This window comes from Chanos chanos, chromosome 9 (genome assembly GCF_902362185.1).
Source record: "Chanos chanos chromosome 9, fChaCha1.1, whole genome shotgun sequence".
Taxonomy (NCBI): domain Eukaryota; kingdom Metazoa; phylum Chordata; class Actinopteri; order Gonorynchiformes; family Chanidae; genus Chanos; species Chanos chanos.
In genome coordinates, this window is record NC_044503.1 from 20,868,262 (window position 1) to 20,929,209 (window position 60,948).

At 42.2% G+C, this 60,948-nt stretch overlaps 3 protein-coding genes across 3 annotated transcripts; 1 reads left to right on the plus strand and 2 right to left on the minus strand.

The window, feature by feature from the left end:
* Window positions 1-26,058: 26,058 nt before the first annotated feature.
* Window positions 26,059-46,382, plus strand: ythdc2 (YTH domain containing 2). The gene is made up of 26 exons (XM_030784399.1): window positions 26,059-26,118; window positions 26,387-26,543; window positions 27,223-27,330; window positions 29,150-29,304; window positions 29,502-29,637; window positions 30,087-30,213; window positions 30,539-30,604; window positions 30,860-31,038; window positions 31,446-31,542; window positions 31,689-31,776; window positions 31,887-31,967; window positions 32,226-32,308; window positions 32,685-32,790; window positions 33,433-33,552; window positions 34,210-34,482; window positions 35,446-35,572; window positions 40,164-40,369; window positions 40,664-40,859; window positions 41,192-41,298; window positions 41,445-41,746; window positions 42,091-42,105; window positions 42,258-42,411; window positions 42,940-43,143; window positions 43,773-43,955; window positions 45,389-45,460; window positions 46,312-46,382. Exons 1-26 carry the CDS (start codon window positions 26,074-26,076, stop codon window positions 46,315-46,317), a joined length of 3,393 nt encoding a protein of 1,130 aa, XP_030640259.1. The 5' UTR covers window positions 26,059-26,073; the 3' UTR covers window positions 46,318-46,382.
* Window positions 46,383-47,656: 1,274 nt separating this feature from the next.
* LOC115820328 (vasotocin-neurophysin VT 1-like) lies at window positions 47,657-53,827 on the minus strand. Its single transcript, XM_030783861.1, has 4 exons — window positions 53,766-53,827; window positions 49,314-49,518; window positions 48,705-48,909; window positions 47,657-48,183 (listed from the first exon to the last, which is right to left on the minus strand). Exons 2-4 carry the CDS (start codon window positions 49,434-49,436, stop codon window positions 48,038-48,040), a joined length of 474 nt encoding a protein of 157 aa, XP_030639721.1. The 5' UTR covers window positions 49,437-49,518; window positions 53,766-53,827; the 3' UTR covers window positions 47,657-48,037.
* A 905-nt stretch (window positions 53,828-54,732) lies between these two features.
* Window positions 54,733-58,929, minus strand: fastkd5 (FAST kinase domains 5). The gene is made up of 3 exons (XM_030785041.1): window positions 58,832-58,929; window positions 57,887-57,966; window positions 54,733-57,428 (listed from the first exon to the last, which is right to left on the minus strand). The coding sequence occupies exon 3, from the start codon at window positions 57,414-57,416 to the stop codon at window positions 54,981-54,983; it is 2,436 nt and encodes an 811-aa protein (XP_030640901.1). The 5' UTR covers window positions 57,417-57,428; window positions 57,887-57,966; window positions 58,832-58,929; the 3' UTR covers window positions 54,733-54,980.
* Window positions 58,930-60,948: the final 2,019 nt, after the last annotated feature.

Below are 60,948 nucleotides of genomic sequence, written 5' to 3' on the forward strand. Positions count from 1 at the left end.
ATGCATTTAGGCCTGTGTGTGTACAAAGGAAATGGTTAAGGTTAATCTAAAAAAGCTCACCTGTTTGTGGTACTACTTTTGGCAGATTGCTTGGTTCATGTAAAAAGGTTTCTGCTGAGATTGAGAATAATAGACTGTAAAATTTTGTGGAGCCTTTGAGTTGGCCTTGTGTGGACATAATGAGAGTGAGAGCTTGAAAAGAATTCAAACTTTTCTCAGAAACACCATGACCCAGGAGAGGCTGAATGCATCGGCCATGCTGTCAATGGAAAAGAGACTGGTGACTGAGATGACTGACTTTAACCAGAGCCATTGAGAAATTTGCAGGCCAGAGGGAGAGCAAAACTTATGTCCAAGCAGGACTACTGGCCAGTGTTGAGGCAACATTTTCTAATCTGCTGCTCCAAGTACGCCATTTCTACGTCAGTTTTAGCCATTTTCTTCAGGACATGCATTTTCTACAGTTCCTTTACTGGTAACTGGGAGAGCAAATTCTACATGCACAGTTGTCCAGGCATTTACTGAACATCTCACTGTGTTAATCTGTGCTGTGGAGGTTGATGGATCCTCCTCCTGGTAATGCTCAGTCATGCTTTGTTAAACAGGATAAGAATGTGCAAGTTGTTTTTCCCTTCAGTATTTATTCTCATCACTTCAGTGTACATTTCAAACTCAAATTCCATGCAATACTGTAAAAAAAAATTAAATATCAGTAGCTACCATACATAGTATTAAGATGTATACCTCTGTAGGCCTTTCTGAATCCCTCTCTGTGGCAGCAGACAGCGTGTGTTCATCATCGTCATCATCATCCTGTGATAAGAGCATTCTGTTCTGTATGCTTTAAACTACTATATTTGGCAAAATCTCTGGAGTATTGAGTACTTAAAACTGCAGGGAGTTCTATTGTGGCAGGAGGCTCAACAAGGCATCTACCAACGTGTCCTGGGTCTGCCCCGGGGTCTCCTCCCAGTTGTTCGGACATGTTGGGAGAATTGGATATCTCGACTGACCTGGGAACGCCTTGGGATCCCCCAGGAGGAGCTGGTGGATGTAGCCGGGGAAAGGGATGTCAGGGCTACCCTCCTCAGACATGACATGACATGACAAAAATAGACACAGATTTGATAGATATTTTACCTATGGCAGAAAAACATCCATTTCATGATCACATTTTTTTGCCTCAGTATCTCCATGAATCAGTGAATAATGGAACACAGGGATTCCACTTATCAAGGAAACACCAAGCATGTACCCAATTCAGTCCAGTTGTTCAAATGATATGTTATTACATGTTATTACATCACATGTAATTTCTAGTACATAATTCGCTACATTGTACATCATTTTCAGTAAAAAAAATTTATTGGTATCTTATTCTTTTTTTAGATATGGGATGCAAAATTTAACCACTCCATTGAATATAGCATCTATCAGAGTTAATGCTTTGGTCAATAATGTGGCCCTGATAGTCAAGAATATAGCTTGCATTAATGACCTATAATAAAATAAGCCATTTTGGTCCTATGAGAATTAGCAAAAAATGCTACCACGCCTTGTTTTATTCTTAATAACTTCTTGTCCATTAGTGGTAGAGACCTCAAATATTCACACAAATTAATAAAAGATTGCATTTGAAGAAAAAATAATGACTGATACCATTTGGGTGCAAAAAGGTGGGTTTATAATACCCTCAATGTCACCCTCATTTAGGGATTTTTCACTTTTTTCCAAATCTAAGGCATTATAGAAAATCAATAGGCATGCAGTACAGGAGTGAAGTAAAACGACTTTTGTTTTCGCTGGTTGCCATGATGAATCGTAGTATCAGAGCTCCATTGATGATGGCTTTTTATAATCATCATGCACGCGCTTGACTCTGAGTTGACATACTCAGAGTTGATTGAACTGACTCAGATCAGCTTTTCTGGAACCGAAAACTCAGTTTCCCATCCCAAGGTTCATCAACTCAGAGTTCAGGATTAGACTCAGAGTTTGTTAAACCTGCTTTCTGGAATACACCCTCCCCCCTTCACTTATTACCCAAATAAACACTAAAAACACACCCACTCTTCACTTATTAACCAAAATAAACACTAAAAAAATACCCTGTCTTCACTTGTTAACCAAAATAAAGCCTAAAAACATACCCTGTCCAAAAACAAATAATAACTAAAAAGAAACTGAACATTATTGCAAAGCAATAACAGAGTGACTAGAAGAAATCACACCCTATCACTCCCATCATGCAGTCAGTGAGAGAGAGAGAGAGAGAGAGAGAGATAAGCAAGGGCTCACACACACACATGGATGCACACACAGTCAGATCCAGAGGTGGTAGAATTACTAATATATGACACACTGAGTGAAAGACACAACTGTAAAAATAACTCTGATAAAAATGTAAGTCACCCATTTAAAGAGAACACAACTTTAAGTAGCAGCATTTTAATGTACTCAGCTACTGAAAGTACAAATAAAGAAAACTCTCTGTGGCAAAACAATTAAATACAGATCATTTAGGAATAGTCTGATACAGCTGTTTCCTAAGCCTTTTCTTCATAGCAATGTTTAAACTAAATCAGAAAAGCAATGACACTGGCAATGAAAAAAAAATGAGTTGGCTAAATTGAACATTAACATGATGTAGCTATTTGCTAGTTTATCTTCTCAGTTGTTGTCTTAGGTTAGGTAGCTGCGCAAGTTACCTAACTTGGCCGCTTAACATACATACTAGATTGTTTTAAAAACAAGACACATCGGACACAATGTCAGACACATATGGGACCGATATGAATCAATGACGACACCAACACTGGATGTCCAGACAGTTCAGTTGTTCAGAAGCAACACCGTTACACTGAGACAGAATACAGATGTGTGATCAGTTACCATAGACTAAAAAAAAACACACTACATTATTCCACAGCTCTGGTGTGTATGACCCAAATACTCATCAAATCAGCAACATGTCGGAAAAATAATAATACCTGTCAAAATATTCACAAAGTGAGGAACAAACACAGGAGAGCACAGGTAAGAGGTTTTCCATCTAATGGTGATAAAACACACACACCCACACACACACATTTTTTTGTTCTCTGTGTACAAACACACAGGCAAACACACATTCTCGACTCCCTCTCTCACAGTCTTACAGACACAAATACACACTCTCTGTCTGTCTCCCTCTCTCTCTTTCTCTCTTGTGCACACACACAGGTACACACACACTCTCTCTGTCTTGCACACAAACACACACATTTCCCAGCTGCCTAGCCAGTTGCTCTGTCTGTGTGCGATGTTTTTTTCTACTTCTTAAATTCTTTCTTTTACTTTTTCTGCTTATCTGCTGCACGTTCAGTTTGTATTCTGTGTATCCTATGGATATGGAGTTTTCTCTTATACAGTCGAGTGGCAGAGACTTTGTTCAGAGTTCGAGTAGCTCTTCCCTTGAGTAAACAAAGTGTCATGTCAGCACACAAGGCACAATTCCAGTGGAACTGAGGCGAAAGCACAGAGGATGCAGAGCTGGTGCTAAGCTAAGGGCTAAGCGATTGAATAAATACTAGAAATATAAGCCATCTATTCCCTTGGTGGTCTTGGGGAATGTGAACTCGCTGGTCAACAAGAACGATGAGTTTGTGGCTCTGGTTAGGAATCAGAGGACCTACCGGGAGTGCAGTCTACTGTGTCTCACAGAAACTTGGCTAACCAGCAATACTCCGAATGCTAGCGTGGACATCCCCGGATTCACCACTGTGAGAGCTGATATGGACGCTAAACTTTGAGGCAAAGCATAGGTGGGGGACTCACACTATTTACAAACATCAGATGGTGTAACCCAGGGCATGTGACTGTTAAGGAGACCAGCTGTTGTCGGGATAGTGGCCTGCTGGCGGTGAGTCTCCGAGTTCTCACGTGCCATTGCTATTTGTGTTTACGTTGCTCCACAGGCAACCCTAGAGCGGCTGCTCCTCCATTTCCTCAGACCCCAGGTTTTACACGCACTAGACCCCCTGCAGTTTGCTCACCAGGAGAAGGTGGGTGTAGAAAATGCCATCCTCTACCGCCTCGGCTGGGCCGACTCTCACCTAGATAAGGCAAGTGGTGAGAGGCTGTGAGAATCATGTTTTTCGATTTCTCCAGTGCTTTCATACAGCCCCTCTTACTGAGAGATAAGCTGGCCAGGATGCAAGTGGACCAGTACCTTGTGACCTGGATCACAAATTACCTGACTGGCAGACCGCAGTATGTCAGGCTGAGGGACTGCACATCAGAGACTGTTGTCAGCAGCACAGGAACACCACAAGGGACTGCACTTTCCCCTGTAGAGCTTGCACTGTCCACATGCAGAAGTTCTCGGACGACACTGCCATTGTGGGGTGCGTCAGAGGTGGACGAGAGGGGGAATACAGGGGCCTGGTGGAAGACTATGTTGCACAGTGTTGGTCAAACCAGCGGCAGATTAATACATCAAAGACCAATGAGATGGTCTCCACCAATTAGTACTTAATAATCCTCTAATTCCAATGTCATTCAAAGAATTTACTAAAGGCGTTTAAAAATTGTTGAACACTGAATTGCAATAGTAAAATACCTGAACTTTAATGAGCTTTAATGAGCTGGCTGTTTCATGTTTTTTCACTACAGTTCACAACTTGCATACGTCAAATTAGATGCACAGGACTCTCATTTGACAATCAGCAAGCGCACATTTCTCTGGTCATTAAGAAAGCACATTCAAAATTTTCATGTATACAACACTCATTCAGCATGTACACCTGTCATTTATGAAACACTGACAAAATTTCTATTCAAGTCTCCTGCCTCCATTGCCACCCCCTGTCATTCCAATCACTCATCTTCACCAGTCTACCAAACCTCTGATCACTGGATTCTTCAGCTAACTATCATATGTACCTGTGTCTTGTTTCTTTGTTACTCTGCTAGCTGTGTATATACACCTCTGGTTTTCAGTTTATACTTTGCAAAGTTTCACTTACTCTAGTGTAATGGAGCCCTTTTGAATTCCCAAATTACCACCATTTTCCCATTACCTGTGTGCTGATCTCTTGTCTGTTTAACCTTGTTTTAACCTTGTTTAACCCTGATTTCAGGGATCTGTCCACTTTAAATACAGTAATTAGAACATTACACTCTGTTAACTCCTTTTCTTTTCTGATTCTGTCTGTTCACTATGAAGACGATAGAAAGTCTAAAGAGGGAATGTCAGTCAGTTCTACTTGTTATTCATAAGTAAACATGTAGTTCTGTATTAATAATATGAAGACAGAAAGACAGACTTGTGCAAAAATAAATCTTGTTTATTAAAACATTTTTCTATAAATAGGTAAATGCAGTAATAAATAATTACTAATTGAAAAAATGCAGTATATGTAGTAAATAGTTAAAAACTGAAATAAAATTTAAAAAATTAATATCATGAAAATATAAATAATAACATTTAGAATGTTTTTAAATACATATAATAAAATATCTGTTTAAAAAATGACAGAGAAAAACGAGACAGGCATGGAACCTACGTTCAAAACATCAATACATTGAGTGAATGATGAAAAAACAAGAACTACCGAGGGGAAACCCTTATTGATGGTGCGAGGTACAGGTATGGGCAACTCAAAAAGAAATGTTGAAATGGGGGGCGGGGGGGGGCATTTGGGAGAGACAGTGAGGGCAAATAGGCCGTTGAACGAGAGGTGCTGAGATAAAGACTGTAAAAATCCTTCATCGGAGGCAGATCAAAGGTCGTCCATTCTGTCCATCAGCAGCTGGACGTGGTGAACCAGGAGGGTGAACAGGCCCAAGAAGAGAGAGGCCGGATTCCCATAAGCCCCAAGATCCAGTGAAAACACCTCGTTCAACACGGCCAGCATCTCCGCCTGACAACACAGGAGAAAACAGAGAGATACAGAGGTCAGTCCCAGAACACACGGGTGCAGATACACTGGACATGTCTCCACACTACAAGTTAACCCACTGACAGATCCATAAACCCTATACAGCTGTGTGAATGGGAAAGTTCAGGAGGTGACCACGGTGAAAGTTCTTACCTGAATCATCAGCAGACACCTCTGTGCTTCTGGCTGCCACCCTCTGGGTGATGTGAGGCTGCCGATCATTTTCAGTCAGTGATAGAGGAATCCACCTCGTCTCTGAGAGAAAGAAGAGAGAAAACACACTTATTTATGCAGATTTGGGCTTTATTTGCATTAGTTTGACCACAGCAGCTTACAAAGGACCAAAACCAGACCCTTTTACACATACACGCCCTCAAAAACACATTTTAACATCCAAAAGCCCATCATATTACTCACAGGGGTCAGAGGAGGCCTCGCTCTGGCAGACACACCGAAAAATACTAATTCATAAACGATGTCTATGAAGTTGAAATGGTAAATCTGAAATGAAGATAAAAACAACACATGAGAATGAAAAACAAAGCCCTGGATATGACATAAATAATGAATGAGCAAACATAATATATGTGAACACGTAAAGCTGTGTGTAAAATTATACAATACTACGCAGAACGTTAATTTACTCCAACTTCAGCCAGCTCAACGATTATGCCTGATCTATTGGGTGGATGCTGAGTGAAGGCAACAAGTTGGTCATAGGTTTGTTGGAAAGCAGTCAGATCCTGAAAGAGAGAGAGAGAGAGAGAGAGAGAGTGAGAGACAGAGAGAGAGATGGGCCCATAACTACAATGTATTCTATGCTAATTCATCATAAGGACAATAAAGTTCACTATATTACCATACCATTCAGGGCGGCCAGTCGAGTCAACAGAATCCTTCCTGCCGCGATCACATGACTGTGGCATTCGGCGTTGGTCAGGAGAAGCTGACGGGGAGAAATGAATGGAGAATGGATGGATTGATAGAGCAAAGCAATGAAAGCAGACTCAACTGCTGCTCTGTGAATTGGAATGACGGAAAACTCACAGTGAAAGCTGTACGGAGTCCAGTCAGTCTCCTTGGGAAGTCTGTGATCCTTTTCAGGGTGATGTAGTGACTGTAAAAATGGGAGACAGAGCTGTGAAATTCAGAAAACACAGACCAGTAAGACTGTAATAATACTGTTCTCTTAGGGATCCCAATAAAGACCAGAACACTCACCTCACAGACAGCACCTCTCTGGCCTCACGCGACACCATCTCCACATTTTCTTCCTACGCACAGGACAGTTTTTATACTTTATGTTAACAAACGTCACAATAAGATATGTGTTTAAACAAAGTTACACATTTACAAGAACAACATAACTACACAAAACATAGCAGCGACAACTTCACAATGTAGTGTGAGATGCACTGAGCTGATGTGTAACTGCTGTTTGTAGTGTGTTAGTGTTAAACTGTTGTGTGTAGTACAGTGTTTTAGTGTGTAAGTGTTGTGTTGGTAATGTTGTAGTGTAGTGTGTCTGTGAAGAGTAGTGATTGTCGAGTGTGTTACCTCATCCGTCCTCTGATTTGATTGAGGAGAAGTCGTAGGCCGGTGTGGTTCAGGAGGAGTCAATGGCCGGTTTGGTTCAGGAGGAGTCACTGATGGATTTGGTTGAGGAGTCACTGACCAATTTGGTGGAGGAGGACTGCTGGACTGTGGTGACTGTGTTGCCATGGCAGTGTAGACAGTGCTCGTCTCACTGGACTCAGTCCTGGAGAATTCCCCATTCGGCCCAATGGTGATTCCTTGGTAACTCACAGAGCTCTTCTTTTCCTAATTGAAACAAATAACGGTAGGATTTGATGATATATTTTGGATTTGAACAAACGAAATGGATCCACATCAGTGTCAGTGTCCTGGGTCAGCACTTACCAGGAAACCATCAAATGCAGCGGTGACCGTCCACTCTGTCTGAAGATAGGATGTTACTTTCACAACCTGACTTCCGGTGTGCTGAACAGAGAGAGAGAGAGAGAGAGAGACAACAAAGTAAAGACACAGAGAAAAACAAAATGTAAGAGAGAAAGGGATTGAAGAGAGAGACTTTGTCAGTATCAGTGCAGAGTTTTCTGAGTCAGTACAGCCAAATGTGGGCTGAGACTGTACCTTGATGAAGGCTTCCGCATGCACAGCGGCGTAGCGCTGAGGAGGAGCCTACAACGTAAATAAACATCATCAGAAGGGAGACATCAGAGAGATCTCCTCAAGAAAAGGAACTTGAAGGTAAACAAATTTAAGTGTTAAATTTAAATAAGGCCAAGTTCTGATTCCTGATAACTGGTGAGCACCAACCACATCCTTGTCTTCAAGCCACTGACTTTAGTCACAGACTCCAGAGTCACCTCCACTTCCTGTATAAAACACGTACAACACAATGTTCTTCAGCCAGAGCTACATTTACAGGGGAGTACACACATAAAGCCTTGTATAAAACCCAAACCAAACTCACACACCCTTGAGTCTTCACGAAATCTCCTCGTGAACACAAAACACACCAGGCTGGAGGTTCTCATCACACTCTGAGAGTTATGCTGTGGGGAGTAAAACCAACACTGAGGCTTTTGAACATCACCTTAAATCTTGTCTCGCCGACGGACGCACCATCTCTTCAATTCATCAAATATGAGGAATAACAGAGAGAAACTCACCCGAATCAAGCTCAGTGCAACACAGCATAACGGGCTGTGTGTATCAGGCAGCTGCTCACTCTGTCCACTGAGCTCCTTCTGCAAACACAGGAAGATCCCGTTTTACACCAGATATACCACAAAAATAAAATGAGTGTAATTTTCTGTTTCAGAGAACCTGGTTTGAAATTAAACATGTTACCAATGCTACCGGGATGCTGCTTGCGTTGACAAAATCGACCGAGTCTAGTGCAGTCCCTGGTTCCAGTGTTGGTTCCTCCAGCCAAATCTCTATAAAATGAAAGGTAATAAATTAGCAAAGAAAGTCACATCTTGTCCTGCGAAAGCAAAGCTGAGAAAGAAACGGGGCACCACTCCCCCAACGTAAAGACATTAAAAACAGTTCAAAGTAAACAGAGTGAATGAGAAATTCATGAAATCGGCCCATCTCGTCTGTTTTCGTGGTTCCGAATTTCCGTATCATCTCGCGCACGTGCAAGAACGTGGCAACAGTTACCACAAGAATCTAAACACATAACTGAGGGAAATTTGCTGAGTTACTATGGTAACGCCTCACTTAAACTAGCACGGCTAAACTGAAAAAAAGCAAACTGCTTAGCTTGCTAGCCAAATAAATACGATGGAATGACTAAAGAAATCAATAAGTACATCTATAGAAAACACAGCTGACGTATCTGTGTTATCGGTAATATCCTTTTCAGCGTCAAGTAACATTTTAATCTGGTCTCTTACCTTCACGGTCTGTCTGGCATGAAGTCTCCAACGTGTTGGTCCTCTTCATCCGATCTCTATGGTCCCGCCACGTACAAAACAAATAAAAAGTCCCAATAGCCGCCGCAGCCGCACTAACAGTATACATCGCTGGCCGTACCTTCATCCGGGCGAAGCTCCTGGTCAAACCTGAAAACTCAAACTGCATGTTCATATATAAACTGACTTCAGTAAAACAGGAAAGGATATCGCAATTCAAAATATTAAAGCACGGAACTACAACTTATTTTTGCTAAATCGAAAATCCAACGCTTATAAGCCAATCAGTACTAACTAACTACTTAATAAACTAAACTAATTTATTAGCCTTCGGCGAAATTATAGGTATTCAGTGAATCTCTCAATTAAATATACACGTTTCTAAAAGAGAAAAACTCAGTAATCAGTCAGAATATTTCAGTCACGAGGCAAGGCCACACCTGCAGGGGGTCCTATAATTTTCCTAATTCTGTCAGTTGAATGCATCGTTTTCCCCCAGTTTTAGAAACGAAAAGCCTACCAGCATATCATAGTGTATGCCACTTTGCAATTTCACGACTTCTAATTTGATGCAATCAAAACTGTCAAAACGCAGACACCGGAGCTGAAGAGCTGGAACCTTACGAAAGCTCTCGCAAACCAAATGATCATTCTGGAGAAGTAGAGAATCAAACGCGACTCCAGATCCTCCGAGTCACGTTTGATGCTTAACTTCTCCGGATTGATAATTTGTTTCTGTTTTTTTCGGTGGGTTCAGACATTCTGCTGTATGCTAATTTAGAGATCGGTAGGTTTGGGGGTTTTTTTCAGACCAAGGAGCCTGCATCATATGTAGTCGAAGTAGCCTGTGTGTGAACACAAAGGTAATGCTAATTTATTGAGTTTAGCAAACTGCGTGATGGGATGTTTATGTAGGTTGGTGTAGGTAAAGAAATGTGACAGAATAGATGGAGACATAGGCTATGACAACTCTTGACTGTTTGCCATGCCAGGTATCCAAGTGCGTTTGCCGACATGCGATTTCCCAAATTAACAAAATACATAGCGCAGCCAATGCAATGTATTCTGCACTTAACGTTATCACGTTAAATTTCTTGCGATCTAGGCATAAAATAGATTGGTGGTACGGAGTGACATCATAACGGGGAATCAAACATTAATCCCAAAACAATGTGGACTGGGCTGGCTATGCGCTCCCTCGCTTACGAGAAAGAACTATAGAAAGAAACATATCTAAATATATCGCAATATACCTGCACAAATCAGCGAGACTGTACATTAGACACGAGCACGGTTACTGCTGCAGTGGTTAACTTCTCTCTCCGTTTTTTGGCATAACGTGGGCGGTATTGATTAACGCTGATATTCTGAAAGTTCAAAGTGCCCCCCCCGCGGTGCCCTTGATCAGACCTGTTCAACACGCCCCACATGTGGGCAGAGCCGGCCCGTCACGTAGGCGGTATAGGCGAATGCTATGGTCGCCCCATATGAGGGAGGAAAAATAAAATTGAAAATGTTTAACTTTTACTATTTTTACTTATATTATTTTCTCTATGTCATGACAAGTTGACAACTTAGATCACAGGGTGCCACAAAGCCTCGTGCTCTAGTATCTTGTATGACAACATTTTAACTCTCATCCTACAGTCCTTCGACCACAGCGTAACGAATAAGGAAACTGTCTTGTCTGTGTGATCGGTTTAGACTTGGCTGTAACTTCAAAAATATGTCTATAATACCGCATGTACCTATTTTAAATGACAAAACAAAGACAACTGAGGACAAAGACACATTTTCGTATCTTGTATACCGGTATGTATATTTTTCACCATTGTTTTGTCCCCTCTTTCTTTCTTTCTTTCTCTCCCTGTCCAACGGGACCACATTCCTCATGTTAGAGTGATGGTAATGAAAGAACAGATCTATGCTGACCTTTGTAAACGTGAAGCCAAATGGTCTGAGACGAGGAACAAAGATGTGGAGAAATTTATGGTGAGAGACAGATAAATGTACAGTGAGAGAGGAAAAGAGAGTGTTCCTGTAAATGTCCTGTATTTTCATAATTTGAATATTTTTGAGTTTGTGTGTGTGTGTGTGTTGTGTCAGAGAGCGGTTACTCAGATAAAACAGGAACGTTGTGACTGCGGTAAATCTGACGTTTGAATATTTAAGCATTGCTGCCCCCCTCCCTCGCTCTCTCTCTCTCTCTCTCTCTCTCTCTCTCTCTCACACACACACACACACACACACACATTAATACATACATCATTTAAAAAGAGCAAATATTAAAGGAAAACGGAAAAATATATGTATTCAAGAAATGCGTGTGTAGCCTGTGTGTGTATGTTTGCATATATGGATGTATTTGTTCATTTATAAGAGTTTTATTTATTTATGTATGCCACTATGCTTGCTAGGTCGTGGTTGAATAAATAAACTCCATCTCCAATTCCACACCTTTCTGACGTCATAAATAATGACCATGACACTCGCGGGAGACTCTATAAATACAGCGGTTGGGGGCAAAAACCTACCTTTCTGGTAAAGCATCAGCGAAGGAAGACATCGGCGAATCGGAGCTCTTGAACAATATCAGAGACAATCCTTAAAAAGGACTTTTCTGAAGGTAAGTTTGATTTTTTTAAATAACTGTACAGCACCGTATTGGGATAAGACAGTAATTTGGGGCTTTATCTTACTTAGATGTATTATTGTACTTTTAACTGCACTTTGCGGAGATCGTTCGATGGCATGGATCCTAAGACTCATGGTAGTTATTCATTAGGACGTGTTTCAAAGGGGTCAAGCTCAACCGAGCTGCTACCCTCGTGTGGGTCCAATCATCGGCAAATCCTGATCACAGGGCAACATCATGCATGCGGTGTGCTTAACGTAACCTAACATAGCATAATATTTACAACACATTAATACATTTGAAACCAGCTTGCAATGTAGTCAGCACCCTTTTTACCGGAGGATTTGCAAACATGACTGCAAATGTTCGGAAAGGATCGCACCGACCAAATACCTGTGTGAATATTTGCGACAATGTAAATGAATAAGCGAGTCACTGATCAGTCGCCGTGCATAGTTTTTCGTAACGTGTAAACTGACGTTAAACTGATTTGAAATGCAGAGAGAAAGGGAGTAATAGTGATAAGCGTTGACTAAGTTCATAGGTTCGATGTCTGATAAGCCCCCGTTCAGAGAGAAGTGAAAATTGACCCGTAAAAACGGACGTTTCACAAACGTTTAAAACGTTTGATCCGCAGTTCAGTGTATGTAAGCTACTGTGGAGTACTGAGTAAGTTAAACGTCTCAGTATTTTCAGTTCTTTTCACTCAAGCAGAGATGGATATGGATAAGAAGGACATAAAAGGCAGTCAGGTTGCCAGAGAGGAGTACGACAGAATGGCAGCTGCACTGCAGAACGAGAGAGAGGACAAACAAAAGTTTGAGACAGTGGAAGCAGTTCAGCTAGAGCAACAAGAACAAATGATTGTGGCACTAAAAAAAGCTCTTGAGGTTGAGGACACAGAGAGAAAGGAAACAGAAAAAGGCTACAAGCTGACGATTGAAATGCTGCGTTCCAAGATCGAGGAGCAGCAGCTTTCTCTTTTGGAATTTCAGCGCTGGAGCGCTGAGCTGGACAAGGACATGGAAGAGTTGAGGACCGGTCAGATAACCCCAGATGAAGACCCAAGTGAGTTATCTGAGGATGACGATGAGGCAGAGTGGAGAGATCAGGATGAGACACTGAAGATGCTGTTAGAGTACAAACAGAACATGGAAGAAGAGCGAAAGAGAGAGAGGGAAGAAATGGAAAAAGAAATGCTGGACAGAAAGAAGGAGATGGAACAGTTACAAAAAGCTCGACTGAAGGACCGTGAAGACCAGAGCATGGTGGAGGCGAACCTGATCAACACGTTTGCAGAAGAATTTGATGTTCTGGAGAAAAAGGGAGAGGAGGTCAAGAGAGAGAAGGAGCAGGCTTTGGCAGAGTTGGCAAAAGAGAAGGAGGAGAACGTCAGAGTCCAGGATCTCCTGAAACAGACTGTCCAGGAGCTGCAGAAAGAAAAGATGCAGAGAGCCACACAGGAAGAGAAGCGTGTTGAACTGATTAGAGAAATGAGGGAAAGAGAAGGCAGCATTTTGGCAGCTATGCCAATGATGGCTGTCATCAAAATTAAGCTGATGGAGGAACTCAAAGAAAAGCACCCCTCTCAAACGGAAGAGAATTTGAACAAGAAAGAGATGAAAAAAAGACAGAAGTTAGAGAAAAAGAAGGAGAAAGAACTGAAAAAGCTCCAGAAGGAGGAGGAAAAAGCCAACAAGAAAAGTGCTAAAAAGGCAGAAAAGGAGAAAATGAAAAAGGAGAAAGAGAGAGAGCAAGCGCAAAAAGCAGAAAAGGAAAAGAAAAGAAAGGGAAAAGAGAAAAAGACAACTCTGCTCCAACACATCATTAATACACTGAGGAGGATTTTTTAAAAAAAAAACTGACCAAGAGAAACAGGAAAAACCTCCCAAATGACCAACAGACAGAGAGAGGACAAAAAATGAAGAATACCTACTGGGCAACAACCTGGTAGGTATTCAGAGAATCATGTTTATTACATGAATTAATTTAACAAATGAACTGACATATAATCAGAACCAACCTCAATTACATGCTCGTGCCATCTGAAACTCTCTCAGTAAAACTTCTGCTCACAGCTTGCTTTCCTTATTATGGAGCCATAGAAGAAGGAAAGCGTGTTCAGCTGGTGAGAGAAGTTAAGGAAAGAGAAGGCTGTGCATTGACAGCTATGCCACTAATGGCTGTCATCAAACCTAAGCTGATGCAGGAACTGAAGGAAAAACACCCCTCTCAAACAGAAGATGTTTTTTTGTTTTTTTTTCCATGAAGTCCAACCTCCAGATATACCAAATGCAGCATACGCTTCCGCTATTTCAATAAAACTTTGGCTCATAACTTGCATTTGTTATTTATTGTGTCTCTTACTGAGAAAACAGTTTATGAGTTCACCCTAAAGAGAGGGAAAATTATGGCTGTGATGTGTTTTATTAACCAAACCTATGGTAAACAGTATCTAAGAGTTGGAAGAAGAAAAAGCAAGAGGGGAAAACACACACACACACACACACACACACACATATATATACATATATATATACATAAAATCTCATTTCTACCTTCAAAGGGGTATATTTGTTATATTTGTTTTTAATTTGAAAAGGTAGCAAACTCACAAGAGTGGTCTGGTGTTAATTTACACTTTAATATTCAAAGTGATACAGTACTAAGTAGGGCTGTATTGAATGCTATTTTTTGCCATTTGAATTTTAGCCAGCGTTTTTTCAACGAAGCTTTGAATGTCTGTGACATGATGTCATCGTCTTGGCCTGTTGCTTCAGGATACTCTACATTCTACTCAAAAATATGAGTATAGAGATGATGAATATGAGAAACTGCAAGTCACACTAGGCAAAACTAAACTTAAGCATAACTAACCAGACCTTAATTTACTAAGACAGACATTTCACGAATTCAGAAGTAAACCTATACTTTTCAGATAGTCTCCTGAATTTGTTGTTGAGTTATGGTACATGAGTTTTATGTTATATATGTGGCACTCCGCTTATTTGTCATCATCAATAAACTTAAAATGCTTCCACGTCGTGGATTTTTTATTTTTTCGCTCCATGGCTGAGTATCATGAATGAACTTTATTCTAAGCTTATGCACAAATTTATGATGCATTGATGAAGAGCGACACCAGACTTCCGCTACTGACATTCAAAAAGTTCAAATGTGTTTATTGGCAAAATTGTCTATGTTAAATGATGCTAAAAAATAGGCCGCTGCAATATCTAATTTTCTTGTATTACAGTAACAATAACCTTAAAACTACAACTGAACACCCATGATAATCGAATGCTTGATTTCACAATTGAACGCCAATTCAGTGAACAAAGCTTTGAATTTTTCAGTGCTGCCCTAGTACTAAGTGGAATACTGAACGTGGTGTACTGAAACAATATTCCTCATGCATTGGTCACTGTGTCCAACTCTACACACATGCACACACACACAGTTATTGCTGCTGTTACTTGCAGTAATGCACAGCGCACTTTCTGACCACTGCTCTCTTCCCTTTGCACAACACTGCACAAATAACCTTAATGACTAAGTTTACTTATTATAGGCCTTACCTCAAATTCCTTTAGTAAAAGATTTTTTAGATTTATATTTATAATTTTTGTAAACAGAAGAATAGCAAAGTAAGAATTTCATTGCACAGTGTAACTGCCTGTTTTCTTGTACACATGACAATAGAACTCTTTAAATCTTGAAATGTTATGATTATTTTATTTGTGTTGTTCCTAAAGTCTACTTAAAGACTACAGCAGAATGGTTCTTCTTTGGGGCAGTGTTCGCACAGGGCGGCATACGGGCTACAGTTAATATAAATTGTATTGGAAGTTATACTGTATATAAATCCACACAGGCATGTAAATGATATCTAATCTCTGATTTGGATTCTACCTGTTCACGTTCTGGAGAAGGTCAGAGTAGTGGGTTTCATTTTAGAGTTGTCATCTATTTTTTTTTTTTTTTCTGATGAAATGGATCGAGTGACAGTCCTAAAATTCAGCCTCATTTAAATCACCTGTGTAGCAGTATTTGGGTTTCAATGTCATTTAAATCACCTGTGTGGCAGTATTTGGGTTTTGATGTCATTTAAATCACCTGTGTGGCAGTATTTGGGTTTTGATGTCATTTAAATCACCTGTGTAGCAGTACTTTGGTTTTGATGTCATCTAAATCACCTGTGTGGCAGTATTTGGGTTTTGATGTCATCTAAATCACCTGTGTGGCAGTATTTGGGTTTTGATGTCATTTAAATCACCTGTGTATCAGTATTTGGGTTTGGATTTCATCTAAATCACCTGTGTGGAAGTATTTGGGTTTCGATTTCACTTAAATCACCTGTGTATCAGTATTTGGGTTTTGATGTCATCTAAATCACCTGTGTGGAAGTATTTGGGTTTCGATTTCACTTAAATCACCTGTGTATCAGTATTTGTGTTCTGATGTCATTTAAATCACCTGTGTGGCAGTATTTGGGTTTTTTCATTTATCACAAGAGAAATCTTACCATTGGCAACAAAACAACGAATTTTGAATTAAAGTTTTTTTTCTTTATGTGCTAAATTTCTGTGTGCTAAAATTAAGAAGAAACAAAAACTTCAGCTGTGAGTTTGCTCAAATTTTGAAAAACTTTTTGAAACCTTTTTTTAACTACATGCAACTTGATTCAGACACTTCTTTCACAGGGAGTGCAGCCATATTTGTTTACATTAAAAACTAAATTCAGCACAATCTGAGAGCACTACCCACTCATGTTTTATTGTGAGAGCGTTCCAATTCCAAATCACACTATTGTGATTTTATGAGTCAAAGGGTCACAAATCTTCGAACATCTTAATTTTCTCAAGGGTCAGAAGGTCAGGATTCTATGACCTCTGTGACCTCCAGTTTTCTAGAGAGAGAGGACTCTCCAATTTTTCATAGTGTTCTTGTCTTCCTGCCCCTGCTCTGGTCTGTCCCAAGAAAAATCACAGAGCAAACTCTGTATGGAACACCTTCAGCAGCTCAGTGTTTGGCTCACAGCCTACAGCAGAGAGAAGATGACTGTTTAACCAACCAATCATGCTTCTTCAGTGTTAGAACTGAACAGACGTCATCTGGCAGTGGGAAATATGAGCAAAAAGCAGTGAAATAGAGTTGTGTGTGTGTGGGTGTGTGTGTGTGTGTATGTGTGTGTGTGTGTGTGTGAGTATGTAAGTCAGTGGCTTAATAGTGTGTATTAGGTTTATAATTCATAGTTTGATGATTTGAATTATGTACTGAATCAAACATTTGGGTCTCTCTCACTCTCTCTTTCTGTCATATTCACGGTTCACAAAACACAAAAATGTGTCACTGTGTGAATACAGTCAAATGCCTTGGTTTGTGTCTCTATACCATTTCTACCTGACCAGTGGAACATAATGAGAATAAAGTGGTCTGAGGTTTTATTGTCGTCCTGATAATGTGAAGTTTGACCTTTGTACTTCATAAACACGAAACTAACTTGTCTGACCCCTGCTCTTTGAACTCAGGGTGTGTAGCTGTGTCTCTCTGTGGAGGCTGAGATGTGTTTGGAGAGAGACATTTTTAACAGAAACATTGGAGTAACCTGCACAAGAGTCATTAAGGTTTTAAACTTGTGTTCTATGTTCTGAGCTAGGGAACCAGACCTTTTACAAACAGTCTGGACTGATGATGAGCTGGACCTGTCTGACTGAAGAGTTACAGGGTCACCTGACAGATGGTAATGCAATATTCTTCTCTACATCATGCTTTTCACATTTATATGAAACACATTTCATATTTGTTTACTAAGGAGCATGTGTTGATAGTGTTGTTTACTATGGAGCTTGTGTTGATTGTGTTGTTTACTAAGGAGCATGTGTTGATGGTGTTGTTTACTAAGGAGCATGTGCTGATGGTGTTGTTTACTAAGGAGCATGTGTTAATGGTGTTGTTTACTAAGGAGCATGAGTTGATGGTGTTGTTTGCTAAGGAGCATGTGTTAATGGTGTTGTTTACTAAGGAGCATGAGTTGATGGTGTTGTTTGCTAAGGACCATGTGTTGACGGTGTTGTTTGCTGAGGAACATGTGTTGATGGTGTTGTTTGCTGAGGAGCATGTGCTGATGGTGTTGTTTGCTAAGGAGCATGTGCTGATGGTGTTGTTTGCTAAGGAGCATGTGCTGATGGTGTTGTTTGCTAAGGAGCATGTGCTGATGGTGTTGTTTACTAAGGAGCATGTGTTGATGGTGTTGTTTACTAAGGAGCTTGTGTTGATAGTGTTGTTTACTAAGGAGCATGTGTTGATAGTGTTGTTTGCTACACATAAAAAGTGGCAATCCTAAATTAACTTAGTGTAGGTGTTTGTGAAGCTGTAGAGTGAACTTAGTCTATGATGTGTAAATCTGACAACAGATGCTAACGTTTCAGTGACATTTAAAGGTGTCTAAATTATAATAATGATCATTTTGACAGGCATGAATGTATGACGGCATATAATGTTAGACAATGTAAATGAACTATAAACGTTATGAATATTCAATTTGGTACAATTCATCATTCAAACATTAGATAAATAAATGCATGCTTACCTTATATGGATTCACAAATGAGATGTGTGACGTGCCTTTGGTCTTCCACACAATGGTCTCGATGACTTTTCGATCATATTGGTCAACCATAAATCGATGGCTTTTCAATGTCACGTCATCATTTCCTGGTCAACTATAAATCGATGGCTTTTCAATGTCACGTCATCATTTCCTGGTCAACTATAAACCGATGACTTTTCAACATCATTGTCGTTACCTGGTCAACTACAAATCAATGCTCAATCATTTATAATCAGGAAAACTATAAATCAGTGTTATTCCAATGTCACTGTCATCAGCATTACTGTACTGTAGGGTTTCATCGGTATTGCAATAGCGATCCAAAATTTAATTAGCATTGAGATTTCAATCTCAACCATAATGATGATTCAGACATCGTGTTGCTATCAGCTTTATGTTGTGAAATAAACTCAAAAAAGGTTGTTAGCCACAGCCCACCCCTTGGTAATACAGCATAGGAGCTCAGAATTCTTAGCTACAACCCTGCACACATACATACCTTTTTAAAGTAAATGTAAGGTTGCAGAGAAAATCACTAAAAGACAAGGTGTTGTCAACTTTAGTTGAGTTTGTAATAAATGTCTGCTGCACTGCTGATATTTCAGTTGTGCATCTTTAAATTTTTATTTTGGGCATAGCTGATAATTTGATACACTGGAATGTAATACATTATAGATGTATAAATCATCATATGAAGTTACTCACGGCTTGAGTCGTCATTTTATGAGATTCTATTTTACTCATACTGAGGTTATTATGATGAGTACTTCTACTTCAGTCATTATTGTTATGAAGTAACAATACTTTTACTTGAGTACAGTTTTTGCTTACTCTAACCACCTCTGGTGACAGAGGGGCCCCAGCAAGTTTCTACTTTTCCAAAGAATGGCTTTATCATACAGACCAAAGCAAGTGTTTTCACAGAAATTCCAAAAAATGGCTTTTGAAGAGCTCCAGTCAAGGTATTGATATAAGAAAATTTCTGTAGAAGAAAAATGCTTTTCATGCAGCATAGAGCAGTTTTAAGGAGAAATGGGGAAACTGTAAATTTGTTTGGGACAGGCTGTCTTCCAAAGCTGAGCATCCATTTATCCTTTATTTCATATCTTCCATATCTAACGTGAACTACTAGAGCTCCTCCCAGGACGCGGGGTAAAACACAGGAATCCCGTCCCAACCTGGTGCTTTATCCCTCCTTAGCCACAAGGTGGCACCCTTCAGCTATGTTAGAGGAATATCAACCTTCAAACCATCAGACTCCTCCAGTGACAAATTTGAGAGCTGTGATTTTCCCAGAGTTCTGATATCCAGTTGCACATAATGTGACCAAAGATTTGAGTGGAAGTTACAGATTTTTGCATTGGTGTCCCTGTGTTCTGATAAGAGGACACAAGCTGGTCTAGTGACTGTGATGTCAGAAAAAGTGTCACAGTGTGAGATCTTCATAATCTATTGTAGCTTGGTGGAGGACCACTATGGTAACAGTTTCTTGTTTATGGAATAAAAATTTCCACGCTGGTTAAGAGATTTTTTACTATTTCTCTAGCTCTTTGGGACGTCTGTTCACCAATTCCTTGTGAAATATGGCTCCCCTACTTGAGAGGTTCTGTAGCATGTTCAAATTCACCATGGTGTACACACACACACACACACACACACACATATATATGTGTGTGTGTGTGTGTGTATCCAAGAAGGGTGAAGTCAAGGGCAACTGGACTTGGTTGTAGATTCTTGAGGACGTTTCACCTCTCATCCGAGAGGCTTCTTCAGTTCGGACTGACTGGTGGGGAGTCCCAGGTATTTAACCTCTGTGGGGTCGTTGTCAAGGCCATCATGTGACTTGGTAGTTAGTTCTCCTGGTAGGTTCAGCGACAGTTGTTAGAGTTGTTGGAGTCACATGTGGCCAGGTGTGAATGGTGGGAGGGGATGAAAGAACAGTATTGTATGTGGGTGATAAGTGGTGTTGTAGACTTCCTCCTGTGTTGAGGGATGGTTGCTCTACTTTGACGTAGATGACCTCTTTCACACCTCTTTCAAACCATCTGTCTTCCCTATCCAAAATGTGCACATTGTTGTCCTTGAAGGAGTGTCCATTGTCCTTCAGGTGTAGGTACACCGCTGAATCTTGACCTGAACAGTTAGCCTTCCTGTGTTGAGCCATGCATTTATTTAAAGGTGGTTTCGTCTCACCGATGTATAAGTCTGAGCATTCTTCAGTGCACTGGACTGCATATACTAGATTGCTTTTCTTGTGTTGGGGTGTGCAGTCTTTTGGGTGGACCAGGTTCTGCCTTAGTGTGTTGCTGGGTTTGAAAACCACAGGGATGCGGTGCTTGTTGAAGATCCTCCTGAGTTTCTCAGATACTCCAGACATGTATGGGATGACGATGTTGTTTCGTTTATTCTTCTTTTCTTCACTACCTGCAGTGTTGTTGTTCTTCCTGGCTCTTCTGGCTGTTTTCACAAAGGACCAGTTGGGGTATCCACAGGCTTTAAGTGCATCCCTCAGGTGTTGGTGCTCCTTCTCTCAGGCACTTGTTGGCACATTATCAGCTAGTGTTGCAGGGCTCTGATAACTCCAAGCTTATGTTCAAGTAGTGGTGAGAGTCGACGAGTAAGTATATATATATGTATGTATATGTATATGTATACATATGTAGGTGTATATATATATGTGTATACATAGGATATGCTACAACCATTCCATTGAAAAAACCTGGTGGTCCTTTAGGTCTGGTTTAAAATCCACAGAGTAAAGTGGAGAAGACAAAGAAGACTCCCGTTCAGTCTACGAGACAACGATGAATGGAAAAATCTTCACAACAGTGACTGAAACTTCTCTTTAAAAAAAAAAAAATGGTGTGTGTGCTTGTGTGTGTTTAAGTATTTGTGTGTGCATGGGAGAGAAAGGAAGAAAGAGAGAGAGATGGTGAGACTCTCTGAATCCACTAAGCTTTGAACTGTACATTTCATAGCAAAATAATGCACCTTTATTTCTTTTCAACCACTGAGAATGAAATGTTTATGAGTGTTTTCCTTTTTAAATGAACTGTTAATCAGTTTTGTTGCTTTTGTCACACTACATAAGTAATACAAAATTTCACTGTGAACACACAGAGTGGAAAGTGACAGATAAAATGTCTTAGTATTTGTGCCTGTTAAACTTTTTTCAGTTTTATTTATTTATTTATTTATTTAGACAATTTCAAAAAGGTGCTTGAAATTCCATTTGTTTGTTTTTTTACACGGAGTGTAACTTTGGTGTATTTGTCTGTTGCACTTGTGCACACACTGAAGAACATATTCATATTATGCACAATACAACATTTTCTCTCTTTTGAATGTTTTGTTTGTTTGATTGGAGGAGGGGTCTTGATTATCAGGTGTCTTTATGAATATAGAAATACTGTATGTAGTGAATGACTGTGATTAATGTTTGTTACTAGTGCTTATAAAAAAATCAAAAATACACTTTTATAACTATTACACTGTTATACTACAATATTTGTTTGACTGCTTTTTTTTAATCATTTTTATTATCGTTGGTTGATGTCTGTAGATCTGATCCTCTCAAAACTCTGTACAGTTTTATTAGGCCATATTACAATGGATAGATAAATAAACGACTTTTGTATTTTTGTTAGTTTTTAATAAAATAACGGATGTGTAAACGCAGGCTTTTCATTCTAAGCTCTCAAATGTGAAAACGGCCGACGGGAGAAGTCAGTTTCTCACTTAATTTAGGATTACTAGTTTGACTAGTCCTCTTTCATCCTAACAAGCGATATTACAGGACTGCGAGCGGAAACTAAAACATTACAAATTTGTCATGGACATGGACTGTTATGGACATTCATCTCAGACAAAGTTAGAGGAAGATAATTTCGTAGTATAGTCAGTGTGACATTCGGCTCTTAAAGCGCGTAGACGCATTGACTAAATCAGTCAAGTCACGGTAGTTCACTATTGCTGGCGACAAACAGCTGTTCAAAGATGACTCTGCAAGGCAACAGTCCAAATTAAAGCCGGGAGTTAGAGGAGATATCACAAGGCGGAGTATGCTTTCCATGAACTGTGCCTCAGGATAAACACAGTAAGTAAAGGGTCTTTTTACATGGCGTTGTTGGTAAACAAATACATCAACTAACCAACCTCTGCGTTTAAATGACAAAATAGCGTTTTTGCCGCTAATAGATTGAACCCAAGCTTGTAGCTAATTGCTAATGTGAGAGACGAGCACAAGTGCAAGCCAAACAAAGCCAGAAAACCAGGTAGAAATTGCTTTTGTCAGTTATGATACTACCTTTTATTGGATATGTTCGCTTAATTTTCAAACATGTCACCATAATGGTACACAATTAATGTTGAAGTTTCCTCGTACGTGTGAAGTTTACGCCATGTATGCTAGCTGGAACAACATAGACTTTACTTTGCTAGCTAGCTAGCTGTAAGACTGTACCCCTTCCACTCGCTACAGTGAGACGACAAAGATTACATTATTTACTGACTGTTCACTTTCTCTGTGACTGTACATACGATATTTCACCTTTGCTGACTCAAAATAAGAATTGACTGCTATGTACGACCACGTTAATCAGCCCCTAGGAGGTGGTCATGTTTTGGTTACACGAAAGCACTCTAGCTCTTCAGATGCAACGAAATGAAATTTCACGCTTTGCTTTACCTGTTAATATGTGATGCAGATTTATGATACGGCCTTTGCTTAATTTTATTTTGGTAGCTTTACCCGACATTTGTTTTCATTATTGATCTTGGCCGGTCAGCTCGAGTAACATCTTTACGGACTAGATATTAATAGTCAGATCTGAAATATAAACACATAGCTAGCTTCGAATTCACGGGTATTTATTTTAATTTGTTTGTATTTTATTGCTCTTTACGCAGGAAGTCATGTCACGACCCAGTACTGCCTCACCTAAAACTTCCATGAATCAAACCAAAAAGCCCGGCCCTGCAAGGGCTAAAGGGCTGAAAGACATTCGCATCGACGAAGAAGTAAAAATCGCCGTGAACATCGCCCTGGAGCGCTTCCAGTACAGTGACCAGAAAGGTGAAAATGGTTTTCTGTAATATTCTTCTCAATGGGTTTTACGAGGAATAGGCCACCCTAATGTCACACAGTACGTTCATGTTCCACCCATTTTAAACGCACCCTGTTTAACTAGCCAAGGGCTCTGTGGGGTGTTCTGGAATCAGTTTTGCTGCACTGAGTTTGGTTCTAAAGATTCCAAACCTTTCTGGTCCAAAGAAGGTCAGTTGTCCAGCTTGGAGGGAGTATTAGCTGTTGGTTGTGTTACACATTGGCTTGTTTTTTTGCATCTGATGTTTGTGAACTTTGACCCTCATGCGGTCATGGTGACACAGGGGAAATGAAAGGGGTTGAATGGTACAGCGTTTACTCCTCTTTTGCAGAGATGGAGTTCCCGTCTTCTCTGACCAGTACCGAGCGAGCTTTCATCCACCGCCTGGCCCAGTCTCTGGGATACATCTCCAAAAGTCGAGGGTAAGTGTGTTTTGCACCAGTGGAAATTCTCATTGGTGCTAGGAGTACCATGTGATGTGAGTCATATGACACAGTGCCTGGAGTTGCTCATGGCAAGCGTAAGATCTTGATTCCGTCTCTTTATCTTAAAACGGACCTCAGAGAGTTTTAACCAAGACACTTTGTGGTGCGGATACTCAGGCCAGTTTAAATTGGCTGCGTTTCAGTACGGCTCGCCAGTCATTTGGCCAAAGTACCAAAGGACATAGGGAGTGTTCAGATCTGAGTCAGCACATGTGTGAACTTGATGATGATGATAAAAATGATGATAATGGCCCTGTTCCTAGTGCGTTCAGTGGTAATGCGGACTCGTGCCGTTACAGGAAGGGATCAAACCGTTTCCTCACCATCAGGAAGAAGGACGGCTCTGAGGGGGCCCAGTCCATAATGACGTTCGGCTTGTCTCACAACTCCAGGCACATGGTGCGCAGCCTGCTCCAGAGATTTCCCATCACCAACAAAGAGCGCTCTGACCTGCTCCCACGGACAGAGAAAGGCCTGTCTATGTCCGTGGACACAGGTGAGGACACACACGCGCCCCCAGGGCCACTTCTGATAAAAGAGTCTCAGTCTCTCTCTCTCTCTCTCTCTCTCTCTCTCTTTTCTTTGCAACACATGCTGTATTTCCACACATCTTCACACAAAGTGTGACAGTGCAGGCTGATCAGACTAACAGTTAGAGCCTGTCGTTTTGGTTTTTCCTGCCTCAGCCTTTGAGCTGTGTCTGTGATGGAGGAGAGACAAGAACAGGATGTAGTGTTAGTCTTGTGTAGAGTGATGAGCTGGAAAAGAATGATGACTTTCCTGTGTTTAGATAATGCTCTAGACACAAAACCTGTGAATTTTACACTCATAAAAAATGTAACAGGTTCTAATAGATCCCTGTTACTGAATGGTCGTAAATTGTGTGTGAAATGTTTCGTTAAGCGCTTTCATTTTGCGTGACTGATATCAGATAACGGTCGGGACAAGAACAAGACCAGCGGCAGGCTCAATAACGGCATTCCCCAGGTCCCCCAGCAGAGAGGTCCTTCCGAACTGGACTGTTTCCGCAGAGCACTGCCCGTATATGAGCGCCAGGACGAGATCGTCAGGACCATCAGGGAGAACAAGGTGGTTCTGGTGGTGGGTGAGACTGGATCAGGCAAGACCACACAGGTAAGGACCTCCTGAGATTAACAGTACAGACACAAAGGTACCCATCTGGAGCTGCCGGTCACTGCCTTTAATCACAGAGCTCTGATCAGCCCTCTCAATTTTTCTATATATTTAGACTTTAAGAGAAAAATATCATTGGCTTCATTTGGCTCCTCTCAGACTCTATACCTGTTTATGAGGTTACATTAGGTCATGTTGCTTTGAAAACACCAGGCTTTTTTCGTTGTTGTTGTTTCAGATACCTCAGTTTCTGCTGGATGACTGTAGCCAGAACGGGATCCCGTGCCGGATCTTCTGCACACAGCCACGGCGGCTGGCCGCCATCGCCGTGGCAGAGCGTGTGGCGGCAGAGAGAGGGGAGAGCATTGGCCAGACCGTCGGCTACCAGATCCGCCTGGAGAGCAGGTAGCCATGCGTTAGCCATGAATATACATGTTGTTGTTGTTTAAAAACTTTTACGTCTTGATTTTTTTTAAGTCTTGATTTTTTATAAAGCAAAGCACTGCACCTCACCAAGCTACATTTCTCACAAAGTGATATTTTAATACATTTATTTAACGAGAATGTATTGTCTTAGCTTGCTTTTCATAGTAACACCTGTAACATTGATGTCGTCCATGTCTGTGTGTATTTTGTGTGACACTGATGCTGTCATGTGGTGTAACTGTTTTGTCAGAGTGTCTCCCAAGACCTTGCTGACGTTTTGTACCAGTGGAGTTTTACTGCGAACTCTGATGGCAGGAGATGCCACCCTCTCAACCGTGACTCACGTTATTGTGGTGAGTCTTCTGTGTGTGCTGGGAGGCCCTCTCTCTCTGTCTGTCTGTCTGTCTGATTCTCTCTTTCTATCTATCTCTCTCTGTCTCCCCCTCTCTGTCTGATTGTCTGTCTGTCTATCTGTCTCTGTCTCTCTCTCTCTATATATATATATTTCTCTCTCTGTAAGTAACTACTGTATGTTCTACCTAGTGACGACTGGAAACTAGACAGAATATAAACTACACAAACGGTATGAACTCTTCACCCGCCCTCCCCCCTGCCCTGTAGGATGAGGTTCATGAGCGGGATGGCTTGACCGATTTCCTTCTAACCAAAATGAAGGACGTGCTCCAGAAGATGCCCAACCTGAAGCTCATCCTGTCTAGCGCGGCCCTGGACGTGGATCTGTTTATCCGATACTTTGGCACATGTCCCATTATTTACAGTAAGAGACCAAGGCTCTAAACCTTCAAACTTCCAGACACAGGACTAGATAACACAGGGTTACTGGCCTCAGTTCCTCATCAGATAAAGATATGATATGAACAGTTTTGATTCAGTAGCTGCTCCACAAGAGTGGAGAGTGTTGGCACCTTTAGTTTGTACAAATTTAATATTCATAACTTAACTCACTAAAAAGATGATTTGGACATCAAAAAATCATATTAGATGCTCTATGTGATATCTTTCTATACTAATGCTGTTTTTTTTTTTAATTTACTATGGTATTGGGTTTTTTTGCCCACGGTTCATAATCTGCTTTCAAAGTAATCCTAAAAAACTGTTATTTTAACTATATGTTATATATAAATCTTGTGAATCTTGCCAGTGCAGGTAAAAATTCATAGATCTTAATGTTATTACTTTAACAGTGCAGTGTTTCAACAGGAGAAACATGCTGAAAGCCTGAACACAGGGGTTAATACGCTGAATATGGATGCACCAAAACTAGAACTCTATGTCTACATATTAGTGATGAGGAGGTGATGACACAATACTGTGTGTGTGAGTGTATGCTTGTTTGTGTGTGTGTGTGTGTGTGTGTGTGTGTGAGGACTGCCAAAATGACACATGATTATGCAAGAATTTAATTCCTTATCCCTTTTTTTTTCCTGCTCTTCAAGTCAAAGGGCGGCCATTTGAAGTCAAACAGCTTTTCTTGGAGGATATTTTACGGACCACTGGATACACAAACAAAGACATGATCAAATACAAACGGGAGATGCAGAAAGGTGACCACTCATGCAACCTGTGATACATGTGTGACAATGACAGCCACAAATCAATGTGTAAATTTATTTTAGAGCCTTAAAAAAGCAACTATTCTGATGGACAGAAATGATGTGTAATCAGTTTGACAGACAAAAGATCAGATGATTTCTCATCTCTGTAAAACTGCTTTTAGACAATTGTAATTGTAAAAAGTGCTGTACAGATTCACTAGAATTGAATTGGACTGAATTGAACTCAACTGAATTATCTGCTCAAAAAGCCTTCACTCGACCCTGCTCAAGCTAAGAACTACAGACCGGTCTCATTACTTCCATTCCCAACTAAGGTTATCGAAAGGGCGGCTTTCAAACAGGTCTCAGAATTCCTCACTCAGAATGACCTCCTTAATACAAATCAGTCAGGCTTTAAGATTGGCCACTCAGTGGACCTATCAGCAGCCTTTGACACAGTCAACCACCGTATCCTGCTACCCGTTCTCTTCGATATTGGCATCTAAGGCAAAGCACATTCTTGGTTTGAATTTTACTTCACTGGGCGTTCTGTCAGTGTGTAATGGCAGGGACAAACATCCACATCCCATTGCCTCTCCACAGGGGTGCCCCAAGGCTTGGTGCTGGGAATTCTTCTCTTTGCAATATACACCACCTCCCTGGGTCCGGTTGTCTGCTCACATGGCTCTTCATGTTGCTTCTATGCTGATGACACCCAACTTTACCTGTCATTTCCACCAGATGACCCCATGGTCTTAGCGCGGCTCTCAGCTTGTCTCTCAGACATATCTACATGGATGAAGGAACACCACCTTCAACTAAACCTCTCTAAGACTGACTTATTGGTCATCCCAGCCAATCAATCTATTCACCACAATATCAGCAAAAAAATCGCCTCTTGATCGTTCACTCCAACCAAGGTGGCAAGAAACCTGGGTGTCGTGACTGATGACCAGCTATCCTTCTCCGACCATGTTGCATCGGCCTCCTGTTCGTGCCGCTTCGCGCTTTACAACATAAGGAAAATCAGGCCTCACCTTACTCAGTATACCACCCAACTCTTGGTACAGGCCATGGTTATTTCTCAGCTTGACTTATGTAATGCCCTTCTAGTGGGTCTCCCAGCATGTACAGTGAAACCCCTAAAGATGGTCCCGAACGTGGTGGCGCTCTAAAAGGGCACATGTTACACTGCAACTTATTGACCTCCACTGGCTACCCATGGCCGCCCAAATCAAATTCAAGTCACTGATGCTCGCTTAAGGAGTGACTGCTGGGTCTGCACCCATCTACGTGAACTTGCTAATACAGGCTTATGCTCTTTCTTGTCCACTGCGTTCCTCCAGGGAACATCTTCTGGCATTGCCATCCCTACACACTAGGCAATCTCAGCTCAGACTGTTCTTGTTTATGGTTCTCCGATGGTGGAACAAGCTGATTCAAAGCAGGGGCACCCCTCTCCATCTTCAAGAATCTCTTGAAGACTTACCTCTTCCGAGCACACCTCCTCTGCTTACACCTAACACCTCTAACACCCAACATGCTTTACTTGCACCTACTGTGTACTTCTCTACCTAATCTCCAGGTCTTTGTCTTGAAAGAAAACTCACACTTATTGCTTGCACCCTGCTCTATTGACTAGATGTAATACCTAGTGCTTACTCATAGCTCTCTCACTATACTGGAGCTTGATTTGTTTCCCCACTTATAAGTCGCTTTGGATAAAAACGTCGGCTAAATAATTGTAATGTAATGTATATTGAATTGAATTGAACTGAATTGATTTGATTTGATTAACTGATTGGGTGTAAACATGTCTTTGATCCAGAGGAGAAGCAGCAGGTCTCTCTGAATGAGTGGTGTGAAGCAGGAGAGGGGAGCTTGGCCAAGCAGGAGGCACACAGGGAGAGGAGCACAGCCTCCTGTATCCTCCAGGAGAACGACCTGCTGGATGACGGAGGTGACAGTGCCTTCAGCCAGCTGGTAATGATCTCTGACTCCTTTAGACGCAGGGATGTTCTCAGGACCGCTAAACATTAAATATTAAACTGAACATTAACTTTAATTTCACTTGATGGTTGGCAGTCAAACAAATAGCAAAGCTTTCAGACTAATGAATAGAGAACAGTGAATGACATGTCTTATATCAGCATTTTAAAGTCAGTCTTCTCTGTCTGTAGAGTGAAAAAGACGCATCGTCACTGGAGCCGTGGCTACTGAGGGAGATGGACGGCTGTATCTCTGACATCTTCCTCAACCAGGACGCTGAAGCTTTCATACAACTCTTCAACCTCATGCTAAATGAAAATATCAGTGGTACGACTAACACACACACACAAAAGCACCTCTCATTCTCACTTTAGCACATTCAGTGGTGTGTGTTTTCATGTCCTTTCATTCTTTGTCAGTCATTTTCAAACACCTGCTTCATTTTACAGTGTAATGCGATTATTAATCCAGAAATGGTAAAGATTCCCCGTTTGATCCAGTTAAGAGTCCTTAGAAGACATGCTATAGCTGTCAGAGACATTCAGTGATGTCCTTTAAGTTCCTAGCTCCCAGTCAGTCTTAACTGGGACTGGACTGGACAGTCACCAGTTAACAAGAATGTCTTGTGATGTTCCTATGCCAGTGCTTTTTGATTCCCCGATCCATGTTCTGCACACTCTATATCTGAAGCCCTGACCGTCTGTATTTCCGCGGTGTTAAAACACGCTGTGCTCTTCTATGTGCTGACTCTGCTGTGTCTTGTCTGGCTCTGCCAGTGGATTACAGGCACAGTGAGACGAGTGCCACGCCTCTGATGGTGGCAGCTGGGCGGGGCTTCCTCAGTCAGATGGAGCAGCTCCTGAGTATGGGGGCAGACGTTAACCTGAAAGCCTCCAACGGCTGGTGAGGGACACACCTCTGTTTTAATAAGCCTTATCAACCGCTATTCATTTTCATTTCATTTGAATAGCACAATGTTCAACTCTAATAAAACAAGAAGAAAATTCACTGCACAAAACTGTAGTGTTCATGTGTGGTGCATTATTTTGTCGTACTTAGAGTTAAAGTTTCTGCACATGTTTTATCACAGTGGCTGTGTTGACACTGAGAAGGAGTAGAGCTGGCCTCTCCTTTTGTGCAGCATTGAACCATTTTGTGTCATGAGAAGTTGTACTGAATTACGGAGAGACCATCCTAACATTCTTACTAACTGTGTCTTTATTTTCAGGACTGCACTGGACTGGGCAAAACATTTCAATCAGAGTGAAGCTGTGGATCTCCTGGAATCCTACATGTATGAGCTCTCACTCCTTCCTTTAGTCAAACGACTGTCTCTTAAACAGAATTTCACACGTCAGCTCGCATGACTGTCTTTCAAGAAAGAATAAAGCATTCAGTGTAAACCTTTCCCTTGTCATGACCACTCCAGATGCTTTTTGAAACCAGGTTATTCCAGATGCAGTGCCGTACTTATTGATAAAGGAAGACACACACACACACACTCTGTCTTTAGACTGAATGGCATCCCTATGCTCTTGTCCGGACCCAGTTCCTCCCTGGAGGCGGGTAAGCTGGACGAGTGGTCTCTGGTACAGACAGCGAGCGCGGAGCTGAGCGCTGAAGACCAGGAGCTGCTGAAGGTTTACCACCACAGCTTTGATGATGAGAAGGTCGACTTGAACCTTATCATGCACCTCCTCTTCAACATCTGCCAGAGCTCAGAGGATGGTGAGAACTGAACAGTGCCAATAAAGACCAGAAAGATCAGTTTCCTCCAGAAAGATCAGCCTTGTCCAGAAAGATCAGATTTCTCTAGAGAGATCAGTCTTGTCCATAAAGATCAGCCTTACCCATAAAGATCAGCTTTCCCCAAAATAGTCAGCTTTCTCCATAAAGATCAGCCTTGCCCAAATAAATTGGCCTCCACCATAAAGATCAGCCTTCACCCTAAATATCACCTTTGCCCATAAAGATCAGCTCTCCCCAAGATGATCAGCTTAGCGCATAATGAACAGCTTTTATCATAAACATCGTCATCTCCTGTGGCCAGCCTGTCTAGTTTTCTCAGGAAGCCGTTGCATGTTGTATGTTTGAATCTCTCTGTTTCTCAGTGATGTTGTCCCTTCATCTTTTAGGCGCCGTTTTGATCTTTTTACCGGGGTATGACGAGATTGTCGCTCTGCGTGATCGAATTCTTTATGACGACAAAAGATTTGCAGACCAGCCGCACAGGTACCGTGCGATTTCTGTCATAGCAAATCCCTTCAGCCAATCAGTAAAGCTGCCTCTGCCCTTTAGTCTGTGTTGGTGATTTAGCAGTGTTCTGTCATTGGCGTTTTAGAAATTTTGACACGCTGTTTTTGATGTTCCCCGCTCAGATATCAGGTCTTCACACTCCATTCCAATATGCAGACGTCAGATCAGAAAAAGGTTCTGAGAAACGTGCCCATTGGTGTTCGTAAACTGGTATGTTACCCTGTCTACCCTTCAGTCTTCCTCTGGCTTCTACAGTACAAGTCTCAGTGTGATCGCTGTTGTCAACTTTTTATTGACTTTATTTTTATCTTACTCTTCAGATTCTCTCCACTAACATCGCTGAGACGAGCATCACTGTGAATGACGTGGTTTTTGTCATTGATTCTGGCAAAGTGAAAGAGGTGATCACAATCACTTTCATTTGTTTACATACTTCTATAGAGCAGCATTAAGGATCTTTAGAGGGGGCAGTTTCTTAATTTTAAGTTAGATATTAATTAGCTATAGCCTCATTCCACACATAATCATGTCAGCTCCAACTGAATTCATTTGCATCATGAGGTTGAAATGTTTTTGGGCATTTCTGTTTGTATTCATCGTCAAAACGCTCTTTAGGCTATTAAATGTTAAATTAATTTGGCTGACTGTTTGAAATCCAGAAATCCTTTGACGCTCTGAATCATGTGACTATGCTGAAAATGGTTTGGATATCGAAAGCCAGCGCCCTCCAGAGGAAGGGAAGGTACAGTGCTTTTTACATGATTAAATATATATGTAAATATAAATCCTTTTACAAGAGGTTAAATATGAATGTCAGTTTTTATTAAAGGATAGGACCACCTCACTAATTAGAATTTATACTGGAACACTCTGGAAATTAGCACAGCGTTAATTGGTAGGCCTAAAGGAGTTTTTAATATGAATACTCGCTGAGGTCATGGAATTTGAAGCAGAATGTCCAGTTCAGCTGAATCTTATTAGACTTCACTGGGGAAACTGCAGTTGTTTTTTAACCTTCATGAATGGAGAACCTGTCAGCTGAACACCAACATAGTAATCTTGATATTTATTTTGAAGGTGATTTTTTAAATGGGCTGTGTGTGTATGTGTGTGTGTAGAGCTGGACGTTGCAGACCAGGGGTCTGTTTCCACCTCTTCAGTCGGCTCAGATACAACAACATGCTGGAACACCAGGTCCCTCAGCTGCTGAGAATGCCTCTACATGTACGAACACACTTACAGATATATGTGCACATGATATATGTACACACACACACACACACACACACACACACACACATGTAGGTACAGCAATACACACGTGTGCACATTCAGAAATACATGCACATACACAGATACACACACATATACAGATACAGATATATACACATGCGTGCACACGCACAGAATCATACAGATATGCACACACATGTTCTCACACATAAGCTGTACATCCCCCATGTGCAATACCGTTGCTCACACTTGCCACTTTAAATTTTATTTTAATCCTAAGCTCCTTCGCATGTACATAGTGTATGTTTCATATTCTATTTCACTCTCTTACTCTCATTTTTTTTTTTCTTTAATCCCCTTTTTGCTCTATTCCACTCCTAGTGTCTTACTCTTATTTATTTTAAAAAACCCTACTGTACTTTTTTTATTCTATGACCAGTGTGCCAGTTTCTCTTGTCTCGCACATTTCATTGTACCCTTGACCCTGTGTTAACCTACATATGACAAATAAACTCTTAAACTAAACTAAACACATATTCACACACACAAATATGCTTCATTTTATCCAAGTCACCCTTCAGCAAAAAAATACTACAAATACCTCTCTCTCTCTGTCTGTCTCTGTTGGTACAGGAGCTGTGTTTACACACTAAGCTGCTGGCTCCAGTCTCCTGTCCTATTGCTGAGTTCCTGTCCAAAGCCCCAGAGCCTCCTCACATGCTGACGGTGAAGAACGCAGTGCAGATGCTGAAGGTTGGACATCCACGTCTGCGTCTCTGCACATTTTACACACGCTAAGAGTCGTTTACACGTGCTGTGAACTGTTTATAACTGTTCAGTGTATTATCTCACTTCACAAGTAAGAGATGGGTGGGGAGCCTCTTATTTTCACAAATGGACCAGACATGACACTGTTTTATCTTGGTGGTGTCCTGGGGAGTTTATAAAGGCACCAGAAGCCATATACACAACTCTGATTTTTTGAGTGCTGTAATTTAGTGAGTTATTGTGTTGTTTTGAACATCACTGTTCTTTCTGTGTCGCGCTAATGATAATTTTGCAAGTCCAACTATTACCTCTTTATTTCTGTTTGTGGAGATAAACATAAACGTAGAACATTCGATCAGTCTTTTGAAACAGTCTGTTCATCCAAAATATAATGTCCCTTTATTCATCTTATTCAAAACAATTGCTATCCAGTGCAGTTGGTTAGATAATATGTTGTTTAACACCCTGGCCCAATGGATTGAATTTGTTCAGCTGACCACACAGTTTATACAGGGGGTCCTGTAGTATACATTATCGCAGAGACAGCCTATCAGCTTTCACAGTACGGTATTGACAGCTGTTTGAGCCAATCAGGCCCCAGGATCATGATCACCCATCTTTTCATCCTGCCCCTATGTGCAGACCATTGATGCCATGGATCCGTGGGAGGACCTGACGGAGTTGGGGTACCACTTGGCCGACCTGCCCGTGGAGCCCCACTTGGGCAAGATGGTTCTGTGTGGCGTGGTCCTAAAATGCCTGGACCCCATCCTGACCATCGCCTGTACCCTGGCCCACCGCGACCCCTTCGTCCTGCCCGCGCAGGCCTCGCAGAAACGCGCCGCCATGCTCTGCCGCAAACGCTTCACCGCGGGCACCTTCAGTGACCACATGGCCTTGCTCCGTGCGTTCCAGGTGAGAACGGGCAGGGCCCCACGCCAGTATGGCACCTGGGTATTTACTGTGTGTGTGTGTGTGTGTGTGTGTGTGTGTGTGTGTGTGTGACGAAAGGCTTTGTCCTCTCGCGGGTCTCCCAGCATGTACAGGGAAACCCGCACAGATTGTCCAGAATGCAGCAGCACGTCTGGTTTTCAGTCAGCCTAAGAGGGCACACATCACACCACTACTCATCAAGCTCCACTGGCTACTCATGGCCACCCGAATCAAATTCAAGTCCAGAATGTTTTCATTCATGGTTCCTCGATGGTGGAACAAGCTACCAACTGATTCAGAGCAGGGGCGTCCCTCTCTGTCTTCAAGAACCTCTTGAAGACTCACCTCTTCCAAGAGTACCTCCTCTCCTAACACCTCACACCTCTAACACCCTAACATGCTTTACTCACACCTACTGTGTACTTCTCTACCTAATCTCCTGCCTCTGTCTTGAGAGAAAACTTGCACTTATTGCTTGTAATGATGTAATGTAATGTAATACTTGGTGCTCACTCATAGATCTCTCACTATATCAGAGCTTGATTTGTTTCCCCACTTGTATGTCGCTATGGATAAAAGCGTCAGCTAAATAATTGTGATGTAATGTGTTTATTATGTATTTTTAAAAAGTCAATAATATTAATATTGTAGTAAATGTATATATTGATGATATAATTTTGATGAAAAGTGTGAAAACTTGTTTACAGGAGTCTGATGTGTGTATTGTGCCTTCACTTTGTCTGCTGCCAAGACATCGCACACACACACACACACACACACCATTCCCACTGCGTCAGTATTTCAGTGAAATTAATGGGCAGCCGCTGACTGCCATTCAAATGGAACAGATTCAGATTGTGTGCAAAAAGGCTTCATTGTCAGAAAATATATGGCATTATGAATGCTCTCTCTGTCTCTGTCTCCATGGCTCCCCCGTGTGGCCAGGCGTGGCAGAAGGCCCGTTCTGAAGGCTGGGAGAGGTCTTTCTGTGAGAAGAACTTCCTGTCGCAGGCCGGTATGGAGATGATTATCGGCATGAGGACACAGCTGCTGGGTCAGCTCCGAGCCATCGGTGAGATTTCCCTCCACACGCCACCAAACCACCAGCATCAGTCCGCTCTCATTCCATCCTCTCAGCATCACAAACAGGGCTGTAACCAAGACCGCAGCAACACTGCAGAGATTTATGTACACAGCGCTTTTCACTTTAAAGTGGATTATTACAGTACTTTACATGGGAGTTTAAAGCGGTAGACAATAAACTGGATTAGATTAGGTTAGTTTAGATACTTTATTATTGCCATGCAACAGTGTTGGTGGTAATTGTTTCGGTACAGCATGGTAGCTCAGTTCCACTGCAAAAAAAAAGAGAGAAAAACAAGCGTATAGGCACTATAAACCATTACAACAACACACACAGAAAGGAAACACATGAATGTGAGAATATGTACAGTGAGTATATATGATATGTACAGTTCAGTTTTCCAGCATATCGAGTAACCAAACAGGCAGAAAGTACAATGATTGATGTACCAGTGCAAAGAAGTCCAGTCTGAGTACAGTCCAGTGCATACTGTGCATTCAGGTCAGTTTATGGGCTAGCAAGGGGTGTTAAGTGTTCAGACTGCTGTAGGAAAGAAGCTGTTTTATAAATCGAGTGGAGAGGCTGGAGGAGGTGGTGAGCTGGGTGGTAGAGGTCCCTGGTTATTTCAGCTGCCTGGGTGAGGGTGTGCTTTATATACATTGAGTTGACTGGGGAAGGTCACAACCAATTATGTTGGAGGCTTTAGTGACAATCCGCTCTTGTTTTCTTCTTGGTGTGACTGTCTGAGCTCCCATACCTGATACTGAGAGATGATGTGAGGATGCTCTCTATGATGGCTTTGTAGAAGTGGACCAACAGGTGTTTTTTTGACATGATACTTCTTCAGTTGCCTGAGGAAGTATAGTCTTTGCTGGGCCTTTTTGGTTGATCAGAGATATGAACCGAGGCTTTGATCTTTGTCCTCCTCCCAAAGTCTACAGCTATTTTCATTGTTTTTGAGGTATTGAGTAAGAGGTTGCTGTTGCTGCACCAATGTACAGCCCAGTTCACCTCTTGGCGGTACTGAGTCTCGTCATTGTTACTGATAAGTCCAACGATAGTGGTGTCATCTGCATACTTGAATATTTTGACTGAGCTGTGGTGAGATGTAAACTTGTTGGTGTAGATGGAGAAAAGCAGAGGAGTATGCCAGTACTGATTAGGGGTCAACTGATATGGTTTTTTCAGGGTCGATACCGATATCAATTATTAGTAATCGAGGAGACCAATAACCAATATTTGGAACTGATATGAGGGTTTAGAGAAAAAAAAAAGAGAGAGAGAGAGTTAAAAGTGGGGCCGCAGGCTGACATGTGCTTAATGCATGATTATGCTTCATTTATTACAGCAAAACAGCTTTGGAAAGCCTTTAGTTGGTTTCAGTTATTTAAATGTTATATATTAACAACATGTGATAGCAGGGAACCTGTCATTCATAATTAGGCCACTTAATTACTAATGATTACAATAGCTGAATATGTACAATAGCAATAGAACTGACTGATCAACTCTGACAACTGTACACCATCTATGCAGTCCATGTATGGGTTAACACAGGTCTTAAGTGCAGTTCCATTACGTCTCTAGTGTCTAGTAACAATATCCTGCACCTCCCTACAAGAAACAGAGTCAGAGACAGCTCCAGGACACACTTCAGTAACATTACCAGTAGTCATGGGTTGAGACTGAGAGTATAACATTTTTGCTGAATGTAGGCTATCAACAAGGCTAACTGCAAAATACATTTTGTCAGCACATTCTTGTACTATATTTATAATTGACTGATGTTATACTCCTTAACCAGTAATGTTACACATACGGTGATAAATTAAAGACAAAGAACTTCCCAAACTCCCTCACTAATGAAAAACAAAAAGTTAAAAAGGGGGAAGAAAACAAGAAGAAGACAAGAAAAAAGAAACAAAGCTTAGATCAAAATATACTTTGTTCAGAGAAGCTTGCACAAACTTACAACCAACTAGAAGGCCATCAGCGAAATAAGGGGATACTAACAACAAAAATTTACTAAGTTTAATACAACAAAGAGTTCAACAATGTGGCAAGTGTCTGAAGTCTGGAGAAGTCCTCCTCCATGACAGTTTTGCTGCATTTAAATACCCCTCTCTGCCAGTCCCAAAGGAAAACGTGTTATCTGGACAGGCATGCAATCCACCTGTCACAATGAGAAGGAGGATCGAACAGACACACAACACAACGTCGCATCATTCGCACATACCCTCTCACACACGCACTCGGGACAGGACAGCAGAACAAATTAAGCACAACAACGCACGGGACAGTAAAGCAAATAAAGCGACAGTGCACTTTTAGAAGTTATCTTGAAAAGAATTTGTTACGTCCAAGGACGTATACCTTTGATTTATGAAGATAACTTACATAGCACCTATATAGACGTTTATCATGTTCTGTCCCACTTATTATTACCTATACAAATCAAAAAACATGAACAGTGCACCGTGCGTCTAAATTCAACACTGATTTGTCTGTTTGCCTGTCAGTCAATCAGTGTGTTATTTTGTCAAGGATGTTGCTAAGACGCTTGTGGCTCTGTCTGACAGAATGTGTCAGTACGCTAACGGTTAGCATCATGCCCAAGAGAAAGTCAGTCTTGACTGAAGACCTCCAGAGGGCTTACCTGTTTCTTTGTGAAGTAGCCGGTAACAAAAAAGCTGCGTTCTGCACACACTGCAGGAGTAAATTTTCGGTCGCCCGTGGTGGAAATGCCGACGTAAAAGATCACATAAATGAAAACGCTTATGATGTGTGCATAAGCGCATACATGTGCGTGTGCATGAACGTGACATGCACTTACTTGGCTTGGAAAATAGTTGCAACTGAACCAAATAGTTAATATAAAACATAAGGAGTAATGCGGGAACATCAGTTTTTGGAGAAATGTCTGGCCGAGTCATTCCCAACCCCCTGACGCTGAAGATTCGAATATTCGCTGCAGATTACTACCGTAGCTCCGGAGCCCAAAATGGTATTCGGGACACCCCTAGCTGCATCAGAGCCAAAGTAACGTGTTTTTAAATTAATTTATTTTATCGGCAATCGGATAAAAAAATGATTCCCATATCGTAAAAATGCTGAATATCAGATCCATCAGCCAAGCCGAGAATCGGTCGACTCCTAGTACTGATGGTCAGAGATCGTGATGTATCGTTAACCTTGACAGATTGAATTCTGCTACTAAGAAAGTCCAGTATCCAGTGTCACAGAGCTGGGTTTGTGTTCATGTCTTGAAGCCTTGTGAAGAGTTTGAGGATTAATGGTGTTGAAAGCCGAGCTAAAGTCTATAAACAGGATGCATGCATAGGTGTTGGTTGATTCCAGGTGTTGCAGAGTGAAGTGAAGAGCCAGGTTTATAGCATCCTCAACGGATCTGTTAGCCTGATAAGCAAACTGATATGGGTCCATCAGTAGGGACAGACAGGACTTCAGGTAGGAAAGGACTAAGCGCTCAAACACTTTCATAGCCACTGAAGTGAGGGCAACTGGCCTGAAGTCATCGAGGCATGTTGTTTTTGGTCAGTAAACACTGGGGCCAGTTGATCTGCACAGTGGCTAAGCTCAGCTTGGGAAGGCTGATCTGGCCCTGCTGGTTTTCTTTTGCTTTGTTTTATGAAAAGCCTCCTCACCTCAGCCTCCTGGATGGAAAAGGGAGGGGTGAGGGAAGGAGGGAGAGGAGTGATGAGTGCCGGGGTGTGTACATCCTCAAACCGTGCATAAAACTTATTGAGCCTGTCAGGGAGACCGGGGTCCTCGTCTGGTGGTGAAGCAGGCCCCTGTTTGTCATCTCCTTCAGGCTTTTCCAGACTGCTCTGGGGTCACTGGTCGTGAGTTGTTGTTCAAGTTGTTTTGTGTAGTCAGACTTGGTTTTCCTGATTGCAGAGCACAGTTCATCTTTGGCAGACTTATATTTCTTCCTGTCTCCACTGTTAAAGGCAGAATTCTTTTTCCTGCATAGTGCAGCCAGTTCTTTTGAGAACCAGGGTTTGTTATTACTGTACGTCATCACGGTTTTGGTCAGGATGCATTGGTCCACACAAAAGTGGATGTATAACTTCACTGTGTTTGTGTACTCGTCGAGGCTCTGACGATATCCCAAACAGTGCATTCAAAGCAACCTCTCAGAGTTTAAATGGCACGTATTTTTACAGTTTTTACACGTATTTTTACAGGACAAAAATATCGGGATAGCCTGTATTAAACATAAGACAGTATGAAATATAATCTATAACAGTATTTTTTTAAACAACTTGCTCATGGTCGACATAAGTCTGTGTGTATGTTCAGTGCATAGAGGGATGACAAGACACGTTTAGGTAGCTAGGACAGTCCTGTTCCTCCGAGAACTGTTGCGTTTTAGGACTTCTTTTGTCTCTGCTGAAATTGCCCATGCGTGGCTTAACCCCTCAAAGGCCTTGTTTGGACTGATAGGCAATAGAGTTAAGCTCTCATACACTGTTCTTTTTTGAAGGGTTACCCTTGTTGAGGTGAAAACTTTTCCGCCCATTACCTGTCACAGGTAAACTAACTGTCCGTTCTGTGACAGGTTTTGTGCGGGCACGGGGTGGCGGAGACATCCGGGACGTGAACCTGAATTCGGAGAACTGGGCGGTGGTGAAAGCCGCCCTGGTGGCGGGAATGTATCCGAACCTCCTCCACGTGGACCGGGACAACCTGACCCTGCAGGGAGCCAAAGAGAAAAGGGTCCGGTTCCACCCCACATCTGTCCTCAGCCAGCAACAGTATAAGAAGGTCAGTTGCCCCAGGGGTCAGTCATGGGAAAATGTGCATCTGAGACACTCTTTTAATTTCATTATAAAGAAGTTAGAGAGAAAAAAAAAAAAGAAAGCCAAATGAAATTGTAATTAGAATTTAACTACTATAGTTGTCCTGCACATATGTGACCAGATGACCAAATAAATTGGTCTTTCCTCTTTCTGTAATTGATGTGTAACTCACGTTATATGCTTGAATTATTTGAGTCAGAATATCTGAGTCATTAAATCGACTTCAGTGATATATTTTCCCCTGACATCCCACCCTCAGATCCCTCCAGCAAATGGCCAGGCGGCAGCTGTGCAAGCCCTGCCCACGGATTGGCTGATTTATGACGAGATGACGAGAGCTCACAGGATTGCCAGTGTGAGGTGTTGCTCTGTGGTCACTCCGCTGACGGTCGCTGTGTTCGCAGGCTGTGCTAAACTTCCCAGCTCTGCTTTCCAGGAGCCCACGGTCCAGAGAGGTACCTGTCAACAGTGCATCAGAACATGGGCTAAATGGACATCTCTCAGAATGTTACACCAAAAGGATAATATCTTACACTAATGTTTAACCGTCATCATAATGTCCATTTAAAGGAGCAAGTAACGGCATGTCATTTGGTGTAACCTTCATTTGAGTAGAATTTGAAGTTGAACCCTCAACTAGGAGAGTCTTACTCCTTACTCCAGCATGCTTTGATGGTATAACTACAGGCAGTTTTATGTAATTGGGTAAATGTAATGGGTCAGGGAGTGTTTATCAGTTGCTGTGGTCACTGTTAGAACTGAAGTGTGAGCTGTGCTCTGTCCATAGATGACACAGTGAACGAGAGCAGTGACAGCGAGGTGGAGGATCGCTCCACGTCTCACCTGGCTCAGATCAAACTTGACGACTGGCTCAACTTCAAACTAGATGCAGAGGTACAGACGGATCAGTGTCTTCGTCCCCAGAACCGGGTCCACATCGCTGTGTTGTCCTGTTTCTTTTCCCTTAATTCTTAGTGTCCATATGTGTTTTCAAGTTGTGTTTAACGTGTGTCCCTCCTCTCTCTCTCTCTCTCTGTCAGACGGCAGGTCTGGTGTTTCAGTTAAGACAGAGATGGCAGGGTCTTTTCCTGCGGCGGATCCGTTCTCCGTCTAAGCCCTGGTCTCAGCTGGATGAGTCCACTGTCTGGGCTCTGGTGTCAGCTCTGTCTGCGGAGGAGCAGTCCGCCGGCCTCCAGCAGCCCACCGGCATCGGTCAGAGACCCAGACCCATGTCCTCGGATGAACCCCCGCAAACCTCCTCCTCCTCCTCCTGGAGGTCCTCTAACAGCCGCAGGGGTACGGAGGAGCAAGGGCAAGGCAGTGACCCCACCGTGACTGACAGGTCTGCATCCATCTGGAACATATGCAAATACAACTCTTAATTTACTGACTGACTTAAGATTAAATCAGAAAACACAAAAGTGCTGAACAAAAGGTTAAAACCACCAGAGAAAGTGGCATTGTACAATCTTTATTTTTGTTTCTTTGTTTGTTTAATCTGAGTTGCCATGAGGATAGAAACATACCGTTCAAAATGTTTTTATTAAAAATTGCTTTTATGAGTAGAGACTTGTCCAGTATTGGATTCTTCCTAGAGCTGTCACTGTGTAAGTCTATCCATACATACCAGCTGATACATCTTTACAGTTTAGATTTGGGGTTTTCAGTAGAAACTCATGGAATTAGGTTATTGCTTAAAGAGTAAGAAGATCAAGAGTGGAAGGTTTGTTTTTTTTTGTTTGTTTGTTTTTTTTTTCAGAAATGCTGCCATCTTGATCATTCCAGAGTCTGTGTTTTTAGGCCTCGTAAAAACCCTTTGACTGATATTCAGTGTGTTCCCACAGGCTGCCCAGGTCCTCTCCGGCCCCGGGTCAATCCAAAGGTCACAGAGAGAAGGGGGCGTTGCACTCCAAACGCCCCGGCGATGATCATTTGTCCATAAAACCCACCGAAAATCCCAGCCCCAGCAGCCCCTGTGCTAGCCCCTCCTCCAACTCCTCTGGAAAGGTACAGACACAGCATGCTCTGCAGGCATTGCTTTGGTCAGCCCTCCACTGCACACTTCTTCATGCATTGGTTTGGTCAGCCCTCCACTGTTCTCTGTATAGCTGTACACTTTTTTTTCACTCATCAAAGTGTAGAAAGGTTTTCTAAGGCGGAGTGGGTTTTTATTAGAAGGCCCTCCACTGTCACTCTGTCATAAGGAACAATTCAGCCTGAAACGCAATAGGGACAATTACTGTGATATCGAACTACGCCCTTAGAGCGTAAGGAAGATTTCATAATTATGCCATGAGAGGTTTTAAAATAAAATGCAATAAAGTAACAAAATAAGAATCCAAGTCTGTGGACATGAATTTAAGTACGGTCAGAAACTTGCTCTGTGTCAAAAGACCATCGCCCGCCTGCTCTGAGAGCCCCTCTGTGTTGATTTTCCAGTTGGTGCATATACTTGATCTAAAACTCTTTGGTTTTTGTTCATAAATATTATCATGGAAAACGATGTGGACTGTGGTTTTTTGGTTCCCCGCCCAGTGCTCTAAGTCTCCGTCCCCGCGGCCCAGCACCCCCGTCCGCTACTTCATCATGAAGAGCAGTAACCTGCGTAACATTGAGCTGTCTCAGCAGAGAGGCATCTGGTCCACCACGCCTTCCAACGAGCACAAACTCAACAAGGCCTTCCAGAAAAGCCGCCTGGTCTTCCTCATCTTCTCCGTACAGGGCTCCGGACACTTCCAGGTAACCCACACACCCTCACACCCATTAACCTTTCCCCCTGTCGGTTAAATTTGTCCTGCATGTTTGACTCACAGAGGAATGATGAGTGTGCTTGTGTTCTGTAGGAGAAATGGTGAGAATGTTTATTGTGACGTTAGACATTAGAGCAAGACTGAGAAAAAAGAACATGAAAGGTTATGCTAGTGACTTGTGAACACTGAGCACTTGCAATACCAAAAGAATCATCAATAATTCTTTTAAGACATGTTAATGATTGCACTCACAGGCAATGCTTTCCATAAAAGAACAAAGAAGAATGCAGATTCAATCATAACAAATTTGATCTCTGTCCCTGTCAGTCATAACTGAACATGTGAGACTTACTTCCTGTTTCCTAGCTAACCTCGTTCCTACTGGCTATTACAACACACAAGGAATGAACACGAAAAACAATAGCACCACCTGCCAGTGAGAATTAATCTCTCCCAGCACACCTGTCACTCCAGACAATTTAGGCAGTTAGTCCACCCCCCCCACCCAATAAGCGTGTTGTTCTGGCTGTGCAATAGCTGGAATTTGTTTGGTTTAAGACTGCAGCTGAAGTCTAAAGCTGTCAGGTTTTTGGATCAGCATTGTGTGTGATATGACAGGGTTATGCCAGGATGACGTCTGAGATCGGGTCAGAACGCTGTCAGGACTGGGGTTCTCCTGGGCTTGGTGGAGTCTTCAACGTGGAGTGGATCCGTAGGGAGAGTCTCCCCTTCCAGTTCTCGCACCAGCTCCTCAATCCATGGAATGACAACAAGAAAGTACAGATCAGCAGAGACGGACAGGTGGGAAATGTGTCTGACATACACAGACACACACATGCTCACACACAGGCTCTCTCTCTCTCTCTCTCTCTCTCTCTCTCTCTCTCTCTCTCTCACAGACACACACATACGCACACACACAGGCTCTCTCTCACACACACACACACATGCACACACATATGTACACACACACATACGCACACACACATATGCACACACACATACGCACACACACAGGCTCTCTCTCTCACACACACACACACATACGCACACACACACGCTCTCACACACACGCATAAATGCACACATTCACTCATACACTGTCTATCTCACACGCATACACATTCAAGCTCTCTCTCTCGCTCTCTCTCTCACACACACACACACGCTGTGTATCTAGCATATATACTGTAGTTAACTGCCATATAAACCCATGTCGTTGCCTTTTATCTCACAGTAAACCCATGTTGAGATGTTATAAGAACAAAGCTGTGTGAGATAAGTGAACTGCTGAACACAGTTGAACAGTGATCTTGGTCTGTTTGTGGGGATATACACAAATCACTTGTCCTGAGACGAACGGAAACAGAGAGTTAGTGTAAGGTAAGGTTGTGAGTTTGAAAGGCCCTCTTCAAGACACAAAGCCTGAGCGAAGGTTTCACACAGAGGAGAAAAGTAGGTCATGGGCTGAGTTGTGTGTCATTTTAATGTGGGTTGAAACTAAGAGCTTCCTTCTCAGGGTTCAGACACTGTGGTGGGTTTGTGTTCATACAATAGCCTGGTGTGTATAACATGATGTAACACACACACACACAGTGCCTACAGAAAAATCTGCCCCTATTTCAGCTTGTTTATCTTTTTATTGCTTGTAGTCTGTATTTGTGTGTGTGTGTGTGTGTGTTTTCATTCATTAATATAGTCCTACACTTGACTCAACAAAAGCTCAGGTTTGACTGCTCACCTTGAGAATCTTACACACATGTGAAGTAGCCCAGTGCTTAGCCTAAGACCTAATCAGCTGGACCGAACCAGTGACCAATAAACAGTACCCAGTTCTAAGTGGTTGGACTGAGTGAAAATTCACATGTGAGGTTGAAACACCACAGAGACTTGTATAGACTCAGAGTGGATGACAGAGTGTGAGTCTAGTCAGGGTTTGACAACAAGCTACAGACCAATCAAAGCACACTGCTTGCTTGCATAGGAACTCAAAGCGTCTCATGTTAAGTGAGAGTAAATCATCTTTCTTTGTTCGTTCGTTTTTGTCCAAGCTGTAGATGCATTGTGTTGACCAGGGCAGCACCTGTACCGGATATGATGACAAACTTTCTAAGAACTGATGCTGTTCATTGTGAACACTGACATAGTAACTTTGTGATCTCACTCTGTGTGTGTGTGTGTGTGTGTGTCTGCGTGTGTCTGCATGCGTGTGTGTGTCTGTGTGCCCTGTACAGGAGTTGGAGCCCCAGACCGGAGGGCAGCTGCTCCAGCTGTGGGAACGTATCCCAGGCAAACAGCAGGCTGAGGTGAGTGAGTAGTGTTTAATGTCTTATGCTGCATTCCATTTGCCTCGGAAGTTGGAACTCGGAGCTGGGAATGACGTCACACCTGAGTTGACCGCATTCCCAAACAACAAGTCGGAAAACCGTTTTAGCCAGGATAGCTGTTGTTAGCCATTGTTAGCAATACCAGTTGATAACACATTAAGCGATATTTTGCGCATACAAACACTGTAGCAACATGTCCACAGTTGTACTGTGTGTACGACTGATTTAATGAGACACAACTAAGAGAAGTGCCAATAAACAGTACAACTACTACAGCTTTCACTACTTCACCACTGGGGGCAGCCATCTTGGATTTTTAAGTCGGGATAGGTGAGGTTCCTCCGACTTTCTGAGTTGGAAATCCAACTTCAGGGGGCATTCCCGTTGAAATTTCCGACTGGGAACTTGGAAATTCCGACTTCCGAGTTCAGATGGAACGCACCATAATTACAGAAACATGTGTAAAACTAGCCAGGCCAACTCTGTTGGTGTAACCTTAGATCCTCTTTTTCCACCTCTCCAATGTTCCCCAAAATTTCCCTTGCACACCTGCTGGCCCTCAGCATACTGCTGAGCACCAGATAGTGAACTTCAAAAAAAAAAAAAATCAGCCACACTCAGCCTCTCAGAGGGGTCACATGACCCTAACAGTCAGAGCTAAGAATTAGCCCTCTGAACACAGTCAGGTCCTGTTTATCCGTTTTTTTTTTATTTAGATTAATCCATTTATGTTCAGGGTCAGAGGAAATGTAACCCTGTGACTGTTTATGCAAACGATGGATGAATTAATCAACCAATCAATATGATGAAATGAATGACTTGTTTTCTAGCTGTGAATGGTGATGGTACCTGTGTGATGGGGCCTCTGATAACCAAAGCCACCTCTGCAGACAGCAACATCACTCTGAAGCTTTTTTTAAACTTGACTGGAACCACATGTCAGTACTTTATCTCTTTTTTTTGTATTGTAATGCTGTTTTCCCAATTCCATAAAGAGTGGTTTCATGTGTAAACATCTCATTGTAACAAAACACGCTGGATGACTGAATCTCACTGGGCAGTTCTTTTTACTTACCTATTTCTCACTCACACCTGTTTCTGAATAACTGGCGTTCCCAATGAAAGGTTTTCCTTCCCAGATGTGAGGGGGCCTTATTGAATGTGAATCAGTTTGTTGTCTGTATTTATGATTTATTTGTAGGGATGCTGAACCCTGAGTAGACTTGTAAGATCCAATAATGTTCACTTTACGTTCATGTGTTTTTTTCTTGGAACACGGACGCACCCCTCAGTTTCCACCTCTGGGGGGAATTTTAACTGACCTGCGTTAAACAACAACATACAGATCTTAAAATCAATTCCATGCATTTCCGAGGTAACCGAAAACATCTCACACCACCTCATTACCATACCTATGCCTGGGAACCTGTGCCATGAAAACATGACAGTATGGGCCAAACTATGGTCGCAAACTCACACTCTTCATTGGCTGTGACTTGGTCTGGTTTGGTAGAAGGCAGTTTACCAGGGTCATCCTGTGTGTTTTCGTTGTGAAATGTGGCTGTTCTGAGACAAGACAATGTTGATGCCAGATGACAGACATTATCCATAATGTCCAAAGGGCGCCCAGGTTTCTGTCTCTGACCGTCCCTATACGCTGTCTGTTCATCAACATATGCCCCGAATTAGATCTGTTTGTGTCTATGTACTCATCTGTTTACAAGTGGAATAGTTCTTTTTCACCCTTTGTTTTGCTTTTTTCTTTAAAAAAAAAAAAAGTTTACATTTGGCCGTTTCAGGTGAAATGTGAAAATGAATGGAGCTATGTCAGTGATCATATCCAGTTCATGGATGGTACTGTTGTTAAATTTGTTGAGATGTGTGTTAAGCTTTGTGGGGGGTTTTTTTATCCCGCTTTATAAGTAATAAGCAAGTTTTCAACTTGATCATCTGAAATGTGAAAATCTCCCTTTTTCTTTCAAAGATTTTACATTGTTGAAGAAATTGTCAGACATTAAATCAATATCTAATCTTTTCCAAAGAGTGATGAGTCTTAATTTTGGACTAATTGCTTGATTGAATTGTGTTACACAAAGTTTTGCATTATGTACGAATTCACTGGCAGTGGGGAAACTGTCAAACAGTGCAAGAGAAAATTTATTTGCTACTTATTTACACTCCTGTCGTAGATGGTGGACTGTACAATGCATATTTCAGTCAGTACAGTTTAAACCACAACATTCTGCTCCTCCACACGTCAATGCAGCATACACCAAACATACAGAGTGAACAGAATTTACTTCTCCCATCAAATGATTGTGTGTGTGTGTGTGTGTGTGTTTGCGTGTGAGTGTGGTCACCACAGTGCGTACGTGTCTGTTGTGAAAATACATTCATATAGACATTCATTTACTCAGACATGTTGAACAAACTCTCTGTTTTGCTGAATACCTGTGTGTGTGTGAGAGAGAGAGAGAGTGTGAGTGTTAGGCTGGTGTGTGATTAAGCTTTTTGATCAGGCACTGGTGTTAATCTCGGTTCTGATTGGGAGACGGATCAGAATTGGGTCCGTGCTCTGCTTCCTGGGTGGAGAATCTGCAGGAGCAGCTTTCCAGGAGACGTGTCCATCAGAGTGCTTTTCTGCTCTGCTAGGGCTCGAAATTTATTATCGTCCGTGCAGTCAGGGTCCAGCACACAGCCCTCTGCATACAAAATGAGCGTTTAAACACCAATGAATAGGACTACATGAGTATGGGGGAAAGAACAACAAAGAACAATAGCCTGTTCTACCTCAAATGACAAAGTGAGAATACAATAAACTAATACAAGCTTGAGTGGATGTTAGGGGGGGGGGGGGGGGGGGGGGTTTAAAATAGTCAATGCATTAGTCATTTTTAATTAATTTTGAAGTCAGTTTTAATTTAATTTAATCATAAGTAATGACGGTCCAGCCAGAAAAACAGGAATTCACCTTTTACTTCTAGATAAACATTAACACAGCTTGCTACACTGGTGACCTGATCTGGAAGGGCAATCCTCCAGTATTTCCCAGATTGGGAAAGAAATACTAGTCCACCCAAACGCAGTTCCAATAAAGAACTCCTCACACCTGAATTGAAAACTTTTAATTCATGACGTACAATTTGTTACGAACTACCGTTAATAAGCGAACTGAGCTCTTAAAACGCTACTGAGAATCAGCGGGAGATGGCACGTGCCCTACCTGAATCACAGCAGACCCCCGGAGCGGCACAGCGCCCCTCATCCGAGCCGCATACCTTCCCGCCGGCTTCACACGGGGAGGGCAGGTAGTCCTCTTCCAAACAGTTAGCTGTCTCGGGGGAGCCCAGAAGACAGCCTATGTCTTCACCACAGCAGATACTCGGGCCAAAGCATCGACCCCTGTCCCCTGGACCGCATGTCATACACTAGACGGGAACACGATATACCAGAGGCAATGTTGTATTAATTACCTCTCAAAACTCGTCTGAGATGATGATGATGATGATGATAAACGCTGTAACACTTTTTTTCTGAGCGGGCTTTAGCGCGGAATGTCACGTGCGCGCTTCAGATAAAATGTTGACACTGACTTGAAACGACAGTAGTGAATCTCTCTCACAACCAAAGTTAAGCTATTGTTGAGACAATATGCTAAGATATGCGTTAAGAAAATGTTTTGTTTTATTTAATGTGACATATGTTTTAACATTGTGTGTAGGATGGTGACTGTTCTAATGCGTATCATGGACAGTTGTTATCCAGCTGAATTTACTAAGTTTAACTTCATCTATTTTAAATGAGTAAATTAAAACGGTTATTTATTGCTTACCTGTCTGGAGACGGGATCCGGGAAAGAGCGCTTCCCTCCTCTCGGACAATTTTGGATATAGCAAGCGGTGGACAGCGAAAGGAGCCCAAGGACGCACAGGAGCGGAAGAGCCGAGTCTGTCATTGCGATGGTGATGTTGTCAAAGGTGACAGTTGAATCCTTTCGACCAGCCCGTCTTACACTCCTGCCTTTTGTGGAAGCACTGCTATTTATACGAAACTCTGATGAGCAACGTTAATGGACTGTCCTTTCGACCCACGTCATCACTTTCGACCCCCACCAACACCAACCTCTCTGAAAATGCTGCATGATTCAGAACGAGGAACGAGTGAAGGGCCGTGACATGAAAACAATGTCCCACTTTTTAAGTTAGAAAACTGTGATTGTACACTCACTGTTTGTTATTAGAAACGCCTGCCGTGGATACAACTTGCCTTGGTGGTGTACAGTTAGAAACTACGACCCATCTGTTGCATATAATATGTGTTAGCCATCGTCTTGCCCTTAATCAGTGGTCAGTTTCTGAGCACAGCTGATAGGTAGACACTACTGGATGGCGGATGACTCTCAACTCGACTGCGACACTGACGTGTGTAAAACCCTCAGCAACGCTGCTGTGTCTGTTACTCTCGGACCGGCGCGACACCCACTGCCATGTCAGTGTCACTGCTGTGTTGACAATGATCCGCCACCCAAATAATATCCAGATAACAGCAGACCCGTGGTCAGAAACGGACCATTGACGAAATCGGTAGAGGGTGGCTGACAAACTGTGCATTGCTATAGATGGGCTACAGTCTGTAACTGCACACCTATACTTACCTGTACCTCCAGAGCGGACAGTGAATGTCGGTTCATGGTAAGTATTCCTTTTTAACTGAACATTGAGTATATTTGTACTTAACGCCTATTATGACATTTTTAATCCATTTTATATTAATTTGTAATAGGAATATGAAATTAAATTAATTTCATTTCAAATATATTTGAATTCTGTACTACACCTTTTTCTATAATAGCTGGTTTACCAGCGTCTCTATTCCGGATTTAAACGCCAACGCCTACCAACAGAACTGATTTAAAAGTCCCAAACTGGAGGAGGAAAGATCATTTTACAGTTTCTAAAAGGCTTCGTTGAAAACAGCAGAAATAATCGAAGGGAACATGACCAATCATGATAACATGACACTGTTTATTTTTCAAACAAATTCAGCGGTACCAGCCCGCTTCGACTGACCACACACTATGTACGTCTGAATCTGTTGGGTGCATTTGTGCTCTGTCCCATTTTGTCATGTAATGTGATGGACAAACATGACCAAGGACGGGTACAGAGACAGAGAGACAATACTGTCAAAAACAAAGAAAGAGTAATATTATGCTACTCGTCCAGCGAATTTTGCTTGTCTCTAGAATTGCGTAGATCAGTCACAGATATGAGACGAAAAAGAAGAAGAAGAAGGTAGAGTAAGTAAAAGAGAGAAAGCGCGAGAGCAGCAGGAGGGGGAGGGCGGGAGATTTAGATGTTCGGAGCTGCATCTGAAATATCCAATCTTAGTAATTTTACTCTTACGCATCAACAAAGAAGGACCACTCTCTGTTCATGTGTTTCTGCACCTCTACGCTATTTAGGACAGAGCCTGGGTTAATACGACTGAATATGTATGAGTGATGACAGAACAACAGATATTTATGCAAGCGGCAAAGTACCATGGACTGAAGCAGGGCAATTAAAAAAGGCTTTATTTTTGATTGAAATCAGAATGATTGCTCTTTAACGTTTTTAATTACGACAATAAACCTTTCTGATGTTAAAAGTGACCAGGTAAGACATTAAAATCACGCGGTTATTTTATTTTATTTTTTCGTGAGACGTGTCATTTCATCTTACTCCCACAAGGCTTCAATTCTATTTATCATCTTCAGTTTTAGTAATAGTACTCGTTAGGCTGACAACCTCTATACAAAAGTGAGTACCAAATGTATGTAGCCTATATAATACTTTGAATAAGGAGAAACGCTCTGAACTCTTAGATCCATGGTTAACACAAAAGTCAGGGAGCTCTCTAAGAGATGCATTATTTGATTGTTTTAACCGTACCATTTTCTATTCGGTATTCATGATCCCCAGGTTACATTTAAAAAACCTACTGCTCAAGAACAAAGGGCTAGTCAAGGTTTAAGGCATACAACCACAGAAGAACGGGGAAATATTTCGAACGGAACCCAGCCGGCAATTAACATTTCATAGGCATTTAGCACTTAATCAAGATTTCATAACAGGCAGCCCTACATATGTCAGACTGTTGCTGGAATAATAAACACGCATTAGAGGCCTGGTTAATGCAATTAGTTTGAGACGGACAACAAGAAAGCATCAGAAACAGCGAACACTGGAAAGGGCTAAGGTACCTGGCTCGTGTGCGCGTGATCGTTAGCTCGAGGACAAAATGTGCCCGGGAATGCGGAGGTTTTATATGGACAGAACAATCACACGCATGTGAGTGTGTGTGTGTTCTTGTAAGAGATAGTAGGGGGGGAGACGCAAAGCCATTTTTAATGGACATTCACTATTTTTTTTATTATCCTGTTTTATATCAATAAGTTTGTCACTAGCTTGTCATTTTTTAACGTCGGTGACCATTCTTGCAACCATTCCTCCAACTACAAGGCCAATAAAAATAGATTATAGGAAAAACGGCATTTCTTCCAGTCTCCAGTTTTCTTCTTTACAAAAGAACAAAGACAGGCGCTATTTCTAACTGATCCAGTTGTTTGAAATGGAACTTTCGGCGGTAACTTTCTTTTCGGTCTGAATGTGTTTGTGGCTCAACTCTTGCGCGTAGTGTGTCTTCTGTTCTGAAGGACGGAAGAGGAAAAGACTGTTCTAATTTAAAGCAACTGAACCGCTACGTGAAGGTTGATCCAACATTTCAAAACTTGTTTTTCTATCTGTTGTTATGCATACATTTATTGAACCTTTCTGTCCGTACAAGATTATTTACAGATGAATCTCCGCATGTCATCTGAAAGCATCATGTGATGAAAAGTTTGTTCCTATTTTATTTAGGCTACTTGTTACAGTTCAGTTTAGCGACACTTGGAATGAAATGGTAAGAAAATGAATTATTGTCCCTTTTCGTTGTTTAGACAAGAATCTATTTTAATCGAGAGTGGGAACATTCAAACAATAGCAAAGACCTCAGTATATCTGATAGATTTATAGCTATGTCTTAGGACAGAAAGAGGGAGCGACTAAAAAAAGCAACGGTTCCTTCAAGTAAAATTTCAGTCAAATACGGCACAAAACACCAAAAGCTTAGGAGCAAGACTTCTACACGTGCCATGAAGGCCTCTGAGCGAGTCTCGGAGAACAGTATGTGATTAATTTATTTTGAAGGGCATATATGAGTCATGTCTTTGCTTTCATAACCCTGAAAAGACATTATAGACAACTTCAGAAAGTTCAGAGTACAGTAGAAAAGAAAGACACACATAACAAAAGTTATCATTTCGTCAGCACACAGAAAACAACGAAAAACCCAATGCAAATTTGTTGTGTTGGCCATATTTCGTAGAAACTTCCTGCATTATGATGGGATTTATCTTTTTTCCTACTTGGTCTCGATGACTCGGAGTAGGCTATTTCCTATAAATTTCTCTGGTTTCGCCGAATGAACAATACTGTAGTTGCGAGTTAAAGCCGGGCCTATTCACATCCGGTCTAGAGGCGATCTCTTGTGATCGCCGTCGAGTTCGAATTATACCAACAGTTAACACCCATCGAAATGCGTTCCGTGACTACTGATGGCATCACTGGACGTTTTACCACATAGCCTATCGCTTCGCTGTGCGGCAACGTAACCAACTTGTGAGCCATGTGGCCCATTTGAATGTGCGTTTGAATAGCCCAGGTTTACGCATTTATGACGCGTCGAGTGGGATATGGCCTTCATTTCTCACTGAGTGGACGGATTCATAGCGATACAATGGACAGAGGTTAATACAGATTGACCCTCGGTCTGTTTCACAAACACGAGACTGACCTTGTAATATGTTCAAATCTGCTGTCCCAAAGAGACGAAAGCCAACAATGCTTTCTCGACGATCTCAGCTGCATTTTAAAGGGACCGTGGTTGTGTAGCTAGGTTATTTATGGTCCCAGAGAAAAGGGCTATTGTCAGTGTACAGCCCTGCCTGTTTATCAGTTACATTCTACCTCCAGGGCTTCCAAGAATCAGCAGATAAATAACCAGACTATGAGTGAAAGGTGTTTAACAATACGTATTGTGATTCTCTCAAAGTTCCCTGAAGTGAAATAAAACAAACAGACATCATAAACACACAGTGGATATTTAACAGTGATCTGTAACGGATTCTGTATGTTGTATTTCATGTAAATACATGAAATAGGTAAATAAGTGTGTACTAAACCAGGTGTTGCTCTTTTACCTGGAAGCCACCTCTCATCTCTTTTCCTCCTTTCTTTCTCATGTGGTCAAAGCCGAATTCGACACCGTGAAAGTTGGACTTTGTTTCTGTGGACTTAGAGGCTCTTAGATCGGAGTATGCCAAACGTCAGAACACGGACAGATCATGTATTTTGAATGAGGACCTTACGTACAGCAGCAAGGTGCATTACATGGCAGACACAGCTGTGGGTATGTGTCACTATAAAATAAAATACTGTTTATATTCCATGCACAGTACCAAATTCACCAGATAAATCTGACCATCTTCATAAGAATTTGGCTCTTGCTACATGCACCTGTGCATTTGTAAAAAGACACTTGAAACAAAGCATACTAATAAGAATACTGACTGTACAGGGTTTCCCCCCAATAAATAAAGAAATAAATAATCAGAAAAAAGGTGAAAGACAAAAAAAAAAGGGGGGGGGGGGGGTTTTGTTGTTTTCTGCTTGTTGACGTGATTACAAACCTCATCAAGTCCAGTCATGAATAGATGCACGCACCTTTGATTATTTACCACATTCTAATTGCAGAGCTGAGACACTAAATTAACTGTACGCTCTGGCTAATTACTCATTACTGAAAATGATCTGTCTTAAGGTCCCAAAGAGCAATCGCATTCTAATTAGATGATGCCTAGAGAGAGCTGATCTCTCATGAATATTTACATGTACGATTCTCCTCTCCCACATAAATAAAAGGACACATACGAAACAAATCATTTAAATATGATTTAAGATGCACATGAGCCCGAGATGGAAAAAGTTTGTCCAATTAACTTACTTAATGGAGTAAAATCTCTTCCCTGAGGTCAAACAATACATTGACACTGAAACACAAAAAGGTACATTAGATATCAAAGTCAACGGGTACCACAGGGAGACATCAGGGCGTGAAATACATGTGTGAATGCCTTTTTCTTTATTTTAAAACAAAATTTTCACAGTTAAAAGTTTCCATAATAAGCGAAGTAACCAGGTGCATGAGTATGTTTGTCAAGGATAATCACTGTTAAATTCTGCCATGACCAATTAGAAAAACTCTGGTGAAACTGGAGCATCACAGCTGACTTAAAGAAAAAACAAAACTGCATGTTTTATCTTGTATTTATCTTGTTCTAACATTATTGGTAAAATTACGAGACCACCCTGAAATTGAGTTCTGGTGTCACATATGACGTGGTATTTATCCTTGGTTAAGTCTGTTTTTCCAGGTCAGAACTGCTGAAAATCTTGCAGTGCAGGTATGCCAGTTTCTCTGCCCTGGAACGTCGGAGCAGCGGGAACCACTCCCAGTGTGGAAGTTCCACCACCTTATACCCGGCAAGCTCCAGCTGCCTCCTTTTCAAGGCATGCAGTCCAAGCAGCTGCTGTGTGCGGTAACAGTACTGGTTCCTGTTCGACACCTGGACAGCAAGTCGAACCACATCCGGCTTGCGGGGGACCCGGATGGATGAGCGATTCATGGGTTTGGTCAGAGCGCCCAGCAGTCCATCCGACAAATCAACGCCGACGCTGATGATACCCTCTCTCTCACCAGCAGGCTCCACTTTACGGAGGAGCGGCCGTTCAAACATTGCTATGGATGGCTGTGCTGGCGCTCTTTTTGTGTTGGTGAGTTGGGCCAGCAGATCTTCTGTCAGGGTTACCCCAGTATGAGTCCAGTTCTGAGTCAAGGAGGAGCTGTTCTCGTCTGACTGGTTTGGCTGACAGGGTTCCGAGTCCAGAGGCAGTGGCTGTCCGTGACGGTCCAGGTGAACTTCAAGGTCGATGGACCGAAGATGAGGAAGGATCATGTGTTTTCGCACGAATGCCTTTCCACCAAGCAGCTCCTGCAACATCGTCTCTGCCTCCAGCACCTCTGGCTTTTGGCAAACGTCGGACTGAGCGAAGTCCCATAGCTGCTTGATCACCTCTTCTTTGACCGCCTGACTGAGTCGTGGACCAGTCCAGCCAGGCAGTTCCACACCCACCGTACCGTCCAAGGTTAACAAGTCTTTCTTCAGTTCCAACTCCTGCGAGGCGTTGGCTTGGCTGACAAACTCCGGACTCAGGGCAAAGCTCAGCAAGTCCTGAGGAAACTGACCCACGAAAGCCAGCCCCAGCAGGCCCGTCAGGAGGTGTTCCGGGTAGCGCTGGAATTCCAGCTCCCTTTGACGGAGGATGTTGGTGAGGCAGGAGAAGAGCTCCGGACACTGGCTGGGACGGATGCCGAGTGTTCCGTAAGCCCACAGGAGTTTGCCTGCGTCCTTACTCCTGCAGTGCAGCGCGAGGTCAGGCAGGCGCTCGGCTACGGCCAGGAGGATTCGGTCGTCGCGATAGTGCAGGGCGGAACAGCCCAGGGCCACGTGCATCAATCCCTGCACGCCCATATCTGGGGCTCGCCGGGGCACCTCCGTGCCCATCGCCTCCAACCACGCCACGTGGTCCAGGTGGCTGAAACGAAGTAGCTTCATGACATTTGCTACCCCAAAGTCGCTCATCTCCCTGACGACAGCATGGGCCCGGTCCACGAGCCGGCGAACGGCCCCCTCCGACAGGGATGTCTGTGACTTGAAGAGGCCGAGGCAGACAGCACTCACTTCCTCTGCCTGCAGCTTGTCTAAATGACGCATGAGCATCAACTCCAGGGGCTGAACCAGCGGGGTGGGGCAGCGTCTGCCTTCACCCATGATGTAGATCAGCTGGACCAGTTCCGACGGACCCATCTGGCTGAAGTGTAGGTTGATGCAGTTGTAAAGCCGTTCCAGGTAGTGAGGCACCGACCGTCCCAGGCATCGCCACAAGTCCGCAACAAGAAGCAGCTGGTGAAGGTCCATGTCGCTGGTCCTACAGCTGAACTCGGTCTCATACAGGCCCAGAACGCTGTGCGAGTGGGGCAAGCCCAACCTGACGAAGGACCTCAAGACCTCAATCAGCTGCATGTTGGTGAAGAGAGGCAGGCTCTCCACACTGTAGCGAAGCAGCATGTAGAACCGCGTATCACCCCGGACCAAGGGCATCTGTTCCACAGGGAGGCGGCTCAGCTCGGAGAGGAAGTGCATTATTTCTTCCGGGCCCATGTGTCCTTTGAGCACGGTGACCTTGTGCAGGAGTAACGAGACTCGTTTCGACTGGAGGGGCGTCACGTCCTGCGATGGGTCATGGGTCATTATGCCATACTCTGGCCGGCATCTCTGAAAAGCACGGGGCTCACCTTTGACATCCGGGGGCACATCCTTTTTCGGATAAGGTGCAGAGCGAGCCTCCTTATCGCCTGCAGGTCGGTTTAAAGCCAGGTCAAGCAGGATGTTCTTGGCACTGGAGAGGCGGCGGGAGGAGCTGATGCTGTAAGGGTTACTCTGTTGTCTAAACGGACGATTTAGGGAGGCATGGGAGGGCTCCTCGCTATCCGCGCTGCCCATGAGAGGTGACCGCTCGACCCGCACCCGGTAATAAGCTGCCGGATTATACGGTAATGTCAGCCCCCCTGTCGTATATGTATACAGTTGCTGTACTCTTTCTGTCTCATCTTCTTTCTCCTGTTCTCCATTTTTCCAGTGCAGGTGCTGAGCCCTGAGCAGTGCTCTGTGATGAGGAGGGGCATGGAGATGTAGCTTGGCCAAATGCCGGGAGAGTGCCTTCACCGACATCCACAACAGATTCTTGGGGGGGGGGGTGGGGGTGGGGGGGGGAATAAAAAAAAAGCAAAGAAGAATGAAGTGTTGCTTCTCTCCGACACTAACAGGAATACTCTGCATATAAAGCACATAGAAATCTAACCAGGGAAGTTTTAAAACAGTGTGCTGAGATCATGAGTTTAAAAACAAAAAGAAAGAAAGAAATGTATACATGCACAAAACATTACTGTAAATGTGGAAACTATCAAAAAAAGATGTTTGACTCTTAATCACACAACAAAATTAAGCAAAAGTATAGTATTCCAGATAGAGTTTTGTATACATTCTATGACAAGACATGATATATAACATATTCTTTACATTAGAACAAAAATTGCCAAAAAAATGCATATTTTTGTTTCAAAACAGCAAGTGATGAAACTGAACAGTTCAGTGCCCAGTTACATAGAAAATGCTTTTCCGTTATTGAATAAATTGGTTACCTAACTTAATGTCTTGTGCTTGTCCACGTAGATGAAGTCATTACGTTTCGAGAATGTCTGTTATTCTGTCCTGACTGTTTCTGGAGAAAAAAGAAAGATTTTAAATGCGAGAAACGCTGACTTAACGGTGATTAAACATCCAACAGCAGAATCCCATTAAATCAAATAACACACAAAAGGTAAGCAGAGGTTAGCAGGCATTAAAAATGCCGCAGTGAAGTTGATCTAAAAGTTAAGTTAGAGCTCAAACAAAGTTACAGCTGTTTAATCATAGCAAACTGGCATACGAACTCCAAATCAGTGCTACTACGGAATCGAGCGGGTGGGTAATACATCCCGTTTTTCGTCTGCTCTACAATCATTAGGTTTAAAACATTTTTAAACGGGTGAAGTACGCGACTGCTCAGAATCCAGCAAACGGTTTTAGAGTCAACTTGGAGTCCAGCAAAGGTTTTGCTTCTTATAAACCATTAAACGCTTCTTTACGACTAGACTCCCTGGTACGGAATCTGTAAAATTTGTGAGGACTACAGGCCTAAACATATAAATGCAATGTCACGCAATTTTATTTAGGTTCAACAAGACAAATTAATATTGGCAGCAAACTCACAACCCGTGCTGACAGCTACGCTGCCACATTAATGGTGACATTAAAGATACATTAATGTATCAATACGCATGTGTATAATCACATAGTTAGCTGCTTAATCGATCAACAGCATATCTGGGTCACACGAGAGCCAAACTGGGACAGTGGTTGTCTATCCCACAATCTGGCGATTAGCTATCCAGTTCACATGGAGCAATGTCATTGAGGTATCAGTAACTAACCTGGCCGCCTAGCTTTCTAGTTAAGTATCTGGACAAGTTTGCCATCCCTATCAAACGCAAAAACAACATTACCGGTTGATGCAAGGAAACAACAATGATAAATGAAAAACCCACCAGCACTGTAGACGTCCTTCTCTCTTTACAGGCAAAGACACATTCATGAAACGATAATTTTAGCATGTAGTCAACATTGCTGTATGTACCTGCCTGTGAGTTCGTGACTGTGAGCATGCCTTACTGTGACCCAAACGGGACAAACAGCACGTTAAAATTTGTCGAAGCAAAAATCCTTGCTGTAGAACTACGTGTTGTCGGTAGGGGGCAAGTGGTCACACTGAGGGTGTGCGAATTTTGCTTAGACCAGACTCGAAATGCGTACGCTGTATCCTATTATTCATGTCCTTGTATTTTCTGTTACTTTAGTTATTACAGGCGGTGCTTAATCACCCCGTGGTGCTTACCTGCCCCAAAGTCCAACCCAATTCCCTGTGCCTACTTCTTTGGCACACCCGTGCATGTGCGTGTGTGTTGGAGAGAGAGACAGGTGGGGGGGGAAAAGACACAATGGCCTCATTCAGCATTGTTCACGTCTTTATTATTTAAATGTATTTTTGCTAAGATATGCTTTTCTCCAAGCTATTTTAAAAACAGAAATAAAACTAATAAAAACTCATAATGTTTAAAAAACATAACAAAATAAAACAAACGAACAAACAAACAAAAAAAACATTGGTGGCATTTTTGTCCGCTCACATACCGACAGAGCCGAAAACAACACTAGAAAGACACGTGTGGACAGGAGCTTTTGAACCTATGCTTGGTTGTACCATGAAATAGCTTGAAAATGATTCAGATTTATATATGTATATAATTATAGACCTATATTGATACTGTTTAAAAAATAAAAGCTGACATGTCTTTTTTCATTATTAATTCACAGAAGTATTCACACGCAATAGCTTGGTATATTTTGGCTAGTTATATACACATAACGATGATATTTACATGCAGATTACTGCCTCTCTGTCTCTACCAAAAACACAGCAGGACATGACAGTACGTAGCAGCAAATGTGGCCATAGACAGTAGAGGAGTGGTGTCCTTCTAAAGCTTTGTCAGTCCTCTCCCCGCATCACCCCCTGTCCGAGAGAGCTCGTAAAAACACATACATAAACACGGCATTGCGCCAGTCATGACGGTTCGCACCAGTTCGTGGCAATTTTAACGACACAATTCCGTAAAAGGCCCTTCTGCAGTAACCAAACGGAATTCAACAAGAACTTTTCACGAAGTTCTTTCTTTCTTTCTTTAATGTCGAGAGAAAAACGTTCTAAAACAAACGCCTATCGTCGGAAACAGACCGTTAAAATAAACCTAGCGTCTCAGTTAGTCTGTCTTTGTTTGGTCAGTGTGAAAGGGGCTTTTAAGCATATAGTCACGAGAAACTTACTGTAATTTGTTACGATCACCAGGAAAATTTAATGTTATTATCTTGAGACCATATGCCTGCTGGCACCACTCCTAGATAACAACAATGTGACATAGGCTACACTGAAACTAAGGGAGTATGGTTTACCATAAAAACTCCTTGGTGTACAGAAATTCACGTTCCAGCCAATAGTTCTCCAGTACATCCTTTGTCACCATGACAACTTCCATATTGTCAGAAACATGCAGTTGTCACAATTTCAGTTAGTCGTGCAGCAGCGTCAATACTAAGTGATCACATAGGCCTAACTATGAATTATAACGTTGTCATGACCGCCACGAAGCGATGTTTATGTTTATGTAAGGCTTTTCACATAGAGCGTATTCCTTAAAGTGCATTCAGCTCTCTTTCCTTTGTTGTTTTCTTCTCACTTCTTTTAAAAGAAAAAAACCCCGACAAAACCAAAAACAATAAATTAAACAAACAAACAAACAAACAAACAAAATCCCTCTGGTTCTTTCCATTCAAATTTCTGTTCAATTTTTTTCAACCCCCCCCCCCCCCCCTTCATCTCTTCCCAGCTACCGTAATATTGTCATTTCAGGCCGTTGCCAACCGTTAGAAATGTCAACAGAAATAGTGTAACGTGTGTACTTATTTCAGAACATTTAAAACACTTTAATATACTGCATATTATATGAAAGATCAAATACATTTTAAATTATTCTTAAAGAAAGTACACATTTTTGTTGTTTTGCTTTTGTTGTTGTTGTTTTTCTGTTTTGTTTTGGAAGAAGTTTGA

Coding starts and splice junctions, on each gene's coding strand:
- ythdc2 (XM_030784399.1), top strand. CDS start 26,074: ATGGCAGGAGATGCCACCCTCTCAACCGTGACTCACGTTATTGTG. Junction 31,039..31,445: donor CTGCCAGAGCTCAGAGGATG/GTGAGAACTGAA, acceptor TTCATCTTTTAG/GCGCCGTTTTGATCTTTTTA. Junction 32,791..33,432: donor TGCTGAGAATGCCTCTACAT/GTACGAACACAC, acceptor CTGTTGGTACAG/GAGCTGTGTTTACACACTAA.
- LOC115820328 (XM_030783861.1), bottom strand. CDS start 49,436: ATGACAGACTCGGCTCTTCCGCTCCTGTGCGTCCTTGGGCTCCTTTCG. Junction 48,910..49,313: donor CGGATCCCGTCTCCAGACAG/GTAAGCAATAAA, acceptor GTTCCCGTCTAG/TGTATGACATGCGGTCCAGG. Junction 48,184..48,704: donor GGGGGTCTGCTGTGATTCAG/GTAGGGCACGTG, acceptor TTTTGTATGCAG/AGGGCTGTGTGCTGGACCCT.
- fastkd5 (XM_030785041.1), bottom strand. CDS start 57,416: ATGTCGGTGAAGGCACTCTCCCGGCATTTGGCCAAGCTACATCTCCAT.